The sequence below is a fragment of the Biomphalaria glabrata genome, chromosome 2, assembly GCF_947242115.1.
Source record: "Biomphalaria glabrata chromosome 2, xgBioGlab47.1, whole genome shotgun sequence".
Classification (NCBI taxonomy): domain Eukaryota; kingdom Metazoa; phylum Mollusca; class Gastropoda; family Planorbidae; genus Biomphalaria; species Biomphalaria glabrata.
In genome coordinates, this window is record NC_074712.1 from 35,061,608 (window position 1) to 35,123,572 (window position 61,965).

Here is a 61,965-nt window from a genome sequence, read left to right on the forward strand (position 1 = left end):
CTATAATAAACGCACTCTATATGATTTGCAACAAGATCTGGCAATCAGGAGATTGGCCCAAACCCTGGACCCAATCACTCATAATAACCCTTCCAAAGAAAGGCAACTTACAACTCTGTCAAAACTATCCCACCATCAGCCTCATAAGTCATCCCATCAAAGTACTGTTAAAAATCATTTTAAACCGGCTAAAACCGATAGCAGACAACATCATATCAGAAAGCAAACTACAGTCACCTAATTCCAAGAGCGTATTCAAGAGAGGTTACACATTTCTACCAGTGGCGGGGCTCCATTAATTAAATGCTTTGAAAAGTCATTTGTCGAAATTGAAAAACACTAAATGTGGCTCAACAAAGATGGCTAAGATAGATTTTAGGAGTCAGTTATAGAGATCGGGTCTAAATCAAGGAAATTCTATGCCGAATTGGGAGTCAACCTTTAGTAAGGTTGTGACAGCGTCGCATGAGGTTTGCGGGACATGTTCTCCGACAAAATGAATTACGCATACTTAAGGATTACGATGACATCCTAGTACAACTTTGCGCCAGTAAGGCAGTGAGAATAGCATTTGAGGTTTTTGAAATAAAACTTTTTAATAGCAGGAAAATTTACTGTAGATACCTCAAAACATTTATTTTGTTGGCTTTCAATACCAGAAATAGTGCTTGGCGGGGGGGGGGGGGCTTCGCCCCGCGCTGGGGGAGCTCCAAGCGCTCCCCAAGACCCCATTGCAGTCAATGGCGGGGAGTCTACAATTTTTCCACTAACTCCAGGAAGAGACATTGTGGGTCATAATAAACATCTTTCGAAAGAATGAAGGGTCAGAATGTAATAAAGATCATGTACACACACACACATACATACTATTTTGTTTTCTCGGGGGGTGAGGGGGGGGTAATTTTTTCTCCCCCCCCCCCGAAAAAAAATCCTGGCTACGCCATGATATATATATATATAGTAGTTAATCTAATGCAAGTACTCAACGAAAGGAGGTAATAATAGTCGATGTATTTATTTACAATTATAAAATACACCGTGAGACATGGACTTCAGCTATCAAGTCTCAGTGTGTCTTATCTTACGTTCCACCTGTCCTTTTCTACCTAAACACACGTACAGACCACCGACACACAGTGTCACTCGGGTCCTCAATACAGTTCACTGGTAGCCCGAAGGATGCCCTTAGTTCCAGACAGCTCAGACTCTCATAACCTTCAGGTCACTTCAGCCGGATCTACAACAGTCCTTCCCCTAGAATCAATGTTCTCTACTACTCGTGCTGAACGGTGCTCTGATGTGCACCATCAGAGTCGGCGCGGGAGCGGAGCTACAACAATATCTATCTATCTATCTATCTATCTATCTATCTATCTATCTATCTATCTATCTATCTATCTATCTATCTATCTATCTATCTATCTATCTATCTATCTATCTATCTATCTATCTGTCTGTCTGTCTGTCAGTCGGTCTATCTAACTATCTATCTATCTATCTATCTATCTATCTATCTATCTATCTATCTATCTATCTATCTATCTATCTGTCTATCTGTCTATCTGTCTATCTGTCTATCTGTCTATCTATCTATCTATCTATCTATCTATCTATCTATATGTGAATGTATATGTATGTATATAATATTGTCACAAACATAATGAACAAGAAAAACAAACAAACAAAACACAGCTTCTATTAAGTGTAATTGTATCAATCAGTTTGGATCAGTCATATGATTAAATGTGTAATAAATCTAGAAATTCTAGACTAATCTGTGCGATTAGAAATATTTTTACCAACTGTTTTGATTAGCGTAATTTCATGCTTGCTCTATGCACTATGATCCTATCACTTGCCTGGACCAGGTGGGGAAAAAAAGGGGAAGAGTGGGGCGTCTTGTCAATTTTACCGTGATCACTTGAAAAAAAAGTTATCAAACCTGAGTTCGAACTCGAGAGAACAAGCCTCCTAAAACCTTCTCATAATAATAATTAAACCTCTGTGCCAGAGAAGTGCTTATGATAATAATAGGTTTTATAGTTATCTATTGTTAGTTTCCAAGCGGCGACCTATTTCTTTCGACAATGCATAAGGGGGACTAATTCGGCTTATTCAACCACTTAAGTCAATTACAAGGTCTTTCCCTTGTTCAAGATACCAATCAAAATTATTTATTTTTTTAAAATCGATTCTTGTGTTGTCAGGTAAAAGAAATAATTGTGCAAAATTTCAACTTGATCCGAGATTGTGTGTAGGAGAAATAACGTGTGTACACACTTTTATCAGACAGACAGACAAACAGACAGATAGATTGAGTTCATATAATCTTTGTAAAAATAGATCTAGCACTATAGCTATATCTTGATCTAGAATTCTAGATGGTTTTGTAAAGGTTAATCCCTCATTCAAAGCCTCGAGAAAGAAGCCTTTCCCTTTGATTAACACACAGTTTCATTTTGCATTAAACGTAGGCCTATATAATATCAAAATCGATCTCCGAAATGGTCCACTCAGGCAGATAAAAATGCAATTTTTAAAAATATTTTCAGCATTAATATCAGAAGCTATGAACTGCAAAGTAACAACAACTACAAAGTCCTCAACCATATCTCGACAATACAAAGGGGAGAGACGTGTACATACCGAAAGTGTTGCCAATAATACTACACTGTTAGGCCGATTTACGATATGATAGTACATGTAATACCTTTTCCTTTGGTTACATGTGAGAGTGTACCTCCTACAGTGTATATGAGACTTCACTTCTATAGTATGAAACATTACTTATGAATTGGTGTCTTAAATTATATTCGATTACTTACTAAATGCATTTTCACCTTTCTTAAACAAAACTAAACAAATGATTAAAAATATAAGTAGCTTACAAATAAATACGTAATTGGGTAATACAAATATTCTGATAACATTATTTAAAAAAAAAGGTTTGCATAAGTGTTATAATAATATAGGCCTACACAAAAAAATACCGTTATTATTTACGTAGTCTCCCGTGTTTGTTTACAAATAATAGTGAATAGTAGTGAAAATTCTGTATTTTTACAAATTAAACTTGTCGCGATCAAAAAGGAAATAATAGCCGTGGCACCAGAACGATCTAAAATATTATGATGTCGGCTTTTCAATACCTTTTCTGTTTTTTGTGTGATCTAAACGGGACGCTCAGACAGACGGACCACACTAAACTAATAGAGGCTATTCCTCTTTCGGGGGCCTCTAAAATAAAAAGCGAATCAATATTTATACCCGCATGGTGTATTGGTGTATTGAGTCTGTACTTGTAACAGTTGGCTTCATGTCGCTGGAGAACATGCTTATTTGTGTATCACACATAAATCGTCCAATTCCAGGGGAAACAAATTAACAGGTAATAGACATTAAGCTACTAATCTTCCTTTCATTTTGTTAATTAATTATTTTTTAAATTGTGTTTTGCACAGAAGTTATTATAATATTAAGCTAAAAGTATAAATAAAATAACATTAACTATGCTAACTTATTTATAAATGATACTAGAAAAATATATATTTAGCTAACGTTTTTAATAATTACAAATAGAGAAACATAAAATATGATTACTTGCTCAATAATCACAGCTTTTATATAATGTAATTATGACCTACAAATATTGTTTTTAGCGGCCCCCGAAAGGAGAATAGACGCTATTAGTGTTGTGTGGTCTGTCTGTCCGTCCGTTCCGTTTAGATCTCTTAAACTAGAAAATATATTGAAAATACGACATCATGATATTTTAGATCTTTCAAAGTTCGGATGCAACGGCGACTTTTTTCTTTTCTGAAAGCGAAAAATTTAATTCTTAAAATCAAGTTTTTCTGTCATAAAATACACCATTTTTACAACTATTCTCTATTAATAGTAACAATCACGAGAGGCTATTTAGTAAGGGAGGTGACTATTAAACATATTTTTAACACATTTATTCAAACCGTTTTAGATTTTTGTATTTTTTTTTTTGACAATTGTATTGCTAAGTTAAGTAAGTTCTGTCATACTAACTACAACATTAACAAAATACTTATTTAGTATGCATATAATAAGTAGTTTTTCATACTATCACGTGAACTGCGGCGTGACACATCAACATGGAACAATTAACTTGCATGACGCGTAGGACGTAATCATCTTCTTTTTTGAAGTGCTAAAGGAAATTTAGAGAATTTGTTTTTCTTTTTTGGAATTTTTTTTTCTTGAGGCTTTGAATAAGAGATTGACCCTTTACAAAACAATTTGATCAATTAGATACTCATTATACGACATCAGTTAGGCCAGGTTCACATCAAACTTCACCTTCACTTTACCTATCCCTTATCTGCTGGACCGATGGGGCACCACAGAAGATCTGTCAACCTACTTTCTTCATCCTTTTCTGTCATTTGCTTTTGATAGAATTTCATTCTGATATTCTTTCTGAAAATATTGAATCCTGCCTTTTTAGCTGCCTGGTTGGACCACCTCGGGGGTCGATTTTGAGTTTGTGTTTCCACACAAACTGTCTTTGTAACCGTGTTTGTAAATATTTTATTCGCGAAGTGATTCAAAGAGAATATTTACTTATATTTGTTTTCTGTAGAATGCATTTCTAAATCTTAGTGGACAAGAAATCTTTTGGCGCGAACCCCACTGGGTGAAGACGTCAAATTAGAGCGTTATTTCAACCTACCCAACCCAACCATCTGGCAAAGGGGGACGCGGCGACTTTACTTTTTTCGAGTGGGAGCGTCATAAGTAAAAATGTGTGCCCCAATTGTCACATTATAATAAAACACTCTTCTAATCATAATACAAAGTTAAACAATATTTTTTCTTTTTCTGTTTCTAGCAGCCTCCAAAAGAGGAAAAGCTGCCTTTAGTTTTGTGCTGTCTGCTTGTCCGTCAGTCAGTCCCGTTTAGGTCATTAGATAGCAAAAACTTTGAAACATTTAAAATCCAATAACATGATAATTTAGATCTTGCAAATTTGTGGTGCAACGACTCGTTTTTTTGAAAGCTACAAATTTATACAAGCAATTTTTTTTCATAAAAATACACCACTTTTTTAAAAATAAAAACATAAGTGGTTCGTGCAATTTCGTGACTTCCCATGTACTCCGGGGTGGGGTGGGGGTGGGGCTTTTCTTGTCCCAAAAGTCTACAATAATAATTTTTTTTAGCGGCCCCCGTAACATGAAAAGGTAGCTTTGTGTCATCTGTCTGTTGGCCTGTCATATTTAGATTACCCCCCCTCCCAAAAAAAAAAACATTAGAAAAGCTAGGGAAAAGCTTATTTATCCTTTTGGGTAAAACTTATTTCTCCTTTTGGGTAAAACTTATTTCTCCTTTTGGGTAAAACTTATTTCTCCTTTTGGGTAAAACTTATTTCTCCTTTTGGGTAAAACTTATTTCTCCTTTTGGGTAAAACTTATTTCTCCTTTTGGGTAAAACTTATTTCTCCTTTTGGGTAAAACTTATTTAATATGTCAGAAATTTCATTATCGATAATACATAGTTTGTTTTCGAGTGAAAAACCATACCAAACGATTATTTGAAATTGTATTACTTTACATAATCACAAAAGTCATCGCTTCAATGTTCCTGTTCCGAGTGAGGACCTCCTCATTTGTTCTCTTCTTTTCGACAGGCTTAACAGCTAGTTCTCGAGGCGCATGAAAACAGTGGAACCAATGCTTAGAGTCTCTATTTCTTTCTCTCTCTAAATCAATACAGATTTAAATGTTGGCTACACCTTGTAAACATGTCGAGCAAAACGAAACACGTTTCAAAAACATTTTAATACTATGAATTGTTTTTGTAGGCACTAGATCTCGTCTAAATTTAAACAACTTTTTTTTGTGTAAAGCAAGTGATTTATTTACTACTAGGACACTGAATCATGTCGAAAGATTTCAAAGATAAAGTGGTTGTTATTACTGGTGCCAGCTCCGGCATTGGAGAGTGTACCGCCATCTTGTTTGCTCAGCATGGCGCTAATGTCGTACTGTGTGGGAGAGATGAACAAAAACTGTCGTCTGCTTTGCAGAAGTGTCAAGAAAAAAGTGGCGGGAACGTGGACAAGTACATGTTTTACTTTTTTCTGATAAATATAATTTAATTAGTTTCTATGGAATGGTATATCTAGAATATCTACTTTATTAATTTTGTTTGCCTAATTAATAATGATTCAATGAAATCAATGATTTTTTTTTTGTTATTTCAAAATAATAACGTGTGGTAACTGAGTAGTCAAGGGCTTTGCTTCCGAACTGAAGGTCTCGGGTTCGAATTCCGGAGAAGACAAAGATTTTTAATTTTGGGATTCTTTGGACACATGAGTCCAACCAACTTTAATTGGTACCTGACATTAGTTAGGAAAATAAAGGCGGCTTGTCATTGTGCTGGTCACATGACACCCTAGTTAACCGTCGGCCATAGAATTAGATGATCTTAACATCATCTGCACCCATAGATCGCAAGGTCTGAAAGTGAAATTTTACTTAGGGAATGGTATGCTTGAATAGTATGCATACACTAGGGCCTATATTTTACTTGATATTGATGCATAACAGTAATCCAAGCTTGAAGTCTTGTATATTGCCAAAGAAAGATCAAATTTGTACTTGATGTTAGATGATAGCCGGTGTTCACCTGCTCCTGGTGGTGGCCATTGACGATTAGGCGCCGTATTTGCACCGCAGTTTTGGCGACAGTTGTTATGGTGCCAGACGTGCCAGGAGTTAGAAATGAGCAAATAATTCAGAAAAAAAGCAATCCCTTTGGAACTAAGTACTTACTTAGATTTCTAAATTTTTAAAATATTCATGGCTCATAATCTATTCGATTTTAGAGAGTACACCAATAACAATGAAACAAAAAAAAAACAAACACTTTATTTAAAGCAATTGGATGGCAGTGGGCCGGGGTTGAACCCGAGAGGACCAAATGTCAGTCAATTGCTCGTATCAAACGACCAGGCAACCATTTAATGTTATATCGTCTTAAACGTGAGACTGGATTTCTGGATTGTATTTTGTCAAAATTGTAAAATTAACAGCGAGAATAGGATCGATCTCATCAATGTTCTCTTTCTGAGGGTTAATTTCCATATGTGTGATGGGGCATAGGGAAACAACTAGCTAATGTAAGCAACACCACAAGAAGTAAATATAGAGATAAATCGCACTGTTCCCATCCAAAGGCAAATTGAGTTTGGATTTCACCACAAATGTTTTAAAATCATTTACTATAATGAATGGAGCTTGAAACATTTAGTGCTGAACTAAATAAGGAATAAACATGACATGTAACTTAGAATACTAGCAGCATTGAGGTGTCAAGGTTATTGAGAGAAGAAGGGGAAGAAAATATGATACATTGCTCGGGGGAACTTGAACCACGGACCCCAAACCGGTCCCAATGCCTAGCAGCGGCCAGGCACCTGATTCAGATGTCCAAAGGGTTCGATGCAAGCACGCCCCTTTTATGAACCATGTGACCCGGGAAAAGCTTTTATCTCGTGGCCAGGATGAGAAATTGGCTCTGCACCGATCTCTCTGTCAGGAGGCCCCCGTCGACTAAAAGATCATTTATTCACACCCGTCTTGGCATGTTGCACGCTCTTCCAAACCTCTGCATGAATTCCTCCTTTCATGTGTGCGGCCAGGCACCAGTCTAGCATCTACCTAGACCAAGTCTAAAAACAACTTTCTAGCCAGTTTTGTTATCTGGTCTCCACATCTCTATCCATGGTCATGTACTTACTCTCCTTCACACGCCCCGAGCTCGCCTACATCTCTATCCATGGTCATGTACTTACTCTCCTTCACACGCCCCGAGCTCGCCTACATCTCTATCCATGGTCATGTAATTACGCACATTCACCCCCCCCCCCAGCTCGCCTACATCTCTATCCATGGTCATGTAATTACGCACATTCACCCCCCCCCCAGCTCGCCTACATCTCTATCCATGGTCATATAATTACGCACATTCACCCCCCGAGCTCGCCTACATCTCTATCCATGGTCATATAATTACGCACATTCACCCCCCCCCCAGCTCGCCTACATCTCTATCCATGGTCATGTAATTACGCACATTCACCCCCCCCCCCAGCTCGCCTACATCTCTATCCATGGTCATATAATTACGCACATTCACCCCCCGAGCTCGCCTACATCTCTATCCATGGTCATATAATTACGCACATTCACCCCCCGAGCTCGCCTACATCTCTATCCATGGTCATGTAATTACGCACATTCACCCCCCCAGCTGGCCTACATCTCTATCCATGGTCATGTAATTACGCACATTCACCCCCCCCCCCAGCTGGCCTACATCTCTATCCATGGTCATATAATTACGCACATTCACCCCCCCCCAGCTGGCCTACATCTCTATCCATGGTCATGTAATTACGCACATTCACCCCCCCCCCAGCTCGCCTACATCTCTATCCATGGTCATATAATTACGCACATTCACCCCCCCCCCAGCTCGCCTACATCTCTATCCATGGTCATATAATTACGCACATTCACCCCCCCCCAGCTCGCCTACATCTCTATCCATGGTCATGTAATTACGCACATTCACCCCCCGAGCTCGCCTACATCTCTATCCATGGTCATGTAATTACGCACATTCACCCCCCCCCCCAGCTCGCCTACATCTCTATCCATGGTCATGTAATTACGCACATTCACCCCCCCAGCTCGCCTACATCTCTATCCATGGTCATGTAATTACGCACATTCACCCCCCCCAGCTCGCCTACATCTCTATCCATGGTCATGTAATTACGCACATTCACCCCCCCCCCCCAGCTCGCCTACATCTCTATCCATGGTCATATAATTACGCACATTCACCCCCCGAGCTCGCCTACATCTCTATCCATGGTCATGTAATTACGCACATTCAACCCCCCCCCCCCAGCTCGCCTACATCTCTATCCATGGTCATATAATTACGCACATTCACCCCCCGAGCTCGCCTACATTTCTATCAATGGTCATGTAATTACGCACCTAGGCCAACATTTTGATTTTGTTTTGCACAGACATTTAGCAGTTCAAGGGGACATAACAGACTCTCAGGTAAGGCGGCGTATCGTTCAACAGACGATGGATAAATTTGGTCACTTGGATGTTTTGGTAAGCAACGCTGGAATAATAACAAAGAACATCAGCCTGGAAGATGCCATAGAAGAGGCGTTCGACTTGACGATAAGCACCAATGTCAAAGCTGGGTTTTTTCTTATACAAGAAGCGATACCACATCTCGAGAAGTCTCAAGGCTGCATCGTTGTTGTCTCATCTATTACCAGTACAGTAGCCGTCCCCTATGAAATCATCTATGGCATGTCCAAGGCAGCTGTAGATTATATGACCAAAACTTATGCGCTGGGTCTTGCTCCAAAAGGTAACTATTAAAATCACAAGATAATGTAATATATTTGACAGCGAGTCCGGGCAGCTGCTTTAGCATTAGGCACCTAAAGTGGGTAGACTTGGGAATCAAACCTTTCTTATAAAGTTCGGGTCGGTTCGGTTCATTAAGATTTTAAGGTCGAGTTCAGTTAGGTTCGATAACTAGTACGCTTAGGGTTCAAGTCGGTTCAGTCAGATCGAAAGTTTCAGATTGTTTTTATGAAAAAATGATAAAACAATGATAAAACTAAATATTGAGCTTTAATGCCATTTATGAGTTAAAATACTTGAACTTGAAACTTTACATGAAGATAAAAACAACATTTTCAAAGACAGTTTGTGTGGAAACACAAACTCAAAATGGGCCCCCGAGTGGTCCACCCAGGCAGGTAAAAGGACAGGTATCAATATTTTCAGAAAGAACATCAGAATTAAATTCTATCAAAGACAAATGACAGGGAAGAATGGAGAAAGAAGGTTGACAGATCTTGTGTGGTGCCCCAGCTGTCCAGCAGACCAAAGGATAGGTGAAAGTGAATGTGAAGTTTAATGTAAGCCTGTCCTAACTGATTTCTTATAATGAATATCTCATTGATCTAATTGTTTTGTAAAGGGTCAATCTCTTATTCAAATCATTTCCGTAGGAAAAAAAATCCTTTAGTTCAGTGTTCTATGACTATGGTGCCGCAGTGCAGTTCCCATTATGGTATGAAAAACTACTTAATAATTGATGTTTTAAATTATGTCCAACTTATGTGCAAACTAAATATATTTTTTCTCTTAAAAAAAAAAGGAAACATTATTTTTGGGTAAATGTTGTAGTTAGTAGGGCAGAACTTACATAATTTAGCAATAAAAATGTAGAAAAAAATATTTTTTTTGTCCAAAAATCTAACATCATTTGCATAAATGTGTTAAAAATATGTCAGACAATCATCTCCCCTACTTAAGAGCCTGCCGTGTTTGTTACTATTAATAGTGAATAATTGTAAAAGTGGTGTATTTTTATGAAAAAAAAAAACTGCTTGCATAAGTGATTTTAAAAATTAGATTTTTCGCTTTCAGAAAAGAAATAATAGCCGTTGCATCAGAACTTTGAATGGACTAAAATATTATCATGTCGGATTTTCACTATCTTTTCTAGTTTACGAGATCTTAATGGGACGGACGGACGGACGGACAGACAGACATTTCACACAAAAGTAATAGCGTTTATTTCTCTTTTCGGGAGCCGCTAAAAATAATTTGCGAGGTACTAGGTATTGCAACTTCAAACATTCCAATGACAGTTTTCTGCAGTACACAAAGAGTCGAAGCATACATTTGATGATATGACTCTAGACATAAACATGAGTAATTGAAGTGCTCTACCGTCAGTTTAACAACCAGGGCTGCAGAGTGTATTTGACAAAAGTCAGCATTTCTATTTGTACTTGTAGCAGAAGTACCCAATACCTTTTGGGCAATTGATGCCATCGTCGAAAGCTAATGTTTAAAAGTCATTCACTTTCTAAAATTTGCAAGTCACTCAAGAGCAGTCTCTAGTATTTTTCAAATTCATGTCTCATGTCATTAGTATCAGTATTAGACAAATGAGTCACAGCTGTCTTGAAGTCTTGAAGTCCCCAGTAAGTCATATGATTCAGGGTCAACTTTACTCTTTTTGAAAAGAGACTGTTGAACCAATGACTGAATTCACAAAAACTGTCTATATCTGCAATATCTGATTGCTTTGATACCACCGGATGTATGGGAGATTTAATTTTGTTTACCATAATAGGCATCTGAATAAGCAGAGCGAGCCTCTGCACTTACAAAAGACAAAAATATTTGTTATGAGTTTAACAAGGCACAATAAGAGTTGAAAGTACAACGGGTAGTAACATTCTGTTTAGCAAGAGCTCTAGTTCTAACAGCATAAGGGCAGATTAAAGTCATTGGAAATTGGAGGTCTTTACTATTTATTTAAAGCCGATAATAATCGGAAAAATAATAATAACAATATTATTTTTTTTCTTCCTTTCTTAAATTTTATTTAAAAATATTTCAAATGATGATATGTATAAAAAATAGTTATAATTCTATTTTTATTCCCTTATAGCATGGGTTATTCACCTTCATCTTCACCTGTTCCTTAGTCTGTTACACCGTTGGGGCACCATACAAGATCTGTTGATCGTCTTTCTCCAATCCTCTCTCCTTTGGATAGAGTTTCATTCACTGACAGTCCTGTCCATTCATTTATGTTGTCTTCCAATCGCTTTCTATGTCTATCTTTTCTTCTTTTTCATGGTACTGTTCCCGAGGACCTTATGTTGTGGCCTTAGAGTTGACGTTATTTGACAGTGGTTAGCAGGTCATCGTGGGGTACAATTACTGCGTTAATCATGTTTTATATATCATTTGTGATGCGGTAAAATGATTATTACACTATCTTATCTTATCTAATAAATTTATAATTACAGCCTAATACTGGTATCCATGTGTATTCATGTGAATATTTTTAATGATGCACAAACTACGGCTCGTGGGCCACATCAGTCCCTTGACGCCGTGCTATCCATGCCCCTCGAAAGTTTTGCCAACAGTGTACGAGGCTCGGCTCCATTTAACTCGAGGAGTTCTTGAGTGACACGCATATCGGACATGTCACTGACCCCAGACTAATACAACGATTAAAACAAGCAAAATAAAAAAAAAATCCTTTTTATAAAACAAAGAGTATCTAAGAGAAAGAACTCCGAACTTACAACTATATTTCTCCTAATCTACAAGTTATTTCCCCTTTACTATTTCGAACAAAATAATTAATTACCAATAATTAATAGACTAATTGGTTATTTTTTTAAATAGATTCATGTTTTGTTAGGCACAATAAATAGTTTTACCTTGATTTATGAACGGATGTGGGAGAAATAACATGTTCAATTATCTAAGGGGACAAAATCCCAAATACTAAGCTGCATCTGTATATACTGAAGGGTTAATTCCCCTTTTTTGGTATTAAAAAAATAATTAATTGACTTAATTGATAATTTTGTATATTGATTCAACTTTTGTATATGCCAATGAATATTTTTGCAAAATTTCAACTTGATCCGAGATTGGGTGTAGGGGAAATAACAAATACAATCTTTTTTACGAGACAGAGTGAGTTGATAAAAGCTTTGTAAAAAAAAGAGCAGCATCCGAAATTTTAGATTTACTAAAACAATTTTCTATATTTTTCTATCCTTTAGGTATTCGAGTCAATGCTATCAATCCAACGGCTGTCTCCTTTACTAGGTTTGAGCGTTACTATTGCGACGAAGAGGAATCAAGAGTGTCTTATTTAAAATACGCATCACAACAACCTCTGTATAGAAGGAACAGCACTCCGGAAGAACAAGCCCAGACCATTCTATTTTTAGCCAGTTCCGCAGCAAGTTTTATAACGGGTCAATGTGTTAATGTTGACGGCGGATGCAGTCTGGCAGGGCCCCAAGTCGATTACTAACAATTGAGTGTACACTACGGGACCAAGAGTAGCACAATATAAACACATATTTTATATTGGGCGAATGTTAAGCCACTATAAGACAAAGTGATGTATACATGAGTTGAGATATGCTTATAATAGAATACATTTTTTTCTCTAGAGATGTTTGTGTTTTGGTTGTGGTTGTTAGGTTTTTGATTATTAAAATGATTACTCCAGAAAAATAAAAGAAACGCTTAAAAATGTATTTACATTTCAAAGTAATACAAATACATTGATTGCAAAATATTGAAAATAGTGATGGTAATCGATTACACTGCTACCAATGAAGCAATTTGTTTGACATAAATGTAGGACATTCTCATTAATATTTCATTTGATTCAATGTACACATTAAATATAATGGTATATTGCTATTTTGAATGAAATTCACACAAATAGGATATTATCATTTGCAAGAGTATTTATGTATTTGAGTGCAAGTGTGTCTTGCGCTAAATTAAAAGAATTTCACAAATAAACAGTTTAATTGAAATGCAGTAAAATGTTTTAATTAGTTATAAATTTAGTTAACGTGATTTTCTTCTGTGTATAAATTGTTTTTGTTATTTTACTACTAATTTTTTTAAAGTTAAATTATTTATTCTTATAAATGAATTTTTAGACAAAATGAAAATTCATGGATTGTGTGGTATGCGCTCTGGACTGTCTTATCTATGATCCTAGTTTACAATCCTGCGGTCAACCATCCGTCTGCCGTCCTGCGAAAGTTTTGGGCTAGGATGTAATAATCTTCAATTCTTCAAAGTCCGAAACTTAAAAAGTTAGATGTACAAACCAATAAACGAGTTGAATAGAAGTCAAACACATACATCAGCTGAGCATAAAGAAATAAAGAACAAGCAAAATAAAAATAAATAAATTTAAAAACCAAAGCTTATCTATGGGAAAGCATCGCAATACTGCAATTCTTATCTCCTTTTTTATATACTTATAAAATATTTAAATACCACTAAATGTTTAAATAATTGGTTATTTTTAAAATTATCTTTGTTTATGAATAATAGTACAAAATTTCAACTTGTTCCGATAATGGGAAGTGGGAGAAACATTTTGTAAAAGAATCCTTCCAGACAGACAGACGCCATGAGTAAATATAGGCCTTGTAAAGAGATCGGCACAACAGCAGTGGACTTACACTCCGATCCCCAGTAAAAGTTAGCCTTTCCCGCATCCCCCATGAGAAGTAGAACAGCCAGAAACTTGTACAGTCCTAGTAAACCAAGGGGAGGACAAAAACGTATAAAGGAGAAGAGAAAACTTTTCAGTCAAATGTAAAACTTTATTATTAAGAATCAAATTAGACTCATTACAGCTCTTCATCTTCAGCGCAAACATGAGAACTCCACGCACGACATTTTCTTCAGCTTGTGAGAAGAAAATATAATCTGCATTTGTGTGTTGGTTTGAAAAAATAACGCTGTCAATGTTACAATTACAGGCCTACTTGGAGTTCAAAAGAAGAAAAAAATCTTGACTATTTTTAAATAACAATTTTTCTTGTAAAAACTTTTGAATATAAAGACGCAAGTTTTTGGAGGAAGTTGTCACAAAAGTGTAAGACTTATATATTATATCTAGACTGGAAACTGGAAATACATTCTTACCCGCGACTGATCCTGAACATTGTGTAGAAAGTTGGATCAAGGCGTTGTTTTGTCAAGTAGTTCAAAGAAGTCAAGTTGTTGTGGTTTTTTCAACACTAACCTATGTAACATATAATCTAGATTACAGAACAACGCCTTGATCCAACTTTCTAAAAAATTTTCACGACATTTTTTGGTGTTAAATAATCTCCATGTTCAATCTAGATATAGTATATATGTCTATGGTGTAATCTTACTATTATTTATGAGTTCATGAGCTTGTGCGTTTAACCCGGAAGATATGAAGGGCGAAATTCATTTGTTGTATAATGTAATCTGTAATAAACAACAACAACAACAAAACCCCTCTGATATTAACACATTTTAGGTTTATTCCTGCCGGATGGAGGATACGGTCCCACAATGAAGAACATGTCATCCTTTTGCTATGCGTCTGATGACCCTACTTACAAGTAAAACAAATGTCAGGTGTACCTATTAAATATTTTCATCCACACCAACTTTACATCCTTGCCCTCACACACCAAACAAGCTTATTAAACCAGTGATTAGTATAAGAGTAGGCTCGGCCTCCGGCCTCGTTGGGATGGGTGGGACATTCATTTTCCTTTCGTTGTATCTTGCAAGTTGCAGAAGAGACATCATCTAAGTTATCATTATTGTTATTTATTGTTCAATAATGTCTCAACTTGGTTTTGTTTAAATTCCTTCTACCAGCCCACACTATCATCATAGTTCAAAAACTCAAATTTAAACTATTTATTTACGCTTTGAAAAATTATAACGGCCATTAATTTACTTTCATATTGGCTTGTGTGTAAATTACTATTTTAGAATTTTGAAATTACTTATGTGTTCGATCAAATTAAACTTCTGACAGTGTTTAAAGTTCGCCTTTGCTATCTATGGGGCAGATGTTGTTAAGATCATCAGTTTCTCTGGCCCACGGTTAACAAGAATCTCATGTGGCCAGCACAACGACCAACCTCCTTTACTTTCCCCCATTAGAGCGCTATGTAAACTAAGATGCGCCCTAAAGATCCCGAAAGACGAAATCCCAGTCTTCACCAGAATTCCAATCCAGGATATCTCTGTTTAGAAGCCAAGCGCTTTACCACTCAGCCACGTTAAAGTCACTTTGTTTATACTACCATGTGTGTGTACTTATATCAAACTATCTTAAACTGAAGACAATGTTAACCATGTATGTATGTGTGTGAGACGCATAATGGGCATCTCTTGGAGGGACCATGTCTCCAATCAGGAAGTTTTGAGATTGGCCAATATGAACAGCATGTATGCTCTCCTGACACAAAGAAGATGACGCTGGCTCGGACATGTCACCCGCATGCCAGATGGTAGAATCCCGAAAGATATCTTATATGCTGAGCTTGTGGAAGGAGTCAAACCCAAGGGCCGCCCAAGACTAACATATAGAGATGTCTGCAAGCGAGACATGAGAGCCACAGGCATCAGCGAAAGTATGTGGGAAAACATAGCCAAAGACCGGAGTGCATGGAGACTGTGCGTGCTGGGACAACCCTTGCTGACAACAAAAGAATTGAAGCGGCCTTAATCAAAAGGGAAAAAAAAGAAAGCTGCCCTGTCCACAAGCCCTAAATCAGAGGCATACACATGTACGAATTGTGGCAAAGTCTGCCGTTCTAGAATTGGCTTGATTAGCCACACCAGATTCTGCCCCGTCTCAAGATTAAGCCAAAACCAGTGACTCATTTGGGCGCATCCATTGCCTTTCGAGACAAAAGGAGCCATATTAATTAATGTGTGTGTGTCTACGTATATCAAACTGTCTGTAAGTCACATTGTATGTGTGTGTCTACTTATATCAAACTATGTTAAACTAAGACAGTGTTTAAGTCACCTTGTATGTCTGTGTATGTATTTGTAGTTTTTAAACTGAAGACAGTGTTGTATGTGTGTATATATGTGTACTTAAACTGAAGACAGTGTTAAAGTCACCTTGTATGTGTGTATATATGTGTACTTAAACTGAAGACAGTGTTAAAGTCACCTTGTATGTGTGTATATATGTGTACTTAAACTGAAGACAGTGTTAAAGTCACCTTGTATGTGTGTATATATGTGTACTTAAACTGAAGACAGTGTTAAAGTCACTTTGTATGTGTATGTGTGTATATATGTGTACCTAAACTAAAGACATTGTTAAAGTCACCTTTTGTTTGAGCCACTTTTCTGCTGAATCTTGCTTCCAAAAATTTGCTTGTTGTGTCCCTTTGGTTAATAGTCTTGATTGGTAACTTTCGATTATCTTCTCGTAATCCAGGGACAATAATCTGTCTTTATAATTCACATATACAGGTAGAGTCTGGCTCTGAAATCTATTACGTAACATTTCAAATATAGTAGATCCACTTAATAATGTGTAACGCATAACTGAATAAAACAATTGTTTGCATTAGACTTTAACAAAGACCAATCTATCCCCCCCCCTCATAAACTGTTCGTTTAATTGCATGCTGAGTGATGACACGGAGATAATTATATCTTGATTTATTGATTAGATCATTTCGTACATATCAACAAAAAAAAAACCTACTATAAACTATAATAAGATAGTCTAATTGTTTGTTCGGGATTTTTAAAATGAAAAATCAAATTAACAACAAATAATGGTTTCGAAATCAGTGGCGTAGCAAAGGATTTGGGGCCCCGGGGGGCCCTCATTTTGACATTCATCATGAGATGATGTACTTATTAAATATATAAGTCTATTGTGTAGAACACATGCAACTTGGTCACTAATTTACATAACAATATGAATATCAAGTTAACATGGCATTTGCTTAATATTTAATGTAAAAAAAATTGACATTGTTTGGGGGATCGCTCAAGTGGGGGCCTGGGGCCTCGGGGGAGTTTCAAATTTGGACCCCTGCCCCACTCTAGCTATGCCACTATTTGAGATTGCTCTTTTGACTTTCGTTACATTTAATGTTTCCTGCTTAAACGTAGCAAAGAAAAAAAATCGAAAATATATTTTTCCAGATTTTAAAAATGAAAATTATTTTAACGCTTAATAATTATTTGAAAATACTTTTTTGACTTTTATATTACATCAATATGTCTTGCTAAAACCTCGCAAAAATCATTATCGATAATAGGTTGTTTAGAAAATTATGTACCGAAAACAAATAAGAACAAAAGATAGTATGACATCTCTGTTCTGAGTTATATCGATAATATGTTATTCCGTTGTTTTTTTAAGCGGACCCCGAAAGGGGAATAGACGCTATTAGCTTCGTGTGGTCTGTCTGTCCATCCGTCCGACTGTTTAGAAAATCGGACATCATGAAATTTTACATCATTCAAATTTCTGATGCAACGCTACTTTTTTCTTTTTCGAAAGTGCACCATTTAATTTTTAAAATGATCTATTGAAGCAGAATTTTCAAAAAAATACACCACTTTTTAATGAAAAATTTCATGGGAAGGTAAGTTTTTCAAAAAGGTCAAAGACTTCTTCATTAATAACTCAGGCGTCATACATAGGTTCGTGTATTAGTTAAAAAAAATTGCATCTAAAGTCACAAAGGAAAAAATATCAGTGTATTGTTATAAAATATATTTTCCATTCGGAATAAAATACTGATTGAAATGTTTTTTTAAAAAGAATTTTGATACGAACTTCACTTTCGTTGTAGGTTAAAAAAAAACTAACTACTTTTCTAGCTTTGACATTTCCTCATACACTTGACAGTCTAAATACGACTAAATAGAGCCCAGATCTCATGGGCGTAGCCCATGCCAGATCTAGATTTATTTATAACATATATATTATAAATGTATATATAATTTGAACCAAATTTTAATTATTAGGCAATAACAACTTAGAGGTGCAGATTTAATTATTATGTAAACAGTAGTATCACATTAAGAAGTGAATCGGGTACGCACAGAATAGTACACCATTACCCGGTGACAAAAGGCCTACTATTCATAATCATAACATTAGCCTAGGTCTAGTTATTTTAAGATTGAACGTGTAAAGTCATATGAATTCTAGTTGAAGATCTAGATTGTAGAACAAATGGAAGGGGAGATATTAATTTTTATTTGCGAGGGAAAAAGTCTTAATTTGTGTGACCCAAGACACCAAGTCATTGCTTCTAGCTCACTACCTAAAGTAGGTCAAGAATAATTTTTTTTATCGTGTTACCAATTAATCTAATTTTGTAAGAAGAATAAATCTTTTTAAGTTTCTCTTTATTACATTTAACATGTTATTAATTATAAATGTATGGATAAGGTTAATAGTTATTATTAAAAAAATATAAGTGTACGCTAAATGAATATATGGAGGCGCGGTGGCTGATTGGTAAAGCGCTTGACCTCCGAACTGGTGGTCTTTGGTTCGAATCCAGGTGAAGACTGGGATTTTTACATTCGGGATCTTCAGGGCACATCTGAGTCCACCAAGCTCTAATGGGAACCTGACATTAGTTGGGGAAAAGTGAAGATGGTTGGTCGTTATGCTGGCCACTTGACACCCTCGTTAACCGTGGGCCATATAAACAAATAACCTTTACATCATCTGTCCCATATATCAGTAAGTCTGAAAGGGAAACATTACTTCAGTGCTTTTTTTGCGACGGTACGCACCGGCACATTTTCAATGTGGGGAAAAATATTATTTTTGTTGCATTTTAACGTTTATTATTAATGTATTGGTAGTTACAAGTTAGGCAACCCATCACTGAGTACCGGCAACTATTTTCTTACAAAAAAGCACTGCTTTACTTTATGAATATATAAATATATAATATTTTTTTCTCCCCCCCCCCGAAAAAAAAATTATATATATATATATATATATATATATATATATATATATATATATATATATATATATATATATATATATATATTTATATATATATATATATATATGTTTGTATGAATAAATGTGTGTGTGTGTACATAATTAATCTCTATTACATTCTGACCCTTCATTCGTTTGGAAGACGTTTATTGTGCCCTAGAATAGGTTCTTCCTGGAGTTAGTAAAAAAATTATAGACTCCTCGCCCTTGCCAGCAAGGGGTCTGGGGGGGGGGGCGCTGAGAGCTCCCCTAGCGCAGGGCGGAGCCTTGCCGCCAAGCACTATTTCTGGTATTGAAAGCCAACTAAATGCATATTCTGAGGTACCTACAGTGCATTATTTTGCGATTAAAAAGTTTTATTTCAAAAACGTAATGTGCTATTCTTACTGACTTAGACCCTCCCGCGCCGTTCGGCGCATTTGCTGGAAAGCTGTTTCTACTAAATTCCGATCTGCTCTGAGGACGTCCATGAAAGTGTGGCGCCAATTTTGTACTAGAATGTCATCGCAACTCTTATTATGCATAATTCATTTTGTCGGAGAACATGTCCCGCAAACCTCATGTGACGCTTTGTCACAACCTAACTAAGGGGTCGACTCGCATTTCGGCATAGGATTTCCTTGATTTAGACCCGATCTCTATAACTGACTCCTAAAATCTGTCTTAGCCATCTTTGTTGAGCCACACTTAGTGCTTTTCAATTTCATTGCACTTTATTAATGGATCCCAACCACTGGTAGACGTGTAACTTCTCTTGACTACAATCTTGGAATTAGGTGACTATTTTACTTTAGATGTTATATCGAAAAGTGAAGTTTTATCCTCAAAATTCTCTGTTGGGGGTTTTTAAACCTCAAAACTATCTTGAGGGGTTTTAAACTTTAAAAAAGCCATCTGGAGGAGAGGGGTTGAAACTCAAAATGCCCCATTGGCTTGTTTACGTTCAAAGAATTTTAGTGCGTAATTTGCTTTTAGCGGCACCCGAAAGGGGAAAAGACGCTATTAGTTTTGTGCGAAATGTCTGTCCGTCTGTCCGTCTGTCCGTCTGTCCGTCTGTCCGTCCGTCCCGTTTAGATCTCGTAAACTAGAAAAGATATTGAAAATCCGACATCACAATATTTTAGACCATTAAACGTTCTGATGCAACGGCTACTTTTTTTTTCTGAAAGCGAAAAATTTAATTTTTATAATCAGTTATGCAAGCAGTTTTTTAAAGAGAAAAGCTAATTAGTATGCATTATAAGTTAGACCTAAATTAAAACGAAAAGTAATCTTGTAAATGTCATTTTCGTAATTTTTTTCAATTATGAGACTAGAGTCAGGCCAGGAGAGGCGCGGTAGCTGATCTGTAAAGCGCTTGGCTTCCGAACCGGGGGCTCCGGATTCGAATCCTGGTGAAGACTGGGATTTTTTAATTCGGAATCCTTAGGCACCTCTGAGTCCACCCACTTCCAATGGGTACCTGATATTAGTTGGGGAAAAGTAAAGGCGGTTGGTCGTTGTGCTGGCTACATGACACCCTCGTTAACCGTAGGCCACAAAAACAGATGAACTTTACATCAGCTGCCCTATAGACCACAAGGTCTGAAAGGGGAACTAGTTAGGCCAGGTTCACATCTAAATTTGCATTCACTTGCACCTATCCTTTGATCAGTTGTACCGTTGGGGCACTACGCAAGATCTGTCAACCTTCTTTCTCCATTCTTATCTCTCATTTGTTTTTGATATAATTTCATTTGGATGTGCTTTCTGAAAATATTGAAGCCTGCCTGGGTGGACCACTTCGGGGGCCGATTTAGAGTTTGTGTTTCCACACAAACTGTCTTTGTAATTTTGTTTATATTGAAGAGGTATTATTTAACATCGAACCCCTCTAAAGGGAAATTTACACTCAAAACACCCAATAGGCTTGGCTACGTTCATAGCATTTTGATTGCGAAATTTAATAGTTTTTTTTTTATTTTGAAGATTTATTTTTTAGCTTTAAACCACGCTGGCGGGGGGGGGGGGGGGTTTAAACTAAAAAACAAACTTTGGCTATGTTCATAGCATTTTGAGCGCGTAATTTGCTTTTTTTTTATATTGAAGAGGTATTTTTAGCTTCAAACCCAGCTGAAGAGGGGGTTTAAACTCAAAACCCCTTTGGCTACGCTCATAAAATTTTGAGTGTGTATTTGCTTTTTATTTTGAAGAGGGGTTAATCGTAAATTTTGGACCGGGGTTTAAAATCAAAATCTTCCTTAGATGTGCTCTTGGAATTTGGGGATTGTCGTTTGCATTTTTTCTTTGTTTTATAGAGAGGGGGTTTTAAACTCTAAACCCCCTGGTAGGGGTTTTAAACTCAAAACCCCTTGGTAGTGGGTTTCAAACTCAAAACCCCCTGGTAGGGGGTTTTAAACTCAAAACCCCTTGGTAGGGTTTATCAACTCAAAACCCCTGGTAGGGGGTTTTAAACTCTAAACCACTGGTAGGGGTTTTAAACTCAAAACCCCCTGGTATGGGGTTTCAAACTCAAAACCCCTTGGTAGGGGGTTACAAACTCAAAACCCCTCAAAACCCCCTGGTAGGGGGTTTCCAACTCAAAACCTCTTGTAGGGAGTTTTAAACTCAAAACCCCATTGGCTGCGCTAGGGCAAGTGATGGTTTAGTATTAAAATTCCACCTAAAATTAACAAAATTAAAGCAAAAGATCAGTGACTAAACTCCACCCCCCCTTGCGGAGGGGGATTTCATTTTGGAGGGGTTTAAGCGAATTGACTCTGAAAGACTCATTTAAATCACTCTGCTGAATTATACAACAATTAATTTTCCTTTAAAGAAGGTCCAGAAGTTCAATTATAAATAAGTACTATGATTTGACACTGGGTAAAATAATTTGCTTTTGAACCAAGATAGATGGTATTTTACTCGAATAAATTATATCTACCATAAAAGCTTGTCTGAAAATGGATAAAGTTTTCTAATCATCACGTATTAACCGCGCGCGTTCGAAGGGTAAAATCCTTCTTTGTCTCAATAACCTTCTTCCAATACAGTGGAGGATGCGCAGACAGAATACGCAGACAGGATGCGCAGAAGCTCTGTTTTCTATACTGTGTAAAAAAACAACACTCAAAGTTACTGTTTCTTTTGTATTGTTCCATGGTTTAATAAATTAAATTCTAAGTCTAGATCTATAGGTCTATCAATATAATTTCATATGCTCAGAGTAGATATATATATACGCTTAACCAGGATTATTACAGTGGGAGTGAAAATTGGGACGGGGTAGAAAATGTGCTATGTTTTTAAAAATCTATCATGCATTAGTTATCATGGGCGTAGCCAGGATTTTGTTTTCAGGGGGAGGGGGATTTTTGCTCCCCCCCCCCTTAGCCCCCCCCCCCCCCCCGCGGAAAAAAAATTAATCTTTATTACATTGTGATTCTTCATTCTTTCGGAAGACGTTTATTATACCCTAGAAATGGTTCTTCCTGGAGTTAGTGGAAAACTTGTAGACAGCAATAGGGTCTGGGGGAGCGCTGTGAGCGGAGCCCCGCCACCAAGCACTATTTCCGGTATTGAAAGCCTCAAAAATGCATATTCTGAGGTATCTACAGTGCATTATTCTGCTATTAAAAAGTTTTATTTCAAAACTTGTGCTATTCTTACTTACTGAGATCCTCCCGCGCCGTTCGGCTCATTTGGCGGCAAGTTGTTTCCACAAAAATCTGTAACTGGCAATGTCTGAAGCCTCTTCCCACCTGCTCTAAGGACTTCCATGAAAGTGTGGCGTGAAGTTGTACTAGAATGTTCTTGTTTGCGATTTCCTCGTAATGGCCTCTATGTCATTGCAACTCTTATTATGCGTAATATGAAATTATCCCTGGTCTATCAGACCATGAGATCATAAAAATACACAGTCAGATAAAAGCAGTAGCCAATACAAAACCCAAAAGAAAAATCTTACTCTGGAATAAATGTAACCTAACACAACTACACCAAGCTGCATCAAACTTTCAACAAACATTCTTATTAGAAAAAAACATTAACCAACCAGTCGATGACCTCGGAATTTCATTAAAAACCATCTTAAAAGCATTATAGAAAATCATATACCAACTAAATACACATCAAACAAAATAAATAAATGCTGGTTTAATAATAGACTAAAGAAGCTTTGTAAACAGAAGGAAAACCTATATAGAAAATTTAAAGAAACTAATGCAGAAAGAGTTTACAAAAAGTATATAAAAATTAAACACTTAACCCAAAAAGTAAGCAGACAGCTGCAGAGTGAATACATAAACAATGTAATATCTAAAGATAACAACAAAAACCTATGGTCATACATTAAGTCTAAGAAAATGGAAACAACAGGCATAGCGCCATTAAAAGATGAACATAACATAATACATAATGATAATGAAACTAAAGCAAACATCCTAAACAAATACTTTGCATCAGCATTCTCAGCCCCAGGAGACAAAGACATATTACTGAATTTGAACCAAGTAGACAACATAGAAGATATAGTAGTACAAGAAAATGGAATTCAAAAATTATTAGCCAACACCAAACCAAATAAAGCTTCTGGACCTGATGGTATTCCAGCTAGATTACTCAAAGAACTAAGCAATGAGCTAGCCCCAGTGTTCAAAATACTCTTTCAAGCTTCACTTAACCAGGGCAGAGTACCAAAGGACTGGAAAGAAGCTAATGTCACCCCCCTATTTAAAAAAGGAGAAAAATCTGACCCAGGAAACTACAGACCAGTATCACTTACCAGCATTACATGTAAAATCCTAGAACACATAATATGTAGCAACATCATAAACCACTTAGACAAACATAATGTCCTCACACCATACCAACATGGCTTGAGGAAATATATATCATGTGAAACACAACTAATAGGACTAATTGATGATTTTTTAAAAGGTTTAGATAATAGTGAACAAATAGATGCTATCTTACTAGATTTTTCTAAGGCTTTTGACAAAGTTCACCACCATAGTTTGCTTAAAAAATTAAAATATTTCGGCATTAATGGTCTACTGCATCAGTGGATTAAAGATTTTATGATAGGGAGAGAACAAACTGTAATAATAAATGGCTCTAAATCAACACCGATAACAGTAAACTCAGGTGTACCTCAAGGAACAGTCTTGGGTCCACTACTATTTTCAATTTACATAAATGATTTACCAAATTGCATTACTTCAGGAACAAAAGTCAGATTATTTGCAGACGATTGCATAATATATAGAACAATAAAAACAACACAAGACACAGATATTTTACAAAGAGAATTAGATGAATTACAGAAATGGGAATCAAATTGGAGCATGTCTTTCCACCCAGAAAAATGTCAGTTGTTAAGAGTAACAAAAAACTAAAACAAATTAATTCCACTTATCTTATTCATGGCAAACCAGTAACACAGACTAAAAACGCTAAATACCTAGGTGTTATAATAAATGAAAAACTGTCATGGAATCCACATATTGATGAAACTACAAAAAATCAAACAAAGCATTAGGATTTATTAAATGAAATTTCTATAAATCAAATAAGAACATAAAACTAAAATGTTATTTAACCTTGGTTAGGCCAATAATAGAATATGCATCCTCCGTTTGGGACCCCTCAACTCAAGAAAACATTAAGAAACTGGAACAGACACAAAATAGAGCAGTGAGATTCATAACAAACGAATATTTACATTTGACTAGAGTAACACCTTTAGTAAAATCACTAAATTTACAAAGCCTTCAGGACAGAAGGCTCAAAAGTAAAGTAGCAATCATACATAAAACACTGAACCATAATCTTCAAATACAAAACCAAAATTTTATGAAATACTCTAAAAGACACAAAGATAAAGCACATTCCTCGTCCTATATGCTAGGACAAATTTGTACAAATACTCCTTCTTCCCTAGTGCTATTAGAGCATGGAATGGGTTGCCTGAGCTAGCCAGGAAAACCAGTGACTTGGCTGAATTTAAGTCATTGGTTAATATGCATGACTAAATGGATGACGCGTAGGACTTAATCATCTTCTTTTTTGAAGAAACGTCTGTATTTTATAAGATAAGAATTCATTTTGTCGGAATACATGTCCCACAAACCTCATGCGACGCTCTGTCACAACCTTACCAAGGGGTCGACTCCCAGTTCGGCAGAGCATTTCCTTGATTGAGACCCGATCTTTCTAACTGACTCCTAAAATCCGTATTATCCATCTTTGTTGAGCCACATTTAGTCTTTTTCAATTTCGGCAGTTTGTTAATGGAGTCCAGCCGCTGGTAGAAATTTTCTAGCCTCTATTTGCCACGCTTTTGGAATTAGGTGACTGTAGTTTGCTTTAGATTTTATATCGAAAATGGAAGTTTTTTCGTCAAAATCATCTGTTGTGGGGTTTTAAACTAAAATATCTCTGGAGTTCTTGTTTTTTAACCCTATTTAGCTACGCTCATAGAATTCGGTGAGTGTAGTTTTATTTAGAATAATATTGAAGTGGGGGCTTTCAACCTCAAAACTCTCTATAGGGGGATTATAAACTCAAAAACATCTGGAGTGGTTTTAAAATTTAAAAAACGACATCTGGAAGAGAGGATTTCAAATCAAAACTCCCCTTTGGCTTGGCTAAACTCAAAGAATTTTAGTGTGTAAGTTACATTATTTTTATATTGAAGAGGTTTTTTTTAGCATCAAACCCGGATGAATGGGGGTTTAAACTCAAAACCCTCTTTGACTACACTCATAACATTTTTAGTGTGTAATTTGCTTTTTTTATAGAAGAGATATTTTTTCGCTTCAAACCCCGCTGAAGGGGGTTTTAAACTTAAAACCACTTTGGTTACTCTCAAAGATTTTTGAGTGTGTACTTAGAATTTTTTATTTTGATAAGATAGTTTTTTTTAGCTTCCCACCCCACTGAAGGGGGGTTTAAATTTAAAACTCCTTTGGTTATGCTCAAAGATTTTTTAGTGTGTAATTTGATTTTTTTTATGTTGAAGAGGTTTTTTTTTTTAGCTTCAATCTCCATTAAAAGGGGAAGGGTTTAAACTCAAAACTCAAAAGCCCCTTTGGCTACACTCATAGCATTCTCAGTGTGTAATTTGCTTTTTTATATTGAAGAGGGGCTTATTAGTAAATTTCGGAGGGGGTTTTAAATTGAAAACCTTCCTTAGCTTGGAATTTAGGGATTGTCATTTGCATTATTTTTTGTTTGTTAGACTGTAAAACCCCCTGCTAGGGGTTTTAAACTCAAAACCCCCTTGGCTGCGCTGGGGCAAGTGATGGTTTAGTATTTAAATCTCACCTAAATAAACAAAATCACAGTAAAAAATCAGTCACTTAAGTCCGCCCCCCCCCCTGCGGGTGGGAGTGGGGTTCATTTCGGGGGGGGGGTTTGAACCCCACCCCCCACCCCGGTTACGCCCATGTTAGTTATTAAGAGTTAAATATTTGCTCTTGCGAAACTGTCATTGTTGATGTGTTTTATATAGGTTGCACCAATCGGTGTTTGGGAGTAACATCCTTGTAACTGTTGTTGTCAACCAATATGGCGTTAGATTAAACAGCTGATTTCATGTCTTATAAGTTATATCCAGAGTCTTGTTATTATTCGTTCATAATAATCAACATGGTGGCAGCGGTGGGATTTTGATTTTGCTGATACTTTGGGACTTAGTAATGGAGTAATTTTGAAAGGAGAAAGGGTAGTCATACCTTTCAGTATGCGTCAAGAAATGAAGAAAAACCTGCACACAGCACACATTGCATATGATGGAATGATGAGGAGGGCCCGACAGACGATATTCTGGCCAGGCATGGCTGATGAAATAAAACAGATGGCAGAGACATGCACTGCTTGTCAAGAAAGGAAACCTATGAACCAGAGAGAAACACTTATACAACATGATGAAGGAAATGCACCATGGGAAAAAGTTGGAGCTGACCTGATGGAAGTGGATGGAAGACAGTATATAATTACTGTTGACTATTACTCTAATTTTATTGAGTATGATTATCTTTCAACAACAACATCACAAGATGTGATTAGAAAATTGAAAGGACAATTTGCTCGTTTTGGTGCTCCAAAAATGTTAATAACAGATGGCGGTCCACAATTTAGTTCAAATGAGTTTTTAAGATTCACAAGACGATGGAACATCAATCACATCAGATCAGATCCTGGTTATCCGAGAACAAATGGCAAGGCGGAAACTGCTGTAAAGATAATGAAGAATTTAATACTGAAAACTAAACATAATGGTGATGATCCACATGAAGCTTTACTGGAACTCAGAAATACACCTCGGCAATGTACTGGATTTAGCCCAGCTGAAATGTGCCTCAAAAGAAGTCCTCGGACATTGATTCCCAGCACTTCAAAGTGTTTAAGCGAACATGTTGTAGCTGAGAGGAAAGAGAATTACAAACGACAAGTAAAAAGACAATATGATAAGCAAGCTCGGGATTTACCAAAACTCCATCTAGGGCAAACTATTTATTACCAAAACCCAGGTCAAACTGGGTGGTATCCTGGAATAATCAGGGAACAACCATCTCCAAGATCTTATAAGATCAAGGGAGATAATGGAGGATTCTACATACGCAACAGATATCATATTAGGCCAAGGAAAACGATTTTGAAAGACACTGATGTCTATGATGGGAATGTCTTGGATGATGATGATGATAAGGAGAGACCAGATTTTTCTGGTAACTGTTCTCAACATGCAGCACAGTCTGGAGTAGTTTCTCATGTACCAGACAATAATTGTGATAGAAATATGCCAGCAAGAACTAGCACTCGAGAAACAAATAGACCTGTGTGGCATAGGGATTATGATATGGACTAAGAATTTTTATGACAATATTAATATGCATATTAATGTGTCACACTCTCAATTGAACTTTATTTTTATTTTAAGTTGTTACAATATTTATAAAATAAGATGAGTTATTAATGTTTGTTATTTTAATTGCAAATATTTCTGATATGTATTTTGTTAGCTATAGAAAGGGAAGGATGTTGATGTGTGTTTTATATAGGTTGCACCAATCGGTGTTTGGGAGTAACATCCTTGTAACTGTTGTTGTCAACCAATATGGCGTTAGATTAAACAGCTGATTTCATGTCTTATAAGTTATATCCAGAGTCTTGTTATTATTCGTTCATAATAATCAGTCATCATCTTCGTTAAGTATTTGTACAAAGCTTATATCTACTCACTCAGTCTGGTAAAAAGTTTGTACACATTATTTCTTCCACACCCAGACTCTGATCATGGTGAGATTTTGCACAATTATTTCCTCTACCTGACAAAAAAAGAATCAAAAAAAAAAAAAAACAATTATTCAATGAAATATTGGCAATTCGTTTTTTGGTTTGGTATCGAACAAGGGAAAGAAAGTCAGATGTGGTGATATAAGTTGAATTAGTTCACTTTTATACTTTGTTTAGAGAATTAGGTCTTAGCTTTAAAGTTTGAAACGAGCAACGGGTAACTTTATAAAAATCTTTTATTTTCATAAGCACTTCGCTGGCACAATGGTAAGTGCTGTTAAGTGCGTTGCTTAGTGCATTTTAATCTATGTTGTGACACTTAATTACGACTCAAGCTCTACAGCCTAAAGGACAAAAGACCATATGTAAACAACCCAAGGTGCATCAAGAATTCAATAGCAAGAATAATGATGTTACACACACTTCATTTACTTCTATTTATCATAGACTAGTTGATACTTATACCCGCATGGCATAGTGAAAGTGTACAAGTAACTGTCGCTTTTGTTTTTAAGCTGAAAAGCATCAGTATGACATCAGCATATATGGTTCCATCTCACTCTATAAATAAACAATTGTAATGACCAACTTTGATGGATACAGTCAACAGGTAGTACATCTTATAGTAATAATTATCAATTTTTCTTTTTTTGTGTATCACAGAGCCATGTTCATTCAATACTCACAGTCCGATATTTCTAAGTTGGATAGACCGGACTTGACTTTTATCGAGCGTTGGTATTTATTTGTTATTGTAATTTGTGGATTGTATCGTCTTTGTGATGGTATCATTAACAGGTATTGTAGAATTTCCATAACATTTATTTGTAGTTATCAAACCTGGCAAAGATGTTGAGACACAAAATACTAGAGAGGTAGGCTTGATGGAAAAAAAGCCATTTTTTTAAAATCTTATTTCCTCAAAACTTTATTTTTTTAGCTCCACAAACCTGAACTTATCCAAACAATTCTCACTACGCCTTTGCCCTGTGTCCATCTATTTCTGTCTTCCCATCCATTCTTTCGGCTGTATCCCCTTTATTTTCTGCATACAAAGGTCTTTGCGAGCCCCAGGGATCTCGCGCTTTGACCGTGTAGTCTTAGAGTACGTTTTATGACACTGGCCAGACGGTCAGAAGGTGAAAGTCATACTGATGCTTAACTAGTTTAAATGTTTAAAAACAACCACTGCACTTTGTGTTCTATGCAGTAGTAAAAGATCTTATCTTATAAATTACAGACGTTACTTCAAAGAGAAGATAATCATGTCCTACGCGTATCCATGTGCTAATATAGTCATACATGTTTTCAGTGACCCAAACTCTACTAAGTCGTTGTTTTTCTGAGACTGAGTCAGGCAACTCATTCCATTCTCTAACGACACTTGAGACGAAGGAGCAATTGGTCGAATTAGTCCTAGCATATGGAATAAGAAATGTGTTTGTGTTTTTCTTAGTATTTTATTAGGTTGTGTTTTAGTATTTGGAAGTTGAGGTTCAATGTTGTTATGTATTGTGGCTACGTTTTAGTCTTCTATCCTGAAATGTCTCTAAATATAGTGCTCCATAAGCTGCATCAATAGGTATTTGTCTTTTATTTTAAAAGTATTTTTAATGTTGTTGTTTTTTACAATACCTCTGTTCAACTTGAACCTTCGTGTGAACTAAAACCGTCAAGGTGAGCTAAAAAATCTGGATAGACATGGATCTCGAAAACGGGTTTAACAATTTTCCAACAAATTTGACAGTTGATGAATATTGTTGAGAAAAGAATTACTAGCACGTTGGCCACATTGGGAAAACTCTCGTTTGACCGTTAGATAAAAAGAGTTCCAAATTAAAAAAAAAATCTAGCATTCATTACTTATTATGAGAAATGTAATCGCTCTATAAGTTTTATAAAAACCGTATTGCCTTTTAAAAAACGTCATCGTATGTTTTGTCAGTATATATAATATATATATATATATATATATATATAACTAATTTATATGTTATTTAATTATTTTCTTCAAGGAAATAACTCATGTCGAAAGATTTCAAAGATAAAATGGTTGTTATTACCGGTGCCAGCATTGGCATTGGAGAGTGTACCGCCATCTTGTTTGCTCAGCATGGCGCTAATGTTGTTCTGTGTGGGAGAGATGAACGAAGACTGTCGTCTGCTTTGCAAAAGTGTCAAGAGAAAAGTGGCGGAAACGTGGACAAGTAATTCTTTTTTCCCCCTTTTTAGTATATATGTAAATAATTTAGAATAGTATATATATATATATATATATATATATATATATATCATGGGCGTAGCCGGGGGGGTGGTGGAGTTAACCCCCCCCCCCCCCCCCCCCGAAATGAAATCGGAATTTAGTGAATGATTTTTTGCTTTGATTTTGTTTATTTTAGGTGAGATTTTAATACTAAGCCATCAATTGCCCCAGCACAACCAATGGGGTTTTGAGTTTAAAACCCCTTACCAGGGGGTTTTGAGTTTAAAACCCCCTACCAGAGGGGTTCGAGTTTAAAAACCCCTACCAGGGGTTTTGAGTTTAAAACCCCTTACTAGGGGTTTTGAGTTTTAAACCCCATACTTGGGGGTTTTGCAGTTACCCCCCCCTCTTCTATAAAACAAAACAAAACAAAAATGCAAACGAAAATCCCCTCATTCCAAGAGCACAGTTAAGGGAGTTTTGACTTTAAACCCCCCTCCAAAATTTGCGATAAACCCCCTCTTCAATATAAAAATAAGTTAATTACGCACTAAAAATGTTATGAGCGTAGCTAAATGGGTTTTGACTTAGTTTTTAGTTTAAACCCCACTTCAGCGGAGTTTGAAGGTAAAAAATACCTCTTTAATCATAAAAACAAAGCAAATTATACACTCAAAATGTTTTGAATAAAGGGGTTTTGAGTTTAACTCCCCTCCAGTGGAGTTTGAAGCTAAAAAGTACCTCTTCAATATAAATAAAAGCAAATTACTCACACTAAAATCTAAGAACGCAGCCAAAGGGGTTTTGAGTTTAAACCCCCCGCCAGGGGGGTTTGAGGCTAAAAAATACATCTTCAGTGTAAGAAAAAAAGCAAATTACGCACTCAAAATGCTATGAGCGTTGCCAAAAGGGGTTTTGAGTTTAAACCCCCATTCAGAGGGGTTTAATGCTAAAAATGCCTCTTCAATATAAAAAAAAAAGCAAATTACACACTAAAATTATTTGAGCGTAGCCAATCCAATCGGGGTTTTGAGTTTAAACCCCTCTTCTACAAATGGCGTTTGTTTAAAGTTTAAAACCCCTCCAGATGGTTTTGAGTTTAAGATCCCCCTACAGAGCATTTGGAGGTGGAAAACCCTCAACTGATGATTTGACGATAAAACTTCTCTTTTCCATATAAAATCTAAAGCAAACTACAGTCACTTAATTCCAAGAGCGTATTCAAGAGAAGTTACACATTTTTACCAGTGGCAGGGCTCCCTTAATAAACTGCAGTGAATAGTCATCTGCTGAAATTGAAAAACACTAAATGTGGCTCAACAAAGATGGCTAAGACAGATTTTAGGAGTCAGTTATAGAGATCGGGTTTAAATCAAGGAAATTCTTAGCCAAACTGGGAGTCGACCCTTTAGTAAGATTGTGAGAGAGCGACACACGAGGTTTGCGGGACATGTTCTCCGACAAAATGAATTACGCATAAGAAGAGTTGCAATGATATCCTAGTACAACTTGACGCCACTCATTCAGTGAGGTCCTCATGGCAGGTGGGAAGAGGCTTCAGACATTACCAGTGACAGATTTGTATGGAAACAGCTTTACGTCAAATGCTCCGAACGGCGCGGTAGGGTCTAAGTTAGTAAGAATAGCACATTAGGTTTTTTAAATTAAACTTTTTAATAGCAGGAAAATGCACTGTAGATACCTCAGAATATGCATTTTGTTGGCTTTCAATATCAAAATCCCCCCCCCCCGAAAAAAAATTCTGGCTACGCCCATGATATATATATATATATATAGTAGAAGCTATATTGTGTAGTTTTACTGCGTTAAAAATAAGGCCTGTATTGTAGTTCTACTGCATATTTCGGCCTAATAAAGGTCTAGCTATGAGTTAGCTATGAGTGGTAGTAGGGTCTGCCTAAGGTGAATTAGGAAGGGACATTCAAAATGGATATGGTTTACTGTTTCATAAGGGTGGGCGTAGTGTCTACAAAGGGAAAATTGTGTGGGGTTTATTTTTTTGAGATGGTAATTTAAAAGAGACTTTTACGTCACCTGCTTCATAAATTGCAAGACCTAAAAGGGGTACTTTCCTTTTTTTTTTACCAGCCATGGGTTTACTGAGCTGCATTTATATATTGCGAGTACCCGAGAAGTGGTGACTTCTTAACCACGACAGTGTTGTCAACCGTAAGAGTTAAAGTATTGTCGTAAAAAATCCAAAAAAAAGCTCTAGTCCCAATGTCAAGAAAAGTGATGTCTCGACTCGACCAACATATAACTTTTCGCCTCAGAACCGGATACAACAGAATGAGAATATATATGTTTCGGAATCTAAAAATTGGTGAAAAAACTAGTGAAACTTGTTCTTGTGGGGCGTCCCCAGAGAATGCTGACCATGTTCTCCAAAGCTGCATTCGCTATCAAGAGACCCGAACAAAACTCTGGTCCCCAAACCCTCATGTAGAAGAAAAGCTCAATGGAGAACTGCCTGATTTGGAAACCACTGCGCTATTCAGATATATCAAAATGAGACCGAAGCTAAAGATGAACACAAGTTGCTGACCCGTGGAAATTTGGATTAAAAAAACTAGTGTTGAGGGCCCTCTCTTGTGGAGTTCCATTGCAGCCGCCCCAAGTGCCCTCTCCCAAAATCTGGCCCTGGTGTGAACCGATTGACGGTTAACCATTGTCGTGAAGACTATATTTGCATCCAAGTATCGGTCAACCATTTGTTCGGTGAACTATTTTTGCGTTGAACCATTTGTCGGGTGAACCTATTGTTGGTAAAGAATCGTCTGTGACTCACAAGTCGTGAAGAAGCTGCTTTAGAAGTGATGACAGCAATAAAAATATACTGCAGGCTACAATGTGTAAGGAGCTCCATGCAGGGCCAGCCTTAAATAATTGGAGGTCCTAGGTGTAGTGAATTTGGTGGCCCCAAATAGTATTCATTTATTAAAAACCTAGTGTACTCCAGGAATAATACTGAGGACAAGTTTCGTTATTTCTTCTCTAAAAGGATCACAGGAAGTCCTTTGCTAAGCCCCCACCAATGGGACGCGGCTGCCTAGTTTGCATATGCCTAAGGCCGGCCTAAGGCCGGCCTGCCCCATGGGACTATGTTTATTTCTCGTACTCCTACCCGAAGGTTTCCTTTACGCTATTTATTCATTATTTTGATAATAAGAATTACTTTATTAAGTAACTAGTGGCTTCAAAACTTTCAATAAAGGAGAAAAAAAAAATAAACACCTTTTTTTCATAATCGATCACCCTCATGTTTATCATATTCCCCCGCCCTTTGATCAGCAATGCAACAACTTGTTTTTAATTAAAGCGCACACATGGTACATATAATACGTTATATAATATATATATATATATATATATATATATATATATATATATATATATATATATATATATATATATATATATATTATATTATATAATAACACGTTATAAAAACATAGACATTTTGCATTTTGAAAACAAGGACCTGGACCGTTAGCCAAGTGAATGTATGAACGAGCATGTATAACTGAGTATCTGTGTAACAGATGTCCATGTATAAGCATAAAGAACATGCCAAAATGTGTTGTTTTTTTAATCCTTTAAAAAAAAAGCTTATCTAAGGGAAAAAACTTCGCACTTACAACTATTACACTGAATATTATAGAATTTATTTCCCTTTTTCGATCTCAAACAAAATAATTAATTACCAAGAGTTGATTAATTAATTGGTTACATTTTTAAATTGATTCATGCTTTATTAGGTGCTATAAATAATTGTTTCAATTTTCAACTTGATCCAAGAATGGGAATGTTTACATAAGCGACAGACGGGGTACAATGTGTGTGAGTGATCAGACATTTTAATTTTTTATTCTTTCTTTCAATCCGTCTTTGTTTTCTTAAAAAGTAAAGTTCCTCTTTCAGATCTTGAGATGATATTAAGGTCATCTGTTTCCTTGGCCAGCGGTTAAAGATTAGGGTTTCATGTGGCCAGCTGTGATGTACTTCTTCAGGCTGTCTTGAGGTCAACTATAAATGACTGTTGAATTTCAACCAATTACTCTGCAAGCGTTTGAGTTTTGTTGTTCGGGTGTATTCAGTGTAGTTGATCAACAATACAGAATAAACAAGACGATCGATTTAACGAGTAAAGAGATGTGGTCAACACCGATGAACAGTTCATAATATATTTATTCTAAGAAAAGGCCACAGTATAAGTCTCTGTCAAATAAACACGTCTTTACCCTAGAGAATTCTATCGCTAACTGATTTTCCAGTCTCTAACCCAAAATATCCCAAACGTCACTAGTCCCGTTCAATATACGTCTTCTATGGTGCGTCGCTAAATAACTAATACTATAAACAAGGTGTCTAACACAGCACAACGACCAACCGCCTTTACTTTTCCCAAATAATGTCAGATACCCATTAGAGTTTGGTGGACTCATGGGAGACATGGAAATCCCAAAATTCAAAATCTCAGTCGTCACCAAGGTTTGAACCCAGGACTCAAGGTTCGGGAGTCAAGCGCTACACTACTCAGCCATTGCACCCCCTCTTTGTTTTCTTACTTTTTTTTTATTTCACTCTGTTGGACAACTCGTCAATGTTGTGCCTTGAGTAGAGTGTGGACTATTTTCTGGCGGAGATAACACTTAAATTCAGCTGAACACCAACTGAACACAGGCGGAGGAAACAACTAATTCCATCCAGGGCCGGCCCTAAAAATTGCGGGGCCCTATTTAAAACGGATTGCGCGGGTCCCAGTCTGACCAATTGAACACAGCCGGAGATAACAAATAATTCACCTAATTCAACTTATTCGGAAGACAGGCGAAGGCTAACAAAGAAATGAGATAAACAAGAGTGTTGATGATTCAAACATTTAATCCGGTACTGATTGGAATCTGTTATGTCGTCACTGTCGCTAACCAAATAAGTCCCAAAACTTCTCGATGAACAAAACCTGACTGTCTCCCAAGACGCTAACATATGAACTGTTGGTATTTCATAACTAACTCTAGTCTTTGTTTATATTTGGACGTTAATGTCGCTATATATAATCTCCACCCGAAATAAACAAAACAAATGTATCATATCTTTAACGCGTCAAATTCTTTATTGTCAACTAGCATATCCTAACAACTCTCTCTAATTAATTCAATCTGCCTCGTTCTGACATTTGTTAACATCTTCTTACTTACTTACTTAGACTTAGGTCCTCCCGTGCTGTTCGGCGCATTGGGTGGCAAGCTGTCTCCATAGAGATCTGTCATTGGCAATGTCTGAAGCCTCCTCCCACCTGGTGTCCACTGTTCTGAAGTCCTCCATGAAGGTGTGACGCCAAGTAATACGAGGACGTCCCTGTTTGCACTTGCCTCGTATTAGCCTCCATGACATCGCAACTCTTGGTGTGCGTAGTTCATTTTGTCGTAGGACATGTCCCGCAAACCTCATGCGACGCTCTGTCACAACCTCACTAAGTGTTCAACTCCCAGTTCGGCATAGGATTTCCTTGTTTGAGACCCGATCTGTGTAACTGAGTCCCAAAATCCGTCTAAGCCATTTTTGTTGAGCCACATTTAGTCTTTTCTCAATTTTGACAGATGACTTCCATGTCTCACATGCATATGTTGCAGTTGGGATGACGATTGTGTTGAGACGGTGTATTTTCGTCTCGAGTCCAATGGCTTAGCTTGTCCAAATAGACTGCAGCCTTTGGAAAATTTCCCTGCTTTTTCTATTCGGCACGCTACATCATGTTAGGCTTCACCATCATTTTTTATCATGCTGCCAAGGTACGTGAACTTGTCCAGCTCTTCAAGCTTTGACTCGCCAAGTCTGACGGGGACATCCTTTGCCTTATATCCCACTCGCATAATTTTAGTCTTATAAAAGTTTATGCGGAGGCCAATTTTGGATGCCTCTCTATTTAGGCTCTCCGTCATTTCTTGTATGCCTTTATTTGTCTATGTCTACTAGCCAAGTTCTATGGCTCTATGTCTACTAGCCAAGCTCTAAGTCTCTATGTCTACTAGCCAAGTTTTATGGCTCTTTGTCTACTAGCCAAGTTCTAAGTCTCTATGTCTACTAGCCAAGCTCTAAGTCTCTATGTCTACTAGCCAAGTTCTAAGTCTTTATGTCTACTAGCCAAGTTCTATGGCTCTATGTCTACTAGCCAAGCTCTAAGTCTCTATGTCTACTAGCCAAGCTCTAAGTCTCTATGTCTACTAGCCAAGCTCTAAGTCTCTATGTCTACTAGCCAAGCTCTAAGTCTCTATATCTACTAGACAAGCTCTAAGTCTCTATGTCTACTAGACAAGCTCTAAGTCTCTATGTCTACGAGACAAGCTCTAAGTCTCTATGTCTACTAGACAAGTTCTAAGTCTCTATGTCTACTAGACAAGCTCTAAGTCTCTATGTCTACTAGACAAGTTCTAAGTCTCTATATCTACTAGACAAGCTCTAAGGCTCTATATCTACTAGCCAAGTTCTAAGTCTCTATGTCTACTAGCCAAGCTCTAAGTCTCTATGTCTACTAGCCAAGCTCTAAGTCTCTATATCTACTAGAGAAGCTCAAAGTCTCTATATCTACTAGACAAGCTCTAAGTCTCTATGTCTACTAGACAAGCTCAAAGTCTCTATATCTACTAGCCAAGCTCTAAGTCTCTATATCTACTAGACAAGCTCTAAGTCTCTATATCTACTAGACAAGCTCAAAGTCTCTATATCTACTAGCCAAGCTCTAAGTCTCTATATCTACTAGACAAGCTCTAAGTCTCTATGTCTACTAGACAAGCTCTAAGTATCTATGTCTACTAGCCAAGCTCTAAGTCTCTATATCTACTAGACAAGCTCTAAGTCTCTATGTCTACTAGACAAGCTCAAAGTCTCTATATCTACTAGCCAAGCTCTAAGTCTCTATATCTACTAGACAAGCTCTAAGTCTCTATATCTACTAGACAAGCTCAAAGTCTCTATATCTACTAGCCAAGCTCTAAGTCTCTATATCTACTAGACAAGCTCTAAGTCTCTATGTCTACTAGACAAGCTCTAAGTATCTATGTCTACTAGCCAAGCTCTAAGTCTCTATATCTACTAGACAAGCTCTAAGTCTCTATGTCTACTAGACAAGCTCTAAGTCTCTATGTCTACTGGCCAAGTTCTAAGTCTCTATATCTACTAGACAAGCTCTAAGTCTCTATATCTACTAGACAAGCTCAAAGTTTCTACTATGACTCAAGATTCCAACACGAATGTTTAAACCCACTTCTTTTGCTAGATTACCGTTGTTTGAGGACCCTTGTTGCTTCCTTTGGATGAAAATGTCATAACATCGCTCCAAATGTTGCTATTTCCCTTCGTATGGCATTGACAGCTTCGTTCACTGCTGCATCAAGGGAAAGAAGGTTTATTTTCAAGTTGGAATTATTCAAAAACTCTTTGAGAACGACCGGGACGCAAGAACGTCGGAACAGTTTGGGCAATGATATCTATTGAACGAGATCTCGTCCAATTTCTGAATGATTCACTATTCATTCGAGACAAAGCATAAGAAGTTGATTTTGAAAAAAATGTGAATGAAATCTGCATAAATAAATTTAAGAAACATACGGAACGCTAGTTGAACTCTTAGGAAATTTCAGGTATTTGTTGATCTTGATGTGATGTCTAGCTCAGATAGGTTTTTAAAAAGGCTTAATTTTATTTTTTCGTTGTTTTTTCTATTTCATTGGGGGGCCACCAAACTTACTTCGCCTAGGGCTTCAATTACCTAGGCCGCCCTGTCTGTAGGTTTGACTGCTGGCACACTACTTGATTTGGATGGTTGGACTGAAGGACAAAAGACTATGTCCGGACGAGTTTTTCTTTTGTCGTAGCTTTCATATTTGATGGAATTTCGACGTAATTTATCTAGCTATTCGACATTTTTATTTTTTTCTTCATTTCAAATTACTGCCGTACAGTCAAACCATATAGTGTAAAGGGGTCAAAGTGGGTCATAGTGTTGGGTGTTTTCTGGGTTTATTCCCACGGAAGGTTCACCAAAAAAAAATGTGTTTTTACCGTCTTGATTAGGTAGTACATAAGCTTCATGCTAAATAAAACACATTTTCTTTTCGTTAATCTATGTTATTTTTCTTCACTAAGACATTTAGCAGTTCAAGGAGACATAACAGAATCTCAGGTGAGGCGGCGTATCATTCAGCAGACGATGAATAAATTCGGTCGCTTGGATGTTTTGGTCAGCAACGCTGGTATAATGGCGAAGAACGACAGCCTGGAAGATGCCACAGAAGAGGCGTTCGACTCGACCATGAACATCAATGTCAAAGCTGGGTTTTTTCTTATACAAGAAGCGATACCACATCTCGAGAAGTCTCAAGGCTGCATCGTTTTTGTTTCATCTATTACCAGTTCAGTAGTGGACACAGATGATATCATCTTTGCCATGTCCAAGGCAGCTGTAGATTACATGACCAAAACGTTTGCCCTGGGTTTGCCCCGAAAGGTAATTGATCTAAGAAATATAATTTTCTTTAACTCCTTTGTAGCACGTGTGCTTTGTGGCAAAAACAAGAAGTATAAAAAAAATGAGTTGATTTAAAATGTTTTTAAAGATAGTTGGACGTAGTTTTTTGTTTCCATACCAATTCAAGACAAACCACGTGTGTCTCAGGGGCAATGACCTGTATAGGTTCAAGACAAACCACGTGTGTCTCAGGGGCAATGACCTGTATAGGTTCAAGACAAACCACGTGTGTCTCAGGGGCAATGACCTGTATGGGTTCAAGACAAACCACGTGTGTCTCAGGGGCAATGACCTGTATGGGTTCAAGACAAACCACGTGTGTCTTAGGGGCAATGACCTGTATGGGTTCAAGACAAACCACGTGTGTCTCAGGGGCAATGACCTGTATGGGTTCAAGACAAACCACTGTGTCTCAGGGGCAATGACCTGTACGGGTTCAAGACAAACCACTTTTTCTCAGGGGCAATGATCTGTATGGGTTCAAGACAAACCACTGTGTCTCAGGGGCAATGACCTGTATGGGTTCAAGACAAACCACTGTGTCTCAGGGGCAATGACCTGTATGGATTCAAGACAATCACTGTGTCTCAGGGGCAATGACCTGTATGGGTTCAAGACAAACTACTGTGTCTCAGGGGCAATGACCTGTATGGGTTCAAGACAAACCACGTGTGTCTCAGGGGCAATGACCTGTATGGGTTCAAGACAAACCACTGTGTCTCAGGGGCAATGACCTGTATGGATTCAAGACAAACCACTGTGTCTCAGGGGCAATGACCTGTATGGGTTCAAGACAAACCACTGTGTCTCAGGGGCAATGACCTGTATGGGTTCAAGACAAACCACTGTGTCTCAGGGGCAATGACCTGTATGGGTTCAAGACAAACCACGTGTGTCTCAAGGGCAATGACCTGTATGGGTTCAAGACAATCACTGTGTCTCAGGGGCAATGACCTGTATGGGTTCAAGACAAACTACTGTGTCTCAGTGGCAATGACCTGTATGGGTTCAAGACAAACCACTGTGTCTCAGGGGCAATGACCTGTATGGATTCAAGACAAACCACTGTGTCTCAGGGGCAATGACCTGTATGGGTTCAAGACAAACCACTGTGTCCCAGGGGCAATGACCTGTATGGGTTCAAGACAAACCACGTGTGTCTCAGGGGCAATGACCTGTATGGGTTCAAGACAAACCACGTGTGTCTCAGGGGCAATGACCTGTATGGGTTCAAGACAAACCACTGTGTCTCAGGGGCAATGACCTGTATGGGTTCAAGACAAACCACTGTGTCTCAGGGGCAATGACCTGTATGGGTTCAAGACAAACCACTGTGTCTCAGGGGCAATGACCTGTATGGGTTCAAGACAATCACTGTGTCTCAGGGGCAATGACCTGTATGGGTTCAAGACAAACTACTGTGTCTCAGTGGCAATGACCTGTATGGGTTCAAGACAAACCACGTGTGTCTCAGGGGCAATGACCTGTATGGGTTCAAGACAAACCACTGTGTCTCAGGGGCAATGACCTGTATGGGTTCAAGACAAACCACTGTGTCTCAGGGGCAATTACCTGTATGTAACTTTTTGGTGCAGCCGTTTGGGCTCGGATCGTTTAGGCTCGAGCTGTTTTGGCGCAAGACGCTCTGTCGATCTGGCCTACCATTTTGCGAACTGGCTATTATCGCTTCACATTGACCGGCCAACACGCGAAATTGATTTAATTCTGTTGTATAGGGCTATTCTCTCATTTAAGGAAGAAATTTGTCCCATTAGTTAAATGTTTAGGCGTGAATATGTTTCTGTGCCTGTTACATCATATGTATACATGTGGATGGTACTTATTAATTGTTGTTTTTAAATTATATTTGACTTATATACATACTAAATGCATTCTTTCTATTTTCAACAAAAGTAAACATTTTATTGACAATGTTAGTAGCTTGTATGACAGAAATCACTAAATTTGGTGATAACAAGGTTACAAAGACAGTTTGTGTGGAAACACATACTCAAAATCGGCTCCCGAAGTGGTCCACCGAGACTCTTCACCAGGATTCGAACACGGGACATTCGGTTCCAAGTGCTTTGCCCCTCAGCCACAGCATCTCCATATATTCATTTAGCGTACACTTATATTTTTTGAAATAATACTCATTAACCGTATCCATACATTCAAAATTAATAACATGTTAAATGTAATAAAGAGAAACTAAAAAATATTTATTTTTCTTACAAAATTAGATAAATTGGCAACACGAAAAAAAAAATCTTGATCTAGATTACTTTAGGTAATGATCTAGCTACAGTTGTGTGTAAATGACTTGACAAGACTTTCCCCTGGCAAATAAAAATGAATATCTCCGTTGTCATTTGTCATACAAACTAGACCTAGATCTAGCTAGATCTAGACCTAGTTCTAGATCTAAATCTAGATTCAAGATCTAAGTCTAGATCTAGAACTAGATCTAAGTCTAGATTTATCTAGATTTGTATGGGGCCTAATTTATTAATGAAGAAGTCTGGGACCTTTTTAAAGACGTTCCTCCACTGAAATTTTTTTCATTTCAAAGTGGTGTATTTTTTTTTGTTGAAAAATCTGCTTGCGTAGATAATTCTAAAAAATAGATGGTTCACTTTCGTAAAAGAAAAAAGTAGCCGTTGCATCAGAACTTTGAATGATCTAAAATACCATGATGTCCGATTTTCGTTTTCTCTTCTAGTTTCTGAGATCTAAACGGGACGGACGGACAGACATATTACACAAAAGTATAGCGTGTTTTCCCCTTTCCCTGTTTTTGAAACATTTTATTTAAGAAAGCAAAACAAAACCGTGTGCATCAATGGGGTAAAGTATCTACGGAAAAGCCACCTTCTTTATTAGTCTGCCCTGATTAAAACCATTCTCTCTCTGTTTCCTACTTGTAGGTATTCGAGTAAATGCTATAAACCCAACAACTGTTAAACCTACCAGCCTTGAACAGTATCATTTATATGAAGAAGACTTAGAAGAATTTTACACCAAGTATGAACAACTCCACCCGCTGCACGGAAGGAACAGCACTGCTGAAGAACAAGCCAGGACCATCATGTTTTTAGCCAGCCCTGCAGCCAGCTTTATAACGGGCCAGTGCGTCAAAGTCGACGGAGGATATAGTCTATATAGGTCCAAAGTCGTAACTGACTCAATGGGACACTAACTGGCGCGAAGCAAGACGTTTTGGCGCAGCCGATTTGGCATGAAAAGTTTCAGTCTCATTGTATGTAGCCTACCTCCTTTATTTCTTTAAAAGAATGAAACACTATCTATTTGTTATGTATGTGTTTATGTTTAAACGTATTTTTAAATGTAAAGAACATTATTTTTTTTGTCTACTAGATTTAGGATTTAAGTTTTTTTGTGTAATTTCTGTTATATCAATAACAATTTAAACATTCGAGGAACTTGCAACTCACCAACTTCTGTCATAGGCGAAAGATCATCTTTGTGCTGAGCAAGACAAGAGTTTTTGTTTCCCTTACAAAATTAATGAAACGCCTCCGCTAACCAGCCTGCTTGTTAAAAGGACGAGTTTGGGAGGAGGGCGCCCCTTTGTGTCTGAAACGCTAATTATGGCCTGATAGCCACTAGTGCCGGCTCATCGTTTACTAACATTCTGTTCTTAAATCAATTGTATGGCTAACATACTAACTACTGTGCCAAAGAAATGATAATACAAATAAAAGATTTTATATATCTATTATTAGTTTCAAAACTACTAGTTTCAAAGTATAAAGGGGAGTAATTCAACTTATACCAACACATCAGTCAAGTACGATTTATTTTTCTTGTTTGATACCAAACAAATAGTAATCAATAGATAATTTTTTTTTATTGATTTTTTTTTCAGGTAAAATAAATAAGTTTGTAATATTATAGCTTGATCCGAGTTTGGGTGTGGGAGAAATACCAGACAGACAGAAAGACAGATAAATAAGCTTTTCAATAAAGTCAAATTAATTTGCGAAATATGAAAAGTTGTGTTATTGTAGTGAGTTAGATTTTGTTAAGAAATATCATTATCCCATATTAACTTACATTTGTCTATATTATAAATAAAGTTATATTTAGTATTGTTTACACGGAAGTTATTCAAGTTTTTTGAAGTTTTATTAGTTAAGATATATTACACCTACAACGGTTTAGTTGTCTACAAACAATGTGGTCCTATAAGTTAACGACCGGTAACAACGGGGGGGGGGGGGGATAACACTGTTATGTCTTCTCCCTTTGAGCTCGCCATGCGGGTAAGTGTCCGACCCAGCGCAGTTGTCGAATGGTGAGTAGTGCCTCTATACTGTCCACACCGGCCTCTAGCAGTCAGTAGCAGTACATATATGTAAGGCAGTCCTGCCAAAATGTGTGCCCCGTTATGGAGCAGACTCAGCAGAGGCACCTTTGATTATGAGGTTCGAGGAGCCTTAAATAGCTTCTGTACAGCAGCCAGGCCATAAAAAGCGTATACCTAGTTAATATAAGTTATGAACTATTTGATTTTTTTAAGATCCGGGCTAACGTCTTTAAACAATCAAGTACAGCAAAAGAGAAAAGAATCTAAAGCGATATAGAGAAATGACAGGAGGGGGATGATGTTATGGAACTTTAAGAAAAAAGAAAACCCTAAGAAAATAAAAAGAGGAAGATTGTAAAAGATTTTAAAGTCACTGAAACTTAAAACAAAAAAGCACCAAAGTTTTGAATTCTGTTTGTATATGTGGATTTTTCATAAACAGAATCTTCTTTGTACATAATACAGAATTATTTATAGGCATTTTGTATTTGCAATAAAAAAAAATAAATAAATAAGAAAAAAAATATAAAAAGTACTTTAAAAACTAAGTGTCATGTAAAGGCGGTTGGTCGTTGTGCTGGCCACATGACACCCTCATTAACCGTAGGCCAAAGAATCAGATGACCTTTACATCATCTTCCCTATTGACAACAAGGTCTGAAAGGGGAACTTAACAATTAGTTTGGATCTGTCATATGACTAAACTTGTAATACATCTAGACTAACTTTAATAAATATTTTTTACAAAGCTTATATCAAGTTCAACTCCCTCTGTCTATCTGGTTAAAAATTTGTAAACATTATTTCTGCCAACACTCAATCTCGGATAAAGTTGAAATTTCGTACAATTATTTCTTGAAACATTGATCAATTATTCACCAGCATAGACAAGTCATAAATCAATTTTAAAACAAAACAACCACATAGTCAATTAATTACTGGTAATAAATTATTTTGTTTGATACCAACAAATGAAATTAATCCTCTGTGTTCACAAATATGGCTAAATATGTGTGGTTTCGTCCCCTTAGCTAATTGCTTTTAGCTTTCTCAATGCACAATGATCCTATCGCTGTCTGGAACGGTTGGGAAACAACAACAACATAAACAACAACAGCAACAACAAGAACAACATAAACAACAACAACAAAACAACAACAACTAAAACAACAACAGCAGCAGCAACAACAACAACAATAAGAACAACAACAACAACAACAAACTCTGCCATTCTCTAGAGCACTGGCCGTGTGGATAACAAGAATGAAAAGTAGAATGAATTGATATCGATTACGTCTCGTCATGAACGTTTTGATCTCACCATTGGGTAAATGTGGGCCTGACGCTAAGTGATACGTTCACACTTGGGTAAATGTGGGCCTGACGCTAAGTGATACATTCACACTTGGGTAAATGTGGGCCTGACGCTAAGTGATACATTCACAATTGGGTAAATGTGGGCCTGACGCTAAGTGATACATTCACAATTGGGTAAATGTAGGCCTGACGCTAAGTGATACGTTCACACTTTACCATCTAATTAAGATTTATAGATTGAACAGAAACAATCATATCGATATGACATTGTCACATACATAAAGTCCTTTACTTTGGCTTTCATACACGAATATTCAAATTTAGTTTTTTAAAATGTAAATGTTTGTTTTATTGGGAAACTATATAAATGGAAAAAAAAACTTATCTTATTGGCTTATCTTCTTATCTTATAAATTACAGATTTTCCTGCAAAAGAGAATAGATTTACGCCCCTACGCGTATTCATGTGCTAATCTAGTCATTCATGTTATTAATTAGAGACTAATTCAGGCAACCCGTTAATGCTCTAAAGAAGAATGAGCTTTAGTACGATTATGTCCTAACATAAGGAAAAAGAAATGTACTTTTATCTTATCTTATATGATACAGACGTTACTTCAAAAAAGAAGATGATTACGTCCTACGCGTCATGCATTTAGTCATGCATATTAACCAATGACCTAAACTCCGCCAAGTCACTGGTTTTCCTGGCTAGCTCAGGCAACCCATTCCATGCTCTAATAGCGCTAGGGAAGAAGGAGCTTTTATACAAATTTGTCCTAGCATATGGAACGAGGAATGTGCCTTTATTTTTGTGTCTTTCAGAGTATTTTATTCAGTTTAGTTTTAAATATATATGAAAATATATTAATTTGTATTTGTTATGGTTACTCATTACAAAGAACAGAACAATCAGATCATTTATTCATTTTACGAAGCATTGAATCATTTTGTACACTTCCTAGCACTCCGTTGTGTATTTTGGAGTTGGCAACAGCGATCTTTCAAGGAATAATGTGGCCTATTGTGCTTCAAAATGTCTCCAAATTTTCCTTTTGTTAGTTCCTTACGTTTCTTAACGTAGGAAGTTCCATGATATCGCTTCCACATTTCTTTACATCTCTTTCTTTTCAATCTAACTCTATTTCATTGTTTAAACTTCAACAAATATGTATCTTTTTTAATGTAACTGGACCTTTAAAAATTTATATTTACATATTTATATACATACACTGTCAAATTTCTAAGAAAATCGTTAGAGCCGTTTTCGAGACCAGCGTCGAAATTTTAAAATAGATCTGTGATTCGTTGCTATAAAGAATTATTTGATATCTGAAAACTGAGTTAGGGATAGGGTTAAGTCTAGAGAGAAAAAAATATTTTAAATCTTTAAACCTTTTGTTGTCAACAATTTTTTAAGACTCTTCATATGAAATAATTATTCACATGTTAAACTTAAGATGAACAGCTAAATTACATTTTAGCTAAATACCATTACAGAACCTCTAAATAACCGCTCAGCGTATGGACCCCACTCTCCTGAATGACCTGTACATTAGTGACATATTTTAGCTAACGTCTGATTGGAGAAGAACTTTGTTATTATTATCAACTTGACAAACAAAAATACTAATTCGCCAATTTTTTTTTTTTGCCCGTAAAAAAAAAAGCGAATCCACCCGCATGGCGTATTGAGCGTGTATCTGCAACAGTTGTCTTCATTGCTCTAGGAAACATCCGTATTCAGAACACAACGGAAATTGTCAAAGGAATCAACAGGTAATACATTTGTACAAGAAACTCAGAATTTATATATTTTTTGAGAGAACTGTGTTTAAGTTTTTTTTTTTATGGCCGGAACACTCGGTTTTTTTTTAAATTTAACAAACGGGTCTCATTTTAACGATCAACATATTATTATATATATATATCGAATAGAAAGAATAGGACTCTAGATGTATCTTACTAATGGTATTAAGCCTATTAAGGTTGGTCTTGTTTTTATCTAGACCACGCCTAAAAGAAAGCGGAAATGACGTAATTCATATTAAAATGAAGTAGACTTGGGAAAAAAGAAAAGAAATGATTTAACCATACGAAAATTGTGTGGTGTTTTGTTATGCTTTATTTATAGACTGCGGCCTTTTAGGGAAATACCAAGAATAAAATACAAGATTTGATAGAAAGCTTGCGATTTTTCTTTAGAGGTAACGGTCATACTAGTTTAAAGGAACCTATTTACGAAATTTTATGCGTAGCTGTACGACGGTTTAAGACAGTGATGCCCAAAATACGGCCCACGGGCCAGGTTCGGCCCGCAACGTGGTTTCAACCGGCCCGCTGAACCGTCGGCACAAGTGTAGAAAATCTCCCCCCCCCCCCTTTCCCCAAAAAAAAAAAGATTGAAAAACTGTATCTTTGCCTACGTTAGGCCCTCTCTTTTTCCCTAATGGATCGGTACCATGACCTTTAACATGTATACGTTTATGAAAAGTGAAAGCCGAAGAAAGTACAAGTGGACTTCGAATGTAGAACCTAACAGGAAAATTGAACGTATCTTTACTTTTTTTTTTTTGTGAAACATAAAATAATAATAAAATATTTGATTTGTAAAGTAAGTTTGGCTGTTTAAAGAAAAAAAAATAAACATATAAACGGCATTATGAAACAAATATGACGCCATACTTGGTTTGAGCCGCGAATAAAAGATTGTTAAACTACGCCTAAAAATTGGAGGATCGATGAAAATATTTACCAAAAAGAAACAAGAAAATGAGTCAGTGTTAAAAAGCTACAATGATAATTGATGTGAAGCCATTTTCCAACGCGTAAAACAAAGATCAACTTCAAATATCCAATTTTCAGGTCAATTTCATATCGTTTTTTGTACATTTTCGGTCATGTGGCCCGCGACACGAGTGTCGGAAACGAAAATGGCCCGCCGCTCGAATTAGGTTGGGCATCACTGGTTTAAGAGATATCTTGTTCAATGAGTCAGTGGTAACTTGAAAATGTATAGTAGATGTTATACAAAAAAATTCGACCAGACTCAAAAATAAAATTCTCTAAAAAATACAAAGTATAAAATGTTGACCTTCAAAGTAAATTTAAAAAATTGACTTAGTGAAACATTGACGGAAATTTGGTTCACATAAAAATATTCATCTTTGTAAAAGGCGTATGGTTATATAGTTTCTCTAAGTTACTGCGTATGGTTATGTAGTTTCTCTAAGTTACTGCGTATGGTTATGTAGTTTCTCAAAGTTACTGCGTATGGTTATGTAGTTTCTCAAAGTTACTGCGTATGGTTATATAGTTTCTCTAAGTTACTGCGTATGGTTATGTAGTTTCTCAAAGTTACTGCGTATGGTTATGTAGTTTCTCAAAGTTACTGCGTATGGTTATGTAGTTTCTCTAAGTTACTGCGTATGGTTATATAGTTTCTCTAAGTTACTGCGTATGGTTATATAGTTTCTCTAAGTTACTGCGTATGGTTATATAGTTTCTCTAAGTTACTGCGTATGGTTATATAGTTTCTCTAAGTTACTGCGTATGGTTAAACACAGAAGGAAAAAAAAAGGCGGCCAGCCGTTCTCTTGGCCATAAAACACTCTCGTTTAGGTCTTTGAAACAGATGAGTAGTCAATCATCTTTCCATACGTCTAGATACACTTTCAAACTATTTTGTGATGTGCCTGTTACTGCCTGTTTCGTGACTGTTACGTGCCTGTTACCACAGACAGGCCGCAATGTTTGAACTTCCCCTGCCCTCGAGACAATCATTTCAGCCCTTGGAGATTTGCTCTTTTTTTCGTTTCCAATTATTTCAACTCAGTTCCATTGTTCTTATTTTTTAAACTCAATCTTTAAGGTCTGAGCTCTTAAGTAGCAGGCAATGGAGGGTCGGACGTCCTCTAATGTAATTAGAAAGCATAGAATACCTTTTGAAAGACAATCCATTGTAAATTATATGAAATACAAATAAATTATCGGCGTTGTTAGAGCCCCAAATTTGTTTGAATACAAAGTAAGTCAGATGTTAAAACATGTATTAACATTGTCTGACGTGGCGATGATTCAAACAGTAAACAGTTTTCCGTTCATACATTTCTTTGTTGCCTGCAAACATCTTGATGATTGGTTAATCAATAACGACGTAGATGGCTGCCCGTGTTGTGTGGTATGCGCTCTAGACTGTCGTCTCGATCATACTGCAATCACATGCCGCCTATCTATCTCTTTCTAAGATATAAATCATTAAAAAAATTTCAATAGTCTACTTCAAGTGACATTATTTTCCATTGTTTTTATGTTCTAGGTCTTGTCTAAATTCAAAGAACTTCTTTTAAAGCATGTCGAAAGATTTCAAAGACAAAGTGGTTGTTATTACTGGTGCTAGCTCCGGCATTGGAGAGTGTACCGCCATCTTGTTTGCTCAGCATGGCGCTAATGTTGTTCTGTGTGGAAGAGATGAACGAAAATTGTCGTCTGCTTTGCAAAAGTGTCAAGAAATAAGTGGCGGGAACGTGGACAAGTAATTTATTTTACTTATTTCTGATAAAAATTATTTAATTAGTTTCTATAGTTTCTATGCTTAAAGTTGTAAGCATATCTTTATCTTAGGCCTAGACACTAGCGGATTCAAAACTTTTGAGTGGGGCGAGGGGCTATTTTTTTCCAAACCCTAACTCTAACACTCAGTAAACCCTAGCTCTATGCACACACGCGCACACAAACAGCACTGCTTGTAGTCAACATCGTTCCAAACATAATTAATGCCGATGCATTCATTTCATGACCATGAGATGATACATAGTCGTTTTGCGACTGAAGGAGGCTATACTTGAGTAATGGGGCGTAGTAGTGGCACAGTGTTTGGCTCCCTCGGCCAAGTCTCAGGTTCCAATCTCGGCGAAGTCTCAGGTTCCAATCTCGGTGAAGACTGGAATTTGAATTTCGGGAGTTTTAGTTGGCGAAAGAAGAAGCAGTTGGTCGTTAACCAACCGCCATGGAAATAGATGACTTGACATCAACTGATGAAAGGTCAGGGGTACTTTACTTACTGATGCAGACATTACCGTAATGTTTTGAATTTATTTTTTATTTCTAGAGAAAGATTAAGTTCCTACTAAATACATATGTATCCATCAACTCCTATAAGTACACATACAGTGAAGGCACGTGACGATTTGGTGCCGCCTCTGCAACGTCGTTTTGACGACAACCGTTTTGGCGTTAGGCGATTTTGCATTGGACATTTGTACATTAATAAAGAAAAACGGCTGAGAAGCAGTTCTTTCTGAAATAAACGATTTCTATCGGATATCTTTTTTTTTAATGTACACAGTCTATAGAGTTTATAAAAAAAATATAAACACACAATTAAAGCAAAACTTTGACTATGGTATGATCATGATCAATGATATAATTATTTGTAAACCCAAGTACCAAAATCTATGTAAGTTAAGTCACAATCGCTGTTGATCAAAACAAATGGGAAGCTTAAGGATTTACTATAACCTTCTTGGTTTCATTGGTTATTATCTTCTTATCTTATAAAATAAAGACGTCACTTCAAACCAAAAAAAAAAAAGATTATTACGTCCTACACGAGTCTCTAGCTCAATCTAGTCAAGTTTCACAGTTCCGTTTAAAGTTATATTCCTAGAAAACACTATTGAAGTTTCGGCGGGTGGATATGTAACGCGGAATCCCGGGATGTATTTTGGGTATCCCTGATTTACTTGTATTCTTTTTATGCGAGCTAATAAATGCTGATTTTGTTTCACACAGACATTTAGCAGTTCAAGGGGACATAACAGACTCTCAGGTAAGGCGGCGTATCATTCAACAGACGATAGATAAATTTGGTCACTTGGATGTTTTGGTAAGCAACGCTGGAATAATGACTGAGAACATCAGCCTGGAAGATGCCACAGAAGAGGCGTTCGACTTGACGATAAGCACCAATGTCAAAGCTGGGTTTTTTCTTATACAAGAAGCGATACCACATCTCGAGAAGTCTCAAGGCTGCATCGTTGTTGTCTCATCTATTACCAGTTCAATAGCGGACACAAATGAAATCATCTATGGCATGTCCAAGGCAGCTGTAGATTATATGACCAAAACGTATGCGCTGGGTCTTGCTCCAAAAGGTAATTGTTAAGATCTCGAAGATAAAGTTGTAATATATATGACATATATATAAGTCCGACCAACTGCTTGATTAGAATAAGTACGGAACACCCATGACGTTCCATTGCAGTAGTAAAAAAAAAATCTTGACGACATGGGCTAAATGTCATTTCTGTAACGCCAATAAGAAATATCCCATTCTAGATATAACTTATCTTATAAAAGCTACAGGGCTGGATTATGTAAGTGAAGGCCCTTCCCCCTTTTGAAAGTCTATGAATATGAAGAAAACATGAATAATTTAATTTTTTCTGTCTTAAAATAAATTTTAAATAAAAATATTTGTAATGAGCATGTAGATATAATTTCTTTTTTATTTCATTATAATATTAATTATTATCTTATATCTATATTATAAATACAATGGACGTTGCAGGATTTTTCCAGGCGGGGGGTGTTTTTTCCCCTTTGCACACACACACGCACATACACACATATGTAATTAATCTCATTAGATCCACTCCTTTCTTTTTTTTCGCAGTCTTTTGTACCCTCTAGATTTCTGATGTTAGTGGAGATCTATTTGAACCTACAAAATGCATATTCTGAGGTGTCTCTAGTGGCAATATCCTGCAATTCTTCTGTTCAAAACTTGAAGGTCAAATATCACATCTTACATTTCTATTCACTGCACTCTATTAATTAAGCCCAGTAACTGGTAGAGAAAAAAATAACAACAAAAGAAAAATGTTTTATTTAGGGTAGGGTTGAACCTCAAATGACTAGTTTGCTTTAGGTTTTTTTTTAAACTTTGGCTTCAATTCTCGTAGATTTACTTTATTAACGGGTCTCATCCACCGACAGAAAAAACAACTATCGCTAGGCTCAATGGTAATTATAGTTTTGTTTTAGGTTGTTTTTTTTTTTTTTGTATTGGAGGGGCGGGAGTTAACCACAAAAACCTTTTGGCTACGCTCATGGAATGTAGTGACTGTAGCTTTGCTTTTCTTTTTATTTTAACCCCCAAACCTCCCTTGGCTACTGTTGTTGACGGTCCTTGACTAGTAGCACCAACAATTGCTGGTAGACAACTAAACCTCTGTCGACGTATTATATCTTAAAAAGTTAAAATAACTTGAATAACCTCTTTTGTGAAGACAATAAATAGAACTTATATTGTCATTTAAAAACACACATTGAGAACAAATGATAGTAATGTAGTAGACTTTAGTAATAATATAAAATGATATTCTAAAAAAAAATCCTACTCACTATAATAACACTCAGTCTCACGTTCTGGAGTTGCTACTTGTCTTGCATTATTCACTACCAGTCGCCTACCTCTTCCCACCGTCACCATAACAACACGCAAATACACTCCATAACATCTTCGTGGAATTAGGTGACTGTAGTTTGCTTTAGTTTTTTTTTTGTTATTAAAGAGGAGTGTCTTAACCCCTGAAGGGCAGTTAAAAACTACAAGTCCTCTGGAAGGTATTCAAAACTCAAAACCCCTTTGGCTACGCTAATGGAATTTATGGACTGTAGTTTTCCTCTAGTTTTCTTTTATTTGAGGGGGTTTTTAACCTCAAACAATTTTCTCCATTTTCTCTCTTTCAGGTATTCGAGTCAATGCTATCAACCCAACGTCTGTCTCCTCCACTAGGCTGGAGCGTTACTATTGTAGCGAAGAGGAATCAAAGCTCTCCTATTTAAAATACGCGTCACAACAACCTCTGCACGGAAGGAACAGCACTCCGGAAGAACAAGCCCAGACCATTCTATTTTTAGCCAGTCCCGCAGCAAGCTTTATAACGGGCCAATGTGTTAAGGTTGACGGCGGATCCAGTCTGGTTGGGCCCCAAGTCGAGTACTAACTAAAGCTAATGAAGTGTCCAATACGGGGGTCAAGATTTGCACAATGTAAATAAATATTTTATATTGGATAAATGTTAAGGTTTCATATGTAGTATTCCATTCATGGATATGTCCCGTTTTAATATTCATTTTTTTCCCTCTAGAGATGTTTTGGTTTGCTTAGTTCGTATTCAAATGATGACGTCCTTTTGGAAATAATTGCTGCGGGAAAAATGTATTTCCGTTTCAAAGAAATATAAAAACATTTAATAGAAACTACTGATGGTTACCATTTAGATTGCTAATAGTAGGGCAAGATGTTTGACACACATATCAGACATCGTTAAAAACATTTCATTTGATAAGGCTATAATTGATAAAAAATATGGTGTTTTGGTACTTTGAATGTAATTCAAATAAATTATTTTATCATTTTAAGTGCATTTATATACTGAGTGACTGTGTGTATTGTACGCATTATGCTCTAAATTAAAAGAATTTATTAAATAAAAAGTTTATTTGAAATACAATCGAATGTTTTGTTTATTTATTTCATTATTTAGTTCTCGTGATTATCTGTCTATCTTGTACTAAGACACTTTGTGTTTACAAAGCGTAAATCAACTCACTCCGTCTGTCTGTCTGGTAAATCTCGGATTAAGCTGAAATTTTGCACAATTATTTCTTTTACACGACAACACAAGAATCAATTTTAAAACAAATAGTATCTACAATGCATTAACCTGCTTTTTAAAGAAAGTTAGTTCAAAAACCAAATCTGCTCATCACTGCACTTTATTAATGGAGCCCAGCGACTTTTAGAATTTGTAACCCCTCTTGGCTACGTTCATTCAATTTGGTGACTGGTGACAGTAGTTCGCCTTAGATTTTATATTGTAAGGGAAGTTTTATCGTCAAAATCATCTGTTGGGGGGTTTGAAACTAAAAGATCTCTTGAGTTTTTTTTTGTAAAAAAATCAAAACTCCCTTAGTTACGCTCATAGAATTTGGTGACTGGGATTTTTTAAACCTTAAAACTCTCTGTAGGGGGTTTTAAACTTAAAACCATCGGGGAAGGGAGTAAACTTAAAGCCCTTTGAAGGGGAGGGTTAAACTCAAAACACTCATAGAATTTTGTGACTGTAGGTAGCTTTAATTTTATATTGAAGATGGGGATTTTAAACTCAACTCCCCCCTCCCTTTTAGCAAGTAATGGTTTAACATTACAATCTCACCTAAAATAAACAAAATTAAAGCAAAAAATCCGTCAAAATTTCGGGAAGAGGTTGACCCTCACCCCACAGACTACGCTTATGATGTAACTACTCTCAGCCATACCTATTTTACGTACTGGATCTTCACGGATCAAAAAAGCTTATCACACAAGTGGTCCCTCGCGGTTAGTATAGGAATACGAAGAAACCCCTCGTTAACTCGGACTCCGGACTCGCTGGGATGGGAGAACCTAGGCGGGTTCAAAGAGCCTTGTCTCACAGCAATGGATCTGGTTAAATGATGGGGGACCTCGGACAGAGGGATCGGTGAAGAGTCGTCTCTCATTCCTAGCCTCAAGTTAAAATCCTTCCCTTTGATCAAGGGTCATAATAGGGCGCAAACATACCCTTAACGGATACTCTCCAAGGTTCCCATTTCATTTTTTCCCCAACCTTTCAGCTTTTATTTATATGTTTGTCTTACAAGGTCTTCAAATTTAGATAGGGCTAAGCGAATTTAAAATATATATTTAGAACCACTTCTAGTGACCATAAATTATCAGTTTATCTTTGGAGAAGTAGCTTCAAACTTATCAGCTGGTCAATAGATCTAGACATAATTCTGAACAACGGGGATATATTTTGTTTAACAATACAGTTGCCAGTCATTTCGATAGAAGAGATACCACACACAAGACAACATTGGCCTAGATCTTTCTATTGAACCCATAGCAGGTTTGTAATCTATTCACATAAACTAAACTTAAATTTAACTGTAAAATATAAATAGAAAAAAAGAGAAAAGAAAATGTGTTATACTGTACTATGTAATGCCGTTCAACCATTATCCGTGTGATAACATCATTTCTCTTCTATAACAACTCAAATCTGGGTATTTCTTTAAAAAAAAACACTGTCCAGGACCACACATTAGTTTTGCAGCAAGAGGAATTTAGGACACCAATCGTGAGTACACTTCGTTCTGTTATACAAACTAATAACCAATACAAACATACACTTACAATATCTTCTGCTAGAGTATAAATTTAAAACCATTTTCTAAATAGTTTCATGTAAAACCATATCGCTAGTTGAGGCTGTGTTATTTATGACCAGCCTATACTTTATGGTGTGTGTTTATAATATGCACGCGAACCATGACCTCTTTTTCTGTGTGCAGCACACATTCACGCAAGCACACATTCACGCAAGCACACATTCCAACAAAACACCGCAGAGACGGCCGAACTACACACCACTGGAGTTTAAATAATTATCTATCTATCTATCTATCTATCTATCTATCTATCTATCTATCTATCTATCTATCTATCTATCTATCTATCTATCTATCTCGATCTATCTATCTATCTATCTATCTATCTATCTATCGATCGATCTATATATCGATCTAATCAATCTATCTGTCTGTCAGTCTATCTACCAATCAATTAACCCATCCATCCATCAATCAATGGAATAGAACTTTTACATTTTTTAAAAAAAGAAAATCAGTACAAATGCATAGATCAATTTGTCTGTCTGTCTATTAACCATCAATTAATCCATCCATAAATCGATTGAATTGAGCCTTTACGTTTTTTTTTTAAAGAAAATCGATGTATCAGATGCAGAGGCGTGCATAGCAATTTGCGAGTGGTGCTGTCCGCACGAGGCATCCGTTGGTGAGGGGCATTGTCAGGACTGAGTTCTGGTCAGCCTGGGTCTCCTGTTTACTGTAGAGGAGAAGGGGGGCAATTCAGGTGGTTGATTTCAAAACTGTTATTGTTTTGGGTTGTTTTTATTTGGTGAGATGTTTTGTTGAACAATGTAACTCATGATAAGGCAGTGTGTTTTTGTTCCTAGTCCAGGACAGTTGGACTTTTTGGATATATATAGTCTAAGTGTAGACTCTAACTATTTTTCGGTATTATAGTGAAAATAATGTAATTAAACATGTTATATGTCGGTAAAGTGGCATTCTGAATCTTATTTTGTCATTGTATGTGTCATTATGGTATTGTCCAGGACTTGGGTACATTTAGCATGACACATACATATATTAGTGGAAGAAGGTCTTGACATTTTGGGGGCCTGTCCAAAACAACTACATGCGATGGCTGCATCAATCTCCAGTGAAGTATCTGCTGTATCCAGACAGCATATATCTCTCAGTACTGCAACCTGAAGTATCTACTGCACCCAGGCAACGCATATCTCTTAGTACTGCAACCTGAAGTATCTACTGCACCCAGACAACGCATATCTCTGAGTACAGTAACCTGAAGTATCTGCTGTATCCAGACAGCATATATCTCTGAGTACTGTAACCTGAAGTATCTACTGCACCCAGACAACGCATATCTCTGAGTACAGTAACCTGAAGTATCTGCTGCACCCAGACAACGCATCAAAGTTTGACCCTGTATGTATAGGGCCCTGTTTGTTGGCATGTGAGTAAAAGTGAAAAGATGAAGCCACGTCAACTAGATTTATCGGCCTTAGGCAGATTACCATATAGACAGTCCGTGATGTCAAAATCTGACACTATATCAAGTACAAACAAGGTTATAAAGACAGTTTGTGTTTCAAACTCAAAATCAGCCCCCGAAGTGGTCCACCCAGGCAGGTAAAAAAGCAGATTTCAATATTTTCAGAAAAAAACATCAGAATGAATTCTATCAAAGACTAATGACAGAGAAGAATGGAGAAAGAAGGTTGACAGATCTTGTGTGGTGCCCTAGCAGACCAAAGGATAGGTGAAAGTGAATGTGAAATTATATGTGAACCTGGCCTAACTGATGTATTATGATGAATATCTAATTGACCTAATTGATATGTAAAGGGTCAATCTCTTATTCAAAGCCTCAAGAAAATTAACAACATTTACGTAAAAAAAATTCCTTTAGTTAAGTGTTCTATATATTTGTATATGTACTACAGTTCACGCGATAATATGAAAGACTACTTATTAATTGTTGTTTTAAATTATGTCCAACTTATCTACATACTAAATAGATGTTTTCTCTTTAAAAAAAAGTAAACATTTTTGAGTAAATGTAGTATTTAGTAGAACGGAAATTACATAACTTAACAGTAAGAATATATAAAATTTATTTTTTTGGACAAAAAATCTAAAACCATTTCCGTAAATGTGTTAAAATGTGGTGGATGCCTGTTTCCCTACTAAAGAGCATACAGTGTTTGTTACCATTAATAGTGAATAGTTGTAAAAGTGGTGTATTTTATAAAAAAAACTGCTTGCATAAGTGATTTAAAAAATTAGATTTTTTGCTCTCAGAAAAGAAAAAAGTAGCCGTTGCATCAGAACTTTGAATGGTCTAAAATATTATGATGTCGGATTTTTACTGTCTTTGCTAGTTTAAGAGATCTAAACAGGACGGACGGACAGACATTCCACACAAAATAGCGTCTTTTCCCTTTTCGGGGGCCGCTAAAAATATGCTCGATGTTTTTTTAAGGGCATCAAAGGGAACTTTCGCACTAGGCATCACCCCCACCCCCTTTTAGGTAGGCCACTGATCATATAGACCTATTAAATATTGGTGTTATGATATTAAAAGCAAAAGTGATTTCTTTTTACTTACAGTCACCGAAAGAGAAATAAATGAACATGTCCAAAGATTTCAAAGATAAAGTGGTTGTTATTACCGGTGCCAGCTCCGGCATCGGAGAGTGCACCGCCATCTTGTTTGCTCAGCACGGCGCTAATGTTGTTCTGTGTGGGAGAGATGAACGAAGACTGTCGTCTGCTTTGCAAAAGTGTCTAGAAAAAAGTGGCGGGAACTCTGACAAGTAAGCCTTTTTTTCAAGAAAGAGAATTTGACTATTTAAGTTTCCTCTACTTATAAATAGAATATTTTTCTACCAAATAGACATTCAACTAAGGAAGAGTAAAGCGATTCCCGAGTTGTGTTTATTAAGCACCTAAAGGCAGCACGGAAACCTTCTCCCAGGTACCTCTTCCATCTAAAAAATAATACTGGACCAGATCGCACTATGCATTCTATTGCAAGGAAGACGCAATTTTAATACAATTTTTTTTTTTAAAAGTCTCCAATAGAGTTGGTCTTTGGGAGAAATGCATTTTCCGATTTTAAAATTACTTTTAAAAAAGTTCTTACCGCTGCCTCCCCAATTATAGAGAAAAAAAAACGAATGTAGTTTTTTTTATTAAAAGATGCACGTTATCCCGTAGATGTAACATTAAGACTATAATCTCTCGAAATCTTGAAAGTTTGTTTCCCTAAACTAATTATACACACTGTATGCACTTCAATAGGAACCTCTTTTTAAAACCAAATGTCATCGTTAGTCAATATAAATCCGAAACTTTCGTAATGCGGGTATAGCCAAGTGTTGAGTAAGTCCGAACCGAAAGCTCTATATATGTTTTATTTTTCGTCACAATAATTATGATTTGCATTTTGATCCATTAACTTGAATCTTGTTTTGTCTTTGAGTGTGTGTATTAAAAAAAAATTCCTTTTCTTTGTACAGGTTTTTAATTATACAAGGAGATCTGAGTGATGCAAGTGTCAGACAAAAGATTATTCAGCAAACCGTGGATAAGTTTGGCCGCTTAGATATACTGGTACCCAATGCAGGCATCATACTGGAAGAATCCAGCATCGCACGGGCCACGGAGGACGCCTTTGATCAGATCATGAATGTAAATGTGAAAGCCGTGTTTTTCTTGATTAAAGAAGCGATTCCCCACCTGGAGAAAACAAAAGGCTGCATTGTGAATGTCTCGTCCACAGGCAGCACACTGGTCTATCCTGACGAGATCATTTACAGCATGTCTAAGGCAGCCGTAGATCACATGACTAGAACATTTGCTCTGGGTCTGGCCCCGAAAGGTAAACAACCTTCCGTAGCAATCACTGCATTAATCAGTAAACGCATTTAGCGGTTTTAATAGTTACAGTTGCAGAATGAATGCATGTTGCAAGCGTTTTTGTTAGCCTGCTTCATACAGTAAATACAGTCATGTTGTGTTTACATTTCATTGACTTCGAGTCCAAAGACTAAGGGTGAGTGCTTTTGAGTGAGAGGGCACCGTTCTCCATTAAGCTCGCCTTGGACACGCGGTCATCTCCCATAGAGTAAAGGTTTCGGCGCAGCTATCGAACACTGTCCACACAGGCGGCAACTGTTCTACGTTTATTTGTAAGGCAGATATAGATTTTCCTAAAATAGTTTTAAGGAATTTAATTGTGAGAACACAAAATCTTTAAAATCTAGTTTGTTTACCCAACGTAGGGGACAATGTATTCACTTTATTGCCGTTATTATTTTTTTTTTGGTTAAATTTAACTGCCTAGTATTTAATGTGTGCGCTCTTACAACTTCCAGGGATTCGAGTGAATGCTATCAACCCCACACTTGTCAAGACCAATGTCTACAGGAGCTACAACGCAGAGGGCGTGGCGACGTTTATGGAGGACTACGGGCGCCTGCACCCTCTGCACGGCAGGAACAGCACCTGCGAGGAGCAAGCCAACGTCATCTTGTTCCTGGCCAGCTCTGACGCAAACTTTGTAACCGGGGAATGTATCAAAGTGGATGGAGGTATCACACTCAGAGGAGCGTCCAACTGAGACAGAGCTTGTTAACCCTTTAAGATTTGAGGACCACCGATGACACAGTCTGTGTTGAATCTCCACTAAACACAGAGTCGTTGTCTATTTGTGTAGTGACCATACGGTCTTATATATTCTACATATGCAGAATTGATACCATAGCTAGCACTGTGAGTTCTGTCTTTAAGTCTATAACATTGAAGATAACTTGAAAACTTATAGTCAGATTTCTTATTGAAACTATTAAAACTCATTGTTTTCATATGAAAAGCATAGCATTTGTTATAATCTAGATCTAGACTTAGATCAAGACTTAGATCTAGAAATAGACTTAGATCTAACTCTAAATCTAGACTTATTAGATCTATTTCTAGACATAAGCTTAGATCTTGAGTCTAGATTTAGATCTAAAACTATGTCTAGTTTGTATGACAATGCCAATGGAGATGTTAATTTTTATTTGCAAGGGGAAAGTCTTGTAGTCATTTGTACACAATTGTAGCTTAACGTAGGTCAAGTATTATTTTTTTTCGTGTTGCCAATTTATCCAATATTGTTAGAAGAATAAATCTTTTTTAGTTTCTCTTTATTACATGTAACATGTTATTAATTTTGAATGTATGGATAAGGTTAATAATTCTTATTTAAAAAAAAAATATAAGTGTACGCTAAATGAATATATGGAGATACTGTGGCTGAGGGGTAAAGCACTTGGAACCAGAAGTCCCGTGTTCGAATCCTGGTGAAGACTCTATGAAGACCACTTCGGGGGCCGATTTTGAGTTTTTGTTTCACACAAACTGTCTTTGTAACCTTGTTTGTTCACACTATGGTCTTAGTGCTGTTTGTTAGAATCGTATTTTTAAAATTAAACATTCTTATAAGAACTCATTTGTAATCTACTATATATGTGCAAAAGTTACAGACTGATAGAAAGTCGTCAAATGATTTGCATATGAAAATCCTCGAACAGATTTTGTCTAAAGATTTTACTTAAAGATGCCAATAGGTAGACCTTTCAGTACCCCCATACTGAGATGCGACTATGCCGCTAAATGCAGGCTGAGAAAGTACAAACACACTCACATTCATACTTGCACATTTTCTCCTTAGCGCATGCGCGTGTTCACATTCCATGCGGGTTGTAATGAGTCTTTGAACAATGCATTTGAGAGCATAATAGATTATAGAATAATGAACGAAACACACACACACAAAATAACATGAACACAATTAAAAATAATTGTTCAGGGAATTTTAACTTACAAGTGTATTTCATTTCGCTATTTCTCCATTATAATTGTGACGAGATGTTGAAATAGTTATTTTTGGCTCGTTTGTTAAGGTCTAGGGGTAATTAATTTATTTGACCCGCTCACATATACAAGATATTTTAACAGGCACACCGCAACTAACAGTAAGAACAGACCAGTATATTAAATTTATAAATTAAAATGATTTAATGACTATAAGTTTACACAAGAAAACTGATGAAAACAAATATAACCATGAAATGGAATACATGCATTAATGTATAGAATAATTGCTCCTCATAAATTGCTAATGAATGAGTGAATGAGAGTGTTCCTATGTCGTCACTACTTATAGTTCTGCCAGTCCGTTAGGTCTTCTTCTGGTTGTCGTAGGACTGGCACTCAAAAGGATGAGTCGTCCGGCTCTGTCTTAGGACGTCTGCTCGGGATATCCTCTATGCTGTAGCCAAGCTGCCGCTATGGTTAGGTCGCTGCCTGTTTAGCAGTAGAGAAGGTTGGTGCTGCAGACTAAGTTTGTAGTAGTTGTCGTAGAATGATCTCTCAGCTGTGGTCTTCAGGCCAGCTCGTAGATGGCCGTGCTAACTCAACTCACACCAGTTTATCTTATGTAGCGAAGGCTGCTCTAAGCAGTCGGCAGTGGGCAGTAGCTATTGGGCAGTGGACAGTTTGGGCCGGTTACTGGGGAGTGGACAGTTAGGGCCGGGTACTGGGCAGATGATAATGGGCAGTAGGCACTGTGGA

General features: G+C 36.8%; 5 protein-coding genes across 6 annotated transcripts; all 5 read left to right on the top strand.

The window, feature by feature from the left end:
• The first annotated feature begins 3,268 nt into the window (after positions 1 to 3,268).
• On the top strand, positions 3,269 to 13,544 carry LOC106072902 (3-oxoacyl-[acyl-carrier-protein] reductase FabG-like). Its single transcript, XM_013233355.2, has 4 exons — positions 3,269 to 3,388; positions 5,901 to 6,093; positions 9,080 to 9,441; positions 12,689 to 13,544. The coding sequence occupies exons 2-4, from the start codon at positions 5,912 to 5,914 to the stop codon at positions 12,943 to 12,945; spliced, it is 801 nt and encodes a 266-aa protein (XP_013088809.2). The 5' UTR covers positions 3,269 to 3,388; positions 5,901 to 5,911; the 3' UTR covers positions 12,946 to 13,544.
• Positions 13,545 to 27,181: 13,637 nt separating this feature from the next.
• LOC129924687 (uncharacterized protein K02A2.6-like) lies at positions 27,182 to 28,309 on the top strand. Its single transcript, XM_056021175.1, has one exon. It carries the CDS (start codon positions 27,182 to 27,184, stop codon positions 28,307 to 28,309), a length of 1,128 nt encoding a protein of 375 aa, XP_055877150.1.
• A 2,453-nt stretch (positions 28,310 to 30,762) lies between these two features.
• LOC106060593 (uncharacterized) lies at positions 30,763 to 42,573 on the top strand. Its single transcript, XM_056020246.1, has 3 exons — positions 30,763 to 30,944; positions 39,110 to 39,470; positions 42,419 to 42,573. Exons 1-3 carry the CDS (start codon positions 30,763 to 30,765, stop codon positions 42,428 to 42,430), a joined length of 555 nt encoding a protein of 184 aa, XP_055876221.1. The 3' UTR covers positions 42,431 to 42,573.
• A 4,234-nt stretch (positions 42,574 to 46,807) lies between these two features.
• On the top strand, positions 46,808 to 53,632 carry LOC106078050 (3-oxoacyl-[acyl-carrier-protein] reductase FabG-like). Its single transcript, XM_013238792.2, has 4 exons — positions 46,808 to 46,917; positions 49,457 to 49,672; positions 50,932 to 51,293; positions 52,894 to 53,632. The coding sequence occupies exons 2-4, from the start codon at positions 49,491 to 49,493 to the stop codon at positions 53,148 to 53,150; spliced, it is 801 nt and encodes a 266-aa protein (XP_013094246.2). The 5' UTR covers positions 46,808 to 46,917; positions 49,457 to 49,490; the 3' UTR covers positions 53,151 to 53,632.
• Positions 53,633 to 54,916: 1,284 nt separating this feature from the next.
• On the top strand, positions 54,917 to 60,539 carry LOC106078051 (3-oxoacyl-[acyl-carrier-protein] reductase FabG-like). Of its 2 annotated transcripts, none has more exons than XM_013238793.2 (4): positions 54,917 to 55,079; positions 57,955 to 58,160; positions 58,866 to 59,227; positions 59,724 to 60,539. In XM_013238793.2, exons 2-4 carry the CDS (start codon positions 57,973 to 57,975, stop codon positions 59,966 to 59,968), a joined length of 795 nt encoding a protein of 264 aa, XP_013094247.2. In that variant the 5' UTR covers positions 54,917 to 55,079; positions 57,955 to 57,972; the 3' UTR covers positions 59,969 to 60,539. The 2 variants fall into 2 exon arrangements, with proteins under 2 accessions (XP_013094247.2, XP_013094248.2); XM_013238794.2 differs by lacking the exon at positions 54,917 to 55,079 and adding an exon at positions 55,149 to 55,310.
• Positions 60,540 to 61,965: the final 1,426 nt, after the last annotated feature.

Bases quoted from the DNA above. Each gene is read 5' to 3' on its own strand.
- LOC106072902 (XM_013233355.2), top strand. From the start codon at position 5,912: ATGTCGAAAGATTTCAAAGATAAAGTGGTTGTTATTACTGGTGCCAGC. The intron at 6,094-9,079 runs GTACATGTTTTA...TGTTTTGCACAG, and splicing joins AGTGGCGGGAACGTGGACAA to ACATTTAGCAGTTCAAGGGG. The intron at 9,442-12,688 runs GTAACTATTAAA...TCTATCCTTTAG, and splicing joins GCTGGGTCTTGCTCCAAAAG to GTATTCGAGTCAATGCTATC.
- LOC129924687 (XM_056021175.1), top strand. From the start codon at position 27,182: ATGCGTCAAGAAATGAAGAAAAACCTGCACACAGCACACATTGCATAT.
- LOC106060593 (XM_056020246.1), top strand. From the start codon at position 30,763: ATGTCGAAAGATTTCAAAGATAAAATGGTTGTTATTACCGGTGCCAGC. The intron at 30,945-39,109 runs GTAATTCTTTTT...TTCTTCACTAAG, and splicing joins AGTGGCGGAAACGTGGACAA to ACATTTAGCAGTTCAAGGAG.
- LOC106078050 (XM_013238792.2), top strand. From the start codon at position 49,491: ATGTCGAAAGATTTCAAAGACAAAGTGGTTGTTATTACTGGTGCTAGC. The intron at 49,673-50,931 runs GTAATTTATTTT...TGTTTCACACAG, and splicing joins AGTGGCGGGAACGTGGACAA to ACATTTAGCAGTTCAAGGGG. The intron at 51,294-52,893 runs GTAATTGTTAAG...TCTCTCTTTCAG, and splicing joins GCTGGGTCTTGCTCCAAAAG to GTATTCGAGTCAATGCTATC.
- LOC106078051 (XM_013238793.2), top strand. From the start codon at position 57,973: ATGAACATGTCCAAAGATTTCAAAGATAAAGTGGTTGTTATTACCGGT. The intron at 58,161-58,865 runs GTAAGCCTTTTT...TTCTTTGTACAG, and splicing joins AGTGGCGGGAACTCTGACAA to GTTTTTAATTATACAAGGAG. The intron at 59,228-59,723 runs GTAAACAACCTT...TACAACTTCCAG, and splicing joins TCTGGGTCTGGCCCCGAAAG to GGATTCGAGTGAATGCTATC.